The sequence below is a fragment of the Loxodonta africana genome, chromosome 2, assembly GCF_030014295.1.
Source record: "Loxodonta africana isolate mLoxAfr1 chromosome 2, mLoxAfr1.hap2, whole genome shotgun sequence".
Classification (NCBI taxonomy): Eukaryota; Metazoa; Chordata; class Mammalia; order Proboscidea; family Elephantidae; genus Loxodonta; species Loxodonta africana.
In genome coordinates, this window is record NC_087343.1 from 202,748,269 (window position 1) to 202,820,357 (window position 72,089).

General features: G+C 39.5%; 1 protein-coding gene and 1 pseudogene across 1 annotated transcript; both read left to right on the forward strand.

Annotated features, from left to right (window-relative positions):
• The first annotated feature begins 21,011 nt into the window (after nt 1-21,011).
• Nucleotides 21,012-21,941, forward strand: LOC100653897 (putative olfactory receptor 2W6; annotated as a pseudogene).
• A 21,621-nt stretch (nt 21,942-43,562) lies between these two features.
• On the forward strand, nt 43,563-47,595 carry LOC100654180 (olfactory receptor 2Y1-like). Its single transcript, XM_064279291.1, has one exon. The coding sequence runs from the start codon at nt 44,115-44,117 to the stop codon at nt 45,051-45,053; it is 939 nt and encodes a 312-aa protein (XP_064135361.1). The 5' UTR covers nt 43,563-44,114; the 3' UTR covers nt 45,054-47,595.
• Nucleotides 47,596-72,089: the final 24,494 nt, after the last annotated feature.

Consider the following 72,089-nt stretch of genomic DNA (forward strand, 5'->3'; position numbering starts at 1 on the left):
TGGTTCTTTGAAAGGATCAATAAAATAGACAAACGACTGGCTAGATTGACAAAAGTAAAAAAACATAAGAGGCAAATAACCAAATTAAGAATTGAAATTTGTGACATTACGATTTATCCAACAGAGATAAAGAAGATTATAACTGACCACTATGAAAAATTGTACTCCAACAAATGTGAGAATCTAGATGAAATGGAAAAAATTCCCAGAAACACAACACCTACCCAAACTAACACAAACAGAGGCAGATAATTTAAACAGACTCATTACAAAAGAAAAGATGTTGTAAAAAAGCTGCAAAAAAAAAAAAAAAAAAACAAGCAAAACAAAATAAAAACAACACGGGACCAGATTGCTATACTGGAGGATTCCAGCAAACATTCAGAGAAGAGTTGACACCAATCCTACTCAATTTCTTAAAAATATAGATGAGGAAGGAACACTACTGAATTCATTCTATGAAGCCAGCAGGACCCAGGAACCTAAACCAGTAAAAGACATAACAAAAAAAGAAAATTAGAGACCAGTGTCCCTTATGAACATAGATGCAAAAATTTTCAACAAAATTCTAGGCAATAGACTTCAGCAACATATAAAAAACAAAAACAAAAAAACAGACACCATGATCAAGTGGGATACATACCAGGATTACAAAGGTGGTTCAATATCAGAAAATGAATCAATGTAATCTACCACATAAATAAAACAAAGGGAAAGAATGATATGATCATATCAATGATGCAGAAAAAATGTAATAAAATTCAACACCTTTTCCTGATAAAAATTCAGAAAAACAGGAATAGAAGGGAAATTTCCGGCATAATTAAAGGCATATATAAAACAGACAACATTATACTCAATCAAGAAAGGCTGAGAGTCTTCCCTTTGAAAATGAGAATGTGACAAGGATGTGCATTATCATCACTCTTATTCAACATTGTGCCGGAAGCCCTAGCCAAAGCAATAAGACAAGAAAGAGAAATAAAAGGTATACAAATCAGAAAGGAAAAAGTAAAACTAGCTCTATTTTTAGATGACATGATAATATACATAGACGACCCTGAAGATTCCACAAGAAAACTGCTGGAAGTAATAGAAGAATTCAGCAACACTGCAGAATACAAGATCAACACACAGAAATCAGTTGGTTTCCTCAAAGACTACTCCAAAAAAATAAATTAAAAAAAAAAATACCATTTACAATAGCCCCTAAGTCAATAAAACATCTAGAAATTAACCTAACCAGGGACATAAAAGACTTATACAATGAAAAGTATAAAACACTACTACAACAGACTAAAAGAAACCTACCAAAATGGAAAAACACCCCCTGCTCATGAATTGGAAGACTTAATATAGTGAAAATGTCAATTCTACCTAAAGTGATTTACAGATTCAATGCAATCCCAATCCAAATCCCAACAACATTCTTCATGGAAATGGAAAAACTCTTGACCAACTTCATATGGAAAGGAAAGAAACCCTGAATAGTCAAAGCAATGCTGAAGAAAAAGAACAAAGCAGGAGGTCTCACACTCCCCGATATCAAAACATACTATACTGCTACTGTAATCAAAACAGTCTGATATTGGTTCAGTGATAGACACATAGACCAGTGGAAAAGAATTGAGAACTCAGAATTAATTCCAGCTCTCCAAGGACAACTGATTTTTGACAAGGGGTCAAAGTCCATTGAGTGGGACAGAATCAGTCCCTTTAATAAATGGCCTTGCCAAAACTGGATATCTACCTGCAGAAAAATGAAACAGAACCCATACCTAACACTATATACAAAAACTAACTCAAAATGGATTGAAGACCTAAATGTTAAATCTAAAACCATAAAATTCCTGAAAGACAACATAAGAAGAAAACTGTGGGACTAATCATCTGTAAAAGTAGGATAGGAACATTATAACAAACGCACAAATTGAAGAAGACAAAATAAATGGGACCTCATAAAAATTAAAAACTTATGTTCGTCAAAAGAATCCACTAAAAGAGTAAATAGACAACCTACAGACTGGGGAAAAAAAACTTCAAAAATGATTCATCAGATATGGGTCTAACGCCTAAAATCTATAGAAAACTGCAACTACTCAACAATAAAAAGACAAACAACCCAATCACAAAACGGGCAAAGGACATGAACAGAACCTTCACCAATGAGGACATCCAAGCAGCCAACAAACATATGAAAAGATGTCCAATATCATCAGCCATTAAAAACCAGTTGCCATCAAGTCAATTCCAGCTCATAGCGACCCTATAGGACAGAGTAGAACTCTCCCACAGAGTTTCCAAGGAGAGCCTCGTGGATTCAAACTGTTGACCTTTTGGTCAGCAGCTGTAGCACTTAACCACTATGCCACCAGGGTATCCCATTATCCGTTAGTGAGATGCAATCAAAACTACAATGAGAGATACCATCTTTCCCCATCTGAAATGACACTGATTTAAAACAACAACAACAAAAACAAAACAGGTAACAACAAATGCTGGCCAGGATATAGGAGATTGGAAGTGTAGCACTTAACCATTATGACACCAGGGTTTCTAGCTCTGTTGACATCTTACATTTTATAAGTGAAGAAAACAAATATTTGATGAACACATACAAGGAAGAAATACTCATAACAATTACACTCCCTGTTTCTGCAACTGTTCATGTGGTTGTAACTGGTATTTAGAACTACCTTCTTCCACCATCCATTCCGTATTCCCTTTGCCCTCAGCAAGCACCTCAGCTGGTGATGGTTCTTTGCCTGGTGGGGGAGTGACCGATATCTTTATTCCTAAAGGGTCTAGGCCATTAGTAGTCACGTCAGAATTGGGTTACTGTAGTTTTCCCTTGACAATAATCACAGGTATGGTAGGACCAAGAGATGCCCTAAGGGATCTTCTGCATTCCAGACATACTCTTCTTTACCTCCATTATGTAATATCAATCCGATTTCCTCTTGATAATTAGGATCAATCACACCACCCAATAGGAGAACGCACTTCTTTGTCTGTTGATCCAGGGGGATAAGAGGCCAAAGTGTCTAGGTGGCACTCTTAACTTCCAGTTCAATGGAATCAGTGATGTCTCTCCAGTTGGAAGCATTTCTCCCTTTGAAACTAGGACCTCTAGGCCAGCAGAGCATATAGAGTCGTAGGGACAGGAGGCAAAAATTTTGTGAGTGGGTCACTAGGCATAATAGTGAGTGTCGCCACTCCTATTTCCACCCCTTGATTCCTGGACCCATGAATCCCGGCAATGGGAGAAACAGCACTGTATGTTGGATGCTGGTTCAGAGCATATACAGCCTCCTGAAGAACACTGCCCCAACCCTGCAAGGTATTGCCACCTAGCTGGTGGCATAATTGTGTCTTTAGAAGGTCATTACATCATTCTATGAAGCCAGCTGCTTCAGGACAGTGGGGAACATGGTAAGACAGTAAATTCCATGAGCTTGGCCCTGTTGCCACACTTCATTTGCTGTGAAGTGAGTTCCTTGATTAGAGGCAACGCTGTGTGGGATACCATGACAGTGGATAAGGCATTCTGTAAGTCTACAGATATTAGCTCTGGGAGAAGCATTGTGTGCATGGAAGACAAATCCATACCCAGAGTAAGTGTCTATTCCAGTGAGAACAAAATGCTGCCTTTTCCATGATAGAAGTGGTCCAGTGTAATCAACCTGCCACCAGATTGCTGACTGATCACCTTGACAAATGGTGCCATATCTGGGACTCCATGTTGGTCTCTGCTGCTGGCAGATGGGGCACTTAGCAATGGCTGTAGCCAAGTTGGCTTTGATGAGTGGAAGTCCATTCTGCTGAGCCAATGTATAACCTCCATCCCTACCACCACGGCCACTTTGTTTATGAGCCCATTGGGCAATGATGCGAGTAACTGGGGAAAGATGATGACTTGTTTAAGTCATCCTATCCACTTGATTGTTAAAATCCTCCTCTGCTGAGTTCACACTTTGATGAGCATTCACATGAGACACAAATATCTTCACTTCTTTGACCCATTCAGAGAGGTCTATCCACATACCTCTTCCCCATACCTCCTTGTCTCCAATTTTCTAGTCATGTTCCTTCCAAGTCTCTGACCATCCAGCTAAACCATTGGTCACAGCCTATGAATTCATTCTATGAATGGCACATCTGGCCATTTATCCTTCCAAGCAAAATGAACAACCAGGTGCACAGCTAGAAGTTCTGAACCTTTGGAAGATTTCCCTTCACCACTGTCATTTAGGGAGGTCCCAGGAAGGGGCTATAGTGCTGCTGCTATCCACTTTCAAATGGTGCCTGCCTGTCACACAGAACCATCTGTAAACCAGGCATGAGTTTTCTCTTCCTCAGTAAACTGATCATAAAGAACTCCCCATGAGGCCTTAGATGCAGACTGGGAGATGGAAGGTAATATGAGAGGAGTGGACACCCTGGGCATTTGGGCCACTTTCTCATGCAACTTTCTTGTGCCTTCAGGTCTTGCTAGGGGCTGATCTCATATATACCACTTCCATCTAATGATGGAATGCTGCTGCACACATCCAACTTTGTGGCTTTATGGGTCAGACAATGCCCAGTTCATGATGGGAAGTTCAGGCATCATAGTGACTTGGTGGCCCATGGTTAAGCATTCAGTCTCTACTAAGGCCCATAACAAGCCAAAAGCTGTTTCTCAAAAGGAGGATGGTAGTGCTATGCTTCAAAGTCTGAAGGGTCTGTACTGTGATTCCCCAATAGGGGCCTGCCAAAGACCCCAAACAGTATCTCTATCACTACTAACACTTCAAACACCATTGGACCAGCTGGATCATTTGGCCCAAGTGGCAGAGCTGCTTGCACGGCAGCCTGAACCTGTTGCAGAACCATCTCTTGTTCTGGGCCCTACTCAAAACTAGCAGCTTTTCAAGTCACTTGGTAAATAGGCCAGAGTAGCACACCCAAATGAAGAATATATTGCCTTCAAAATCCAAAGAGGCCCACTAGGTATTGTGCCTCCGTTTTAGTTGTGGGAGGGGCCAGATGCAATAACTTATCCTTAACTTTAGAAGGAATATCTTGACATGCCCCACACACTGGACCCCTAGAAATTTCACTGAGGTGGAAGACCCCTGAATTTTTGTCAGATTAATTCCCCTCTCCCCAGCACGCAAGTGGAAACTCTGATGGCATAGTGGTTAACTGCTATGGTTGCTAACCAAAAGGTCAGCAGTTTGAATCCAGCAGGTGCTCATTGGAAACTCTATGGGGCAGTTCTACTCTGTCCTATAGGGTTGCTATGAGTCGGAATAGACTCAATGGCAAAGGGTTTTTTTTTTTTTGGTTTAGCATACAAATGTCTTATCAATAGGTCCAGAGTCATTGACACTTTGTCCTTATTAGGTCCAATCATCATAATATCATCAATGTAATGGGCCAGTGAGATGCCCTGTGGAAGGGAAAGGTAATCATGGTCCCTGCAGACTAATTTATGACAAAGGGCTTGAGAGTTGATATATCCTGAGGTAAGACACTGAAGGTGTATTGCTGGCCTTGCCAAGTGAAGGCAAATTGTTCCTGGTGGTCCTTCAAAACAGATATGGAGAAAAAGGCATTAGTCAGATCAATAGCTATGTACCAGGCACAAGCAGATGAATTAATTTGCTAAGGCAGTGAATCTACATCTGGAACATCAGCTGAAATTGGAGCCACCTCCTAATTAAGTTTTTAATAATCCACTGTCATTCTCCTAGGTCCATCTTTTTTTGCACAGGGCAAATAGGTGAGTTGAAAGGGAATGCAGTTGGAATCACCACCCCTGCATCCTTTAAATTCTTGATGGTGCAAGTAATCTCTGCAATGCCTCCAGGAAAGTTGTGTTGCTTTTGGTTTAATGTTTTCCTAAGTAGGAACAATTCTAATGGCTTCACTTGTCTTTTCCCAACATAATAGCCCTTACTCCACTTGTCAGGGATCCAATGTGGGGACTTTGCTAGTTTCTGAGTGATCTATTCCAATTATGCATTCTGGAATTGGGGAAATCACTACAGGGTGGGTTTGGGGAACCACTGGACCTGCTGTGAGATTGACATGAGCTAAGAATTCATTATTAACCTGACCTCCATATGCCCCTGCTCTGACTGGTGGGCTACAGTGACATTTTGAGTCTCCTGGAATTAGTGTCAGTTCAGAGGCAGTATCCAGTAATCCCCAAAAAGTCTGATTATTTCCTTTTCCCCTGTGAACAGTCTCTCTTGTAAAAGGCTGTACATCACTTTGGGGAAGGCTGGGAGAAAGATTAACAGTAGAAATAATTGGCAGTGTAGTGGGGTCCTTCCTCAAGGGGACCTGGCCTCCCTTTCATTTGAGTTGCTGTGGGTCTGTAAACTTGCTCAAGTCTGGGCATTGATTGAAGGACCATGACTCACTATTCTGGCAATATGAGTCAGACTACTGTTCACTTGAACTAGAATTCTTCCAGTTGTACAAATCAAGCAAATATTTAGCAGATTTCCTATCTATTTCACTCCTAGGGACACCATTCCTAAGTAGCCAATACAATAAATCCATACAAATCAGAGTATTCTAATTACAGCTTTGACTCTGCTGTTCATTATGGTAACTATGCTCATCTTAACTTAGTTGATGGAGTACCCCCATTTGGCTCCAACACTATGGGGTCCAATTAGCCCCATTGTAGTTGTTGTTGTTAGGTGGTGTCATGGATTGAATTATGTCCCCCCCCCCCCAAAATGCATGTATCAGTTTGGCTGGGCCATGATTCCCAGTATTGTGAGATTTTCCTATATGTTGTAAATCCTGCCTCCATGATGTTAATGAGGGAGGATGGGTGGCAGTTGGGTTAGTGAGACAGAACTTAACTTACAGGATTGGGTTATGTCTTGAGGCAATGTCTTGAGATATAAAAGAGAGAAGCAAGCAGAGAGACAGGGGAACCTTATACCACCAAGAAAGCAGCATCGGGAGCAGAGTGTGCCCTTTGGACCTGAGGTTTCTGTGCTGAGATACTCCTAGACCAAGGGAAGATGGATGACAAGGACCTTCCTCCAGAGCTGACAGAGAAAGCCTTCCGCTGGAGCTGAATTTGGACTTCTAGCCTACTAGAGTGTAAGAAATCAAATTTGTTTTTGTTAAAGCCATCCACTTGGGGTATTTCTGTCATAGCAGCACTAGATGGCTAAAAGAGGTGCCATGGCGTAATTTCCAACTCATAGTGACCCTATGTACCACAAAATGAAATACTGCCAGATCCTGCACTATGCTCACAATCTTTGTTATGCTTGAACCCATTGCTATAGCCACTATATCAATCCGTCTCGTTGAGGGTCTTCCTCTTTTCCGCTGACCCTGTACATTACCTTTCCTCTTTAAGTTGTCATTCCCAGCATAGCAGACCATATGATTGTGTGATTTAAAATAGCCAATACCAGTCCATTTCAGCTCACTAATGCCTAGGATATCAATCTTTATGCATTCCATTTCATTTTTGAAGATTTCCAATTTTTTTAGATTCATACTTTGTACATTCCACATTCAGATTATTAAAGGATGTTTGCAGGTGTTTCTTCTCATTTTGAGTCATGCCACATCAGCAAATGAAGGTTCTGAAAGCTTGATTTCATCCACATCATTAAGGTCAACTCTACTTTGAGGAGGCTGTATTTTGAGTGCCTTCCAAACTGGAGTGGGGGCTTCATCTTCTGGCACTATATCAGACAATGTTCTGCTGCTATTCATAAGGCTTTCACTGGTTAATTCTTTTCAGAAGTAGACTACTCGGTCCTTCTTCCTAGCCAGTCTTAGTTTGAAAGCTCAGCTGAAACCTGCCTGCCATGGGTGACCATGCTGTTATCTGAATACCAGTGGCATGGCTTCCAGCATCACAGCAACAGACAAGCCTCCACAGTACGACAAACTGACAGACAAGTATGGCTAGTTAGGTGTCTTAATTCAGTTCCGGCAGTTCTCACTCTCAAAGCTGAATTACATAAAATAGCAATCAGAACAGTCTTCAAGGATACTGGTGCTCCCTTCATAAATGTGTTCCTCACTGTTGTGATAAAAGGTGTGTCCACTGTGCACTCCATGTTCTCTCCATCTGTGGGTCTAACCTGACAAATCCACTCTAACATGCCAATTTCCCTAAACCTTTAGATACCTTCTTCTACAGTATACCAAGGTAGTTCTGATACTTCAACTTGGTTTAGTGTAGGCTACGTGTAATCCATGATTCAGTGACCCATCCAAATAAACTATTAGATTGTTTCCTAACCTCTCAAGCTGAAATACTGAAAGAAGAGCTGTGCTTAGTGGGCCCATATCAGTAAAGACAGACTCATCCATCTTTCTGCTTCTTGCACCATTATCTCATACCTTTCATAGCTATTCCTGCCCATACTCCTCAGGTTTCTGTTTGTACATATTAGAAAAGTCAAGCAGTTCTTTTGGAGTTTAGCATATTTCCTCCTGATCCACACTTTGTGCTTCACCTTTTGGGGCTCACTGGGACTTTAGTTATAGTTCTATGTCTTAGTCATCTGGTGATCCTTACAACAGAAATTTAACAAGTAGACAGCTTTAACATACAGAAACTTATTCTCTCAGTCTAGTAGACTAGAAGTCTGAATTCAGGATGCCAGTTCCAAAAGAAAGCTTTGTACGTTGACTCTGGAGGAACATCCTTGACATCAATCTTCTCCTGGTCTAGGAGCTTCTCAGTGCAGTGACCCTGGGCCCAAAGGACACCTTCAGCTCCTGGCACTACTTTCTTGTTGGTATGAAGGTATTCTGTCTCTCTACTCATTTCTCTCTTTTATATTTCAAAAGAGATTGACTCAAGATAAAACCTAATCTTGTAAATTGAGTCTTACCTCATTAACATAACTGCCTCTAATCTTGGCTCATTTACATCTAGAGGTAAGATTTACAAACATAGGAAAATCATATCAGATGACAAAATGGTGGACAACCACACAGTACTGGGAATCATGGCCTAGTCAATTTGACACACATTTTTTGGGTACACAGTTCAATCCATTAACATCCCACACTTTGGCCCCCCAAAATTCATTTCTTTGTCACATGTAAAACACATTCACCCCATCATATCATAGCAAAAGTCTTGAATCAACTCCAATTCTAAAATCCAAAAATTCCTCTTCATCTGTGAAATCTAGAATACAAGTTACAAGCTATACATTTCTATTACAAATGGGAGAAATTCGAGGGAAAGAAGGGATAACAGGAACCAAGCAAGTCAGCAGAACACATTACATTAGCGCTCAAGCCTGGAAAATAATCCTCTGTTCTCTGAGACCATTTAGGCAATGGCCCTGCCCTCTAGACTCTGGGTGTTGGCTACACTGTCTGGATTCTGGGTGGAGACCTTTCCATCCTGAGCTTCAGCTCTGCTTTCTAGGCCCACTGAACATCAAGCCTGCTCCCCTGCAATTGGGCAGGCCCATTCTCCTAGTTCTTCTGAGGGGTGACCATACCTTCTTGGCCCTGGCAGACCCTGTTGCTCTGCCACTTGGGCATGGCAGCACCACCCCCTCAGCTTTGGGCAGTGGACCCGGCGTCATCTTCCTAGCACTCATGAATGGCAGCCCCAAACCCTGGAAACGAGTTGGTCAATATCTGATTCTTTGAATCCTAGGAGGCCATGGCCCTGCCCTTTGAGACCCCGCAGGCCATAGTTCCACCCTTTGAGACCCCAGAGGTTGTGGTCCTACCCTTTTGAGACTGAGGCAGCTGTGCTGCTGGTACTCCTTGTCTCTTCAGCTTCTGCTTTCTGATTGCTTGGGGCTGGTGGTTTCGAACCACTGACCTTTCAGTTAGCAGCCAAGTGCTTCACCACTGTGCCACTAGGGCTCCTTGAAAGGGCACAGAGTAGTTTATTACTGTATTTTGCCTTATTTGCAGGCTTTGGGTAATTTTTCTCAACAGATATTTAGAATTATAGTAAGACTGAAGTGTCCACCAGGCAAGTGAGTTTCTGAGACAAAGATGGGATGGATTTGAATGGTCTAGTAGTTATGAAGGGTCCATGTAGCTGGAGTGTTTGACTATAATTAAAATGGATGTTAAACTGTAGGAGAGTGTTATGGATTGAATTGTGTCTTTCAGAAAGATTTGCTAAGTCCCAACCCTAATACCTGTGAATTTGACCTTACTTGGAAATAGTGTCTCTGCTGGTGTAATTAGTTCACATGAGGTCATACTGGAGGAGAGTGGGCCTGAATACAATTAAAAAACAAACAAACAAAAAAACAAATTCTTTGTCATCTAGTTGATTCTGACTCACAGCAACCCTATAGGACAGAATAGAACTGCCCTATTTTTTTTTTTTATAGGGTTTCTAAGGCTATAATCTTTATGCAAGCAGATTGTCACATCTTTCTTTCATGGAGTGGTTGCTGGGTTCGAACCATGAACCTTTCAGTTAGCAGCTAAGCACTTAAACTACTTCCTCACCAGGGCTCCTTTAATATAATATGACTGGTGTTTTTTTTTTAAAAAAAAAAAGGAGAAGAGACATAGATAGACATAGACGGAACACAGTCATGTGAAGACGGTGACAGAGATTGACCTAGGCTGCCCCAAGCAAAGGAATTCCTGGGGTTGCCAGAACCTGGAGAAGAAAAGAAAAAATCTTCCTCTAGAGCCTTCGGAGAGAGTATGACCCTGCCAGTACCCTAAATTCAGGCTTCCAGCTTCCAGAACTTTAACATTTCTTTTTTTTTAAGTCACATAACCAGTTGCTGTCAAGTTGACTCTGACTCGCGACAACTCCACGTGTGTCAGAGTAGAGCTGTGCTCCACAAGATTTTCAATGGCTGATTTTTTGGCGGTAGATCGGCGGGTGTTTCTTCTGAGGCACCTCTGGGTGGACGGGGAATTCCAGCTTTTCAGTTAGCAGTAGTGTGTTAACCATTTGCATCACCCAGGGACTTCTTAAGCCACGTAGTTTGTGGTAATTTGTTATAACAGCCTTAGGAAACTGATAAAGAGAGGCTGTTGGAATTGAGAAGTAAGAATGAGAGGGTTACAAATCGAAGTCCAACTGACTCCAAAGTTTATATTCTTTCTTTCATGCAGTGACTGATAAGTCAGTAAAAAATGAGAATTTGGAGTCTGCTGGTGATTTTTCCTACATGTTTTTCCATGCTTATCATGTTACAAAAGTTAAGTGCTCTTCTCTGACTCCATTACTATGTTCTGTGCTACTCTTTTTTGTCTTAGAATCAAATGACACAAGTGGATATGCTAAATTCCTTTTTTAAACATAAAAAATAAAGAACAAGTTAACAATTTTAAAAATCCAAAAGAAGAATGAGGATTGAAAATATTTATTTTAATGCTGAATGAAAAGCTTATAAAGATCAATTTAATGATAATTTGGCATTATATGCAGTTATGTACCACCTTTGCTTTGGATATATACTTTCTTTTGATTTTCCCAAGAATCCACCAAAGGCCTAGATTTTAACTCAGTGATGGTAAACTGAGACAAACAAAACAATGGTGAAGTGCCAGTGACCCCCTCTGATAAGCCATGTTTGGATTGTGGAGGCCGCTTTAAGTGCAACCCCTGGACGAGTGAAACAGAAACAGACAGTGTGCGGGCTGGTGAAGGCACCCTCTGGGGAGTAGGGAGAGGTGTTGCAGAGGGCAGCTTTTGACTTGTGTGAGACAACTGTGGAAATGTCCATTGTTATGGATTGAACTGCACCCTCCAAAAAAGAAATGTTAAAGTCATAACCCTGGCATCTATGAATCTGATCTTGTTCCGAAATAGGGTCTTTGAAGATGTTAACAGCTAAGTTAACACGAGGTCATACTGGAATAGCTGCTGTTAGATGCCATTGAGCGGATTATGAAGCCCAGCAACCACATGTGACGGAGTGGAACTTCCCATAGAGTTTGCTTGGCTGTAATCTTAACTGAAGCAAATCGCCAGGTCTTTCTCCCACAGAGTAGCTGGGTGGGTTCAAAATGTCAGCCTTTTGGTTAGCAACGGAGCACTTAAGCATTGCACCACCATGCCTCCCTTACTGGAGCGGAGTTGGTCCTAATCCCATCTTAGTGGTTTCCTTATAAAAGAGACATTCAGAGAGAAGACTGTCATGTGATGATGGAGGCAGAGGTTGGAGTTATGCTGCCATGAGACAAGGAGCACCTACGGCTCCCAGAACCCAGAAGAGGCAAGATGAGTTCTTCCCCCAGAGCCTTCAAAGAGAACACAATCCTACCAACTCCCTGAATCTAGACTTCCAGGCTCCAGAACTGTGAAACAATTAATTTCTGTGTTTTAAGCCACCCAATTTGCGGTATTTTATTATGGAAGCCCTTGGAAACTAATACACCTATCAAGCAAGAAACTGGTCCTAAAATCATGCTTGGTAGGTTGGTGGGTGTTTCTATGTTTTAATTTGGCAGGTATCTTGCCATCCTGGACAGCCTTGATTTGACACAGATGTCAAAATGTTTCATGTGTATCATATGATTAATAGAAATAATGAAAAGAAAAACAATGGTGAAGTGGATGGAATTATTTGTACTCCTCTGGAGAAAATCTTTGGGGAGACCCCTTATCTTTTCTGGCTTTCTCTCCCAGGGATCCTACATGCCTGGTGTTAATTGACCACCAGAGGCTGAATCCCAGGGAACTACAAAATAAAACAGTGGCTTCTGCAGCCACCGTTATCCTGCTGCATTTTCTATTCCCTTGGATAGCCATAAAAGCTGTTTTGTAGCCTGATCTGAACGCTTTGGACTGGGCTGAGAACTCCCAGTCACCAGGTAGGATCTAAGGTTTTTATTTCTTCAGTACAATTTCTATGATGGGTCCCTGATGCACTTGGGGGCCTAGTGATGCTGAGTATGGGCATGACAGAGAGCTCATAAAGGGAAAATGTATATATAAGGATGCTTAAACGTAGGAGACAGTTCTGGTGATCAATGGAATTTCATGTTATAAAATAAGAAGAACATAATATCATTTCTAGCTTTGTCATAGAAAAACGAATGGCCTCACATCATTGGTTATAGCAATTTTCCCTACTACCACTTTATTTTTGTCACTTTAGTATTCATATCTAGTACCCATATTTTGGCCCTTAATACTATTCTCCACTAAAAGAAACACAAATTCCTTGGAGCGTAGTTAATTCCATGTTGTGAGGCTGCAAAAAATGTTGGATGGCAAGGAATATCCAAGGAATTTTACAAGAAAATGAGGGGCAGTTCTCAAAAGACAAATGGTCCGCTTTAAAGGAACTGGCCAATTTGAGAAATAATAATAATAAAGATAATTTAGGTAAATTGGAACAAGACCATGGGTTCATAATGACACCCAGAGTTCATAACAATACTTGTGTTTATGTAATGCATGCAAAAGGGTAGCACAAAAGTTGCTGTGGAGGCAATGTGGACCTCTTGTGTTTCAGAGTAGAGCTGCAGTTCCTAGGGTTTTCAATGGCTGTGCTCTTTTGGAGGTTGATTGCCAGGCCTTCCTTCCAAGGCATTCCTGGGTGAACTCAAACCACCAACGTTCCATTTAGCAGCCCAGTGATTAACCACTTGCACCACTCAGTGCATCGACTTCTGCAAAAGGGTAGTGTAATACAAAAGAAGGATGGATTTCACATTATATGCGTAAATTTTCAAGTTGATTTTAGTAAGTGAGAATGTGTTAGTATATATATAAACATACTTGTAGCTGCTGTTAAGTAGGTGTCTCTTTAGAAATATATTACTGTCTATGTGAGCAGAAAAGAGAAAACAAAAATAAGGACATCCAAAAGGCCTGTAGGAGTATGGAAGAGTATTAAGAACAGAAACGACTGATCATATTGCGAGACGTCATGTAACAACAGGTAGAAAGGCAGTCTGGCCGGTAACCTGCATACAAAAACAAAACTAACTTTAAAAGTAGGGTTCAACGGCGTGTTCCAGGGTAATAAATCAGCCACACATCTCCAAATGGAGAACTAGCTGTGCAGACGTGTCCATTCTTCACTCAGTGAATGAAGCCTCTAGTCTGTACTGTCCAGTGTTTGAGCACTTGAAGTGTGGCTAGTGTGACTGAGGAACTGGATTTTATATTTTATTTAATTTAAGCTGAAATTGAAAAACTCATACTCCATTCAGCCATTGGAAAACTTTTCAGTATGTTTGAAACACCTTGTGTATGAGAATCTACTCTTTCAAATGTAAATTTTATGAATTCTAAATACAGATAAATATTTCTGATAAAATTAGCATGTTTGAATGTGTACTATGTGTAAAATACACACAAAATTTTGAAGACTTTTTTTAGTATGTAAAAGGAATGTAAAATGTTTCCTTAATAATTTTTTATATTGAATACATGCTGCATTGGTAATAAATGTAAGTTAAACAAAATGTTATGATAATTAATTTCACCTCTTTCTTTCACTTTGTTTTTACAGTTTTATAGTGGTAAAATACATATAACATAAAAATTGCCATTTTAACCATTTTATGTGTTCAATAAATAATTAATTACAGCCACAAGGTTGTGCAACCATCACCGCTATCTATCTTCACAAACAGGAATTCAGTAGCCATTAACCAGTAACTCCCCACTCCTGCCTCCTCTCATCTCCTGGTTACTCTAATCTACTTTCTGTCTCTACGCATTTGCCTAGTCTAGATAGTTCACATACGTGGGGTCATACAATATTTGTCCTTTTGTGTCTGACTGATTTCACTCAGTGTAATGTTTTCAAGGTTCATCTATTTGTAGCATGTATCAGAGCTTTATTTCTCTTTATGGCTAAATAATATCCATAACATTGCACGTGTATATCACATTTTGTTTATCCATTTATAATGTGGTAAACCTGGAACTCAGATTCTTACCCTTCCCCAGGGTTTGGATTTTTTTTTTTTGGACTCTTAAAGGCTGTAGTAGTCCATCTGCTCAGCAACTTCCCCGAACTGTTTTTGCAGACCACCTTATTGGATGTATGTGGACACTGAGGACTATGTTCCCCAGCTTATGTCCAGCTAGTGTTTTGCAAAAGGTGTCTTTGTAATCCAGGGAAGAAGAAAAAAGCCCACACACCTCTCAGTCTTTGCTGGGCTGTGCCGGAGGCCCTTCACCACTTAGGCTGGTTTGAGGTAGGATTATGGATCAGCCAGAAGTGAAAACTAGAGTCTTTTAAAGTATTTTCTCTGCATGTATTTTGTCCTGAGCATGCATGGCTTTCTTAGCTCCTCCATGTTGCTTTTGAACAGCCCTGATTTCCAAAAGAAACTCTCACTCCAGCTTCTCCCTCAGCCTTTAGGTATTAACTACATGTTTTAATCCCACTGTTTAGCATTTGGTGGCTACAGGAAGTCACAGCCTTCAGGCACTGTCCCACTACTCCTCTCCCCCCACCCTGCTCCAGATAAGCATCACCCCCACCCCCTCAGGCCAAACCAAGAGGAGCACACCTATTTAGTTCTTCAGGCTGCTTCCAGACAGATGAGAGCAGGCACAGGTAATAATCTGCTAGCAAAGTATCTGCTATAATAATATGTAATTACATGTTACTACATACTTATGAATCCCTGGTGGGGTAGTGGTTAAGAGTTTGGCAGTTTGAATCCACCAGGCACTTCTTGGAAACCCTATGGGGCAGTTCTACTCCATCCTATAGGGTTGCTATGAGTTGGAATCAACTGGATGGCAACAGGTATTCTTTTTTTTTTTTGGCATGCACACTTAGGGGCTCTGGTGAAGAAGTGGTTAAGTGTTTGGCTACTAAGAGAAAGGTTGGCAGTTGGAATCCACCAGGTGCTCCTTGGAAATGCAGCAGGACAATTCTACTCTGTCCTATAGGGTGGCTATGAGTTGGTATCCACTTGAAGGCAATTTTTTTGGGGGGGGGGGTTAAGATAATATATTATAATACAAATAATCCACTAGTAAAGATCAGACCTCCTCCCAGAGAGTAGGGTCGGCTGTCACAGCTTTGAGATGGCCAAGTCACAGAGCCAGGGAAAGGGAGGGGGCAGACGGTAGAAAGCCAAAGCGTTCCTGCCTTTACAAGTTGCCCTTTTCTTGATTCAACATTTACTTGGTTGCTGCAAGCCTCTGACTGCCTTTCAGAGTTCTTACAAAGTTGAGCCTGCCAATTCCTGATTGTTTTTCTTAGTGACCCTGAGGGAGGGATGGGAGCGTGGAGCTGCTCATGCCACCATCTTGCAGGAAATTGACATAAGCTTATTTTATCATTTTCTTTTATGTTCTGTAGTCATCCCTATTATGCTGCTTACCTTTGGCACCTGATCATATTTCAAAGTGCATATTTTTAGGAGAAAAAAATTAATTGGAATGATTTATTTTGAAAAAACAAATCCTAACACTTCTCAAAATAACCCTGTTTCTAATTTTTAAAAATTTTGTTAAAATATGTATAATATAAAATTTACCATTGTAACCATTTTTAAGTGTACAATTCAGTGGCATTAATTATAGTCATAATGTTGTGCAACCATCACCACTATTTCAAAATTTTTCATCGTCCTAAATAGAAACTCTCTAACCATTAAGCAATACACCCCACCCTCACTCGTAGTAACCTCTATATTCTGTCTCTATGAATTTTGTCTATTCTATATACCTTATATAAATGGAATTGTACAATAATTGTTCTTTTATATATGGATTATTTCATTTAGCATAACGTTTTCAAGTTCACCCATGTTGTATGCAATACGTACCAGAGCTTCGTATAATTTTATGGCTGCGCAATATTCCATTGTATGTATATTCAACATTTCATTTATCCATTCATCTGTCGATGAACACTTGGTTACATTTTTCAAGTTGTGCTACCATTCTACTGTCCACTTCCAAATTATTACACCACCATTATCTTAAACTTACTTCCCCCTAAGCTTTTCATTCAACCTTTTGAGTTACCATTGTCAATTTGATCTCACACAGAGAGTGCTTTAAAAGAACACAATGCTGAAAGCAGACCCACTTTACTAATTATTTTTGGTTAAAAGAAGACTTCAAGGGATAGTTTTGGTTTAAGGTGTAAGCTTAATGAACAACTCAGGGCAATAATTTTGGGGGGTTCATCCAACCTCAATAGCTCCAGAAAGACTGGATTCCATTGAGAATTTGGAATTCTGTTCTACATTTTCCATCTTTTGATCAAGATTCTTCTATAGGGTCTTTAATCAAAATGCCCAGTAACAGCAGCCAGGCACCATCCAGTTCTTCTGGTTTCATGGCAAAGGAGGCATTTGTTCATGGAGGCAACCATACACACATTAGGTTCCCTTTTCCAATTCCTGATGCACCTTCTTCCTATGTTGCTCCAGGCAAATAGAGACCAATTGTTGTACCTTGGGTGGCTGCTCGCAAGCTTTTCAAAGTCTAGGTAGTACACAATGACCTAGGAGGCTGAACAGAAGCACTAAACATGTTATTAGGCCAATTAACTGTGATGTCCTGTGGAATCATGCCCCTAAACCTTCAAACCAAGAAACAAAGCCCCATGAGGTGTTTGGCTATACATAAGCAGGCTCAGCAGCTACTCTTTTTTTTTGTCATTGTTGTAAATATATCTATCACACAACCTTTGCCAATTCAACTTTTTACAAGTGTAGCGTCTATTGACAGCAATTAATCTAACTGGCTGTGGAACACTATCCTTAATCAATGCAATAAACTGAAAGTCATTACTCCAAAATCAGTAACCCTCCCCCCCTTTCCTTCTCCCTCCTACCCCTGGGAAGTACTAATAAACTTTGGTCTCTATACACTTACCTGTTGTCTTTTTATATAAGTGAGACCATACAATATTTGTCCTTTTGTAATTCACTTATTGCACTCAGTATAATGTCTTCAAGCTCCACTTTTTTAGCATGTTTCAAGACTTCATTTCTCTTACTGGCTGAGTAGTATTCCACAAAATGCATGTATGTACCACATTATGTTTATCCATCCATTCCATTGGTAGGTGTTTAGGTTGTTTTTACCTTTTGGCTATTGCGAATAGTACTGCAGTGAACATTGGTGTAGAAGTATCTGTTTTGGTCTATTTTCAAGTCTTGTGAGTATATACCCAGGAGTAAAATTGCTGGGTCATATGGTAGTTCTATTTTTAGTTTTTTTGAGGAACCACAATAGTGTTTTCCAAAATGGTTGTACCATTTTGAATTCCTACCAGCAATGGATAAGTTGTCCAATTTCCCCACATCCTTGCCAACATTTGTTATTTTCTGATTTTTTTGAATATTAGCTGTCCTAATGGGAATGAAATGGTATCTCATTGTGCTCCTGATTTCCCTCTTTCTGATGGCTAATGATGTTGAGTATCTTTTCATGTGTTTGGTGTTCATCTGAACGTCCTCTTTGGTGAAATGTCTATTCAAATCCTTTGCTCATTTTATGATTGGGTTGTTTGTCTTTTTGTGGTCAAGTTGTTCTAAGTTTTATGTACATTTTGGTTATTAGATTCTTATCAGATATATAGTTTCTAAAGATTTTTCTGAGTCAGTAGCTTGTCTTTTTACTTTTTTTTAGTAAAGTATTTTGGTGAAAAAAAGTTTTTAATTTTTGTGAGGTCACATTTACCTGTTTTGTCTTTTTCTGTTTGTAGTATTGTTATTATATTAGATAATCCATTGGTAAAAGCTAAGCCTGACAGAATTGCCTCTGAGTTTTCTTCCAAGAATTTTATGGTTTTGCTTTTCACATTTAGGTCCTTAAACTATTTTTTTTTTTTTTTTGTAAATGGTGTGAGACATGAATCCTTCTTCATTTTTCTGCAGGCAGAAATCCAATTTTCCGACAACATTTATTACAGAGATTCTCTTTCCCCATTGAATGAACTTAGCTAGCACACTTGTAAAAAATCAGTTGACGATATATATGTGACTCCACTTATAACCTGGCTGCTGGCTCATGGGGTTGCAGGAGCTGGTTAATCCAAAATCTGCAAGTCGGGCCTCAGGCTGAAGGCTTCTTACATCCTAAGAACTGAAGGTCAGAGTGTGACAAGACGAATAAAGGGTTGAGAGAGAGAGCTTTGCCAGAATATCCATTTATATCATGGATGCATGGTAAGCCCCCAAGTTAACTCCTCTTTCAACTGATTGACTGCTCATATCAGATCACAAAATGGAAGATTATTACATAACGTCCCCCAAACCACTGAGAATCATAGCCTAGCAAAGTAGACACATAATATTAACCATTATAGTTCACCCCTTGTCACCTTGACACCTATACACATCTCCTTAAACCATTTTTTTTTCCTTAAACCATATGTAATCTCTAAATAAAGAGAATTATACAGTCATACTTGTGCCTAACATGATACAACAATGTGTGTATAACCAGGAACACACTAGCCCTGCTTACATCTTATATTTTATAATGAGTAATGGCATAAAGGAGGGAAGAAAATAAAGATATTTAGTATGCATACATATCTATATACACACGTAACAAAACAAAATCATAGAAATTACAGTCCTCATTTCTGCAACTGCTCACATGGTTGTAGCTAGTATTTAGAAACACCTTCTTCTATCACCCATTCCGTATTCCCTTTGCCCTCAGCAAGCAGCTCAGCTGGTCGTAGTTTTTTGCCTGGTGGGTGACCCAAGTCTTCACTCCTGACAGGTCTGGGCCATTAGTAGTCATGATGGAATTGGGTTGCTGTAGTTTTCACTGACTTTAATCACAGGATGTGGTAGTACTAAGAGACGCCCTCAGGGATCTCCTGCATTCCATATGTACTCTTCTTTACCTCCATTATGTAATATCAGTCTGATTCCCGTCTGATAATCAGGACCAGTCACACCAGTAAGTATGTTAACTCCTTTCTTTGCCTGTTGATCCAGAGGTATAAGAAGCCCAAAGTACCTGGGTGGCTTTCTTAACTTCCAGTTCAATAGAACCAGTGTTGTGTCTCCTGGTGGAAACATTCCCCTTTTTGGAACTAAGACCTCTCAACTGCAGAACATAAGGTTGTGGGAACAGGAATAAAAAATTTTGCAAGTGGACCACTAGGGGAAATAATGAGTGTTGCTACTCCCATTTCTACCCTGTGATTCCTGGACCTATGAATTCTGATTCTGGGAGAAAGAACACCATATATTGGATTCTGGTTTAGAGTATATACACCCTCATGGAGAACACTGCCCCAGCCCTGCAAGGTATTGGCATATAGTTGGCACTGTAATTCTGTCTTTAAAAGGCCATTTCAATCGTTGTACCAAGTCAGCTGCTTCAGGATGATGGGCAACATGGTAAGACCAGTGAATTACTATGAACATGGGCCCATTGCCACACTTCATTTGCTCGGCAAGTTGACATGTAACATTAATGATCACAGGAGTGAAACTACTGTTTACCTTATTAGTGCTAAGGGAACCAATTGTAACTATGATAAAATCCTTTTAAGTTTTAGCTGAATCAATTTGGTCCCACCCTCACTCTTTTCTTTACTATCACAGCCCTTGTTGTATCATTTTATTCCCAGTCAGGAGAAATTAATATATCACATCAATCCATAGCTGAGCTCTTGCTTCTTTTTCTTTTTAAACACTTGGTTGTTCCCCTCATAATTACTCCGTGAAACAAGAGTATAATATTAAGAAGGAGATACTAGTGAAGTAGAAATGATATGGATATGGTGCCTAGCTAATTAATTAGATAATACAACCAGCAGAAGCACCAGAAATAGAATATATTTTATAATATATTTCTAAAGTGTATATATATTTTGTATTTATAAAAGTATTTTTAAATTACTTCCATTTCATTTTTACATTATTTGTGATATAAGATTTATATTTAATTAATTTTATAAACCAGAAAATTTGAGTTCTATTTTTTGGATTTGTTTGAAAAGCCTGTGAAATGATAGTGACTTTATATAAAAATTGACCAACTTTTTTTTTTTTTTTTGGTAATATATAGATAACACTTGATTCTATTTCAAGTGACATGAAATAAACAGACGATGGAAATAAATGACAGCTCATGGGAAGACTTCATTTTAGTAGGCTTCTCAGAATATCCAAAGGCTGAGTTCATCATTTCTCTGTTTGTCACTGGTTTCTACACGATGACACTGGCGGGCAACATGGCTATCATCTTGGTCTCCATCCTGGACAGCCAACTCCACACCCCCATGTATTTCTTCCTCCGAAACCTATCATTTTTGGACATCTCTTTCACCACCTGCATTGTTCCTCAGATGCTGGTGAACATCTGGAGTGGTCATAAGACGATCAGCTATGTAGGTTGCATAGTTCAATATTCAGTGGCCTTGGCTCTTGGCTCCATAGAATGTGTGCTTCTTGCTGTCATGGCTGTTGACCGCTATGTTGCTGTCATCTGGCCCTTGCGCTATGCTACAATCATGCACCAACAGATTTGCCACCTTCTGGCAGCCACTTCCTGGCTATCTGGGTTTGCCAACTCTCTTTTTCAGTCATCACTAGCCATCATTTTGCCTCTGTGTGGCCACCACCATGTGGACCATTTCTTTTGTGAGGTCTTGGTCATTGTCAAGCTGTCTTGTGTGGACACTGGTTCAACTGAATCAAAAATGTTAGTTGCACGCCTGCTTATTATTGTTGTTCCAGTCTACATTATCCTCACCTCCTATGCCTGCATTGCTGGGACTGTGGTGAGGATTCCCTCTGCTGAAGGACGACAGAAGGCCTTTGGAACATGTGCCTCCCATTTAATGGTGGTCTTGCTGTTCTATGGAACCATCATGTTCATGTATCTTCAGCCTAAGAATAACTACTCTCAGAATCAGGGAAAGATCCTGGCTCTTGTTTATACCATTGTTGCCCCCACCATGAATCCACTAATCTATTCCCTGAGGAACAAAGATGTAAAGAGGGCAATGAGAAAAGTGATCTGGAAGGATTTAGTTTAAGAAATTATGATTCCTGGAATCTGGGTCATAGAAATAATTTGGATGGTGGATTTGTGGTAGGAAGGATAGTTTTCTTTTAAAATTTCAGCCCAAACTGATTGGAAAATAAATGAAGGCAGCACCAACTACAAGCTAAATGTAGAATTATTGTCATCAATACTGGTGATTGTAGTCTCAGAATAAATTGTGTAATACAGACATTCATTCACACTTTTGCTCCCATCAAAATCTGTAATCTGGATATTTTGCAATATTTGTTCACTTCCTTGTGAGATTATTGGAGCCATAGTCTTCTAAGTCATTCTGGATTTTCTGAGGGAAAGAAGACATGAAAGATATGAAAAATTCTCTAAAGTGGCTTATATATGAAGATGGATATCATGGACATCAATCTAAATAAAGCAAGATTTGAACTGATGCTTCACAAAAGAATACTGGGTAAAATAGAGATAATACAATACCACGTCTTGGACCGTTGTTAGGTGCCATTGAGTCTATTTTGACTCATAGCAACATGTAACAGAGTAGAACTGCTCCTGAACCAAAAAAACCAATCCCGTTGCCATTGAGTCAGTTCAGACTGATAAGAACCCTGTAGGACAGAGTAGAGCTGTTCCATAGGGTTTCCGAGGAGCCCCTAGTGGATTTGAACTGCTGACCTTTTGGTTAGCAGCTGTAGCACTTAACCACTACACCACCAGAACTGCCCCATCAAGGAAGATTCCCTGCAGCATGAAATACTTTACTTCATGTTTAAATAGGTCTTTAGGACTTGCACATATGTGTGGCGGTTGGGGTAAAGAGCATTCACTGAAGCAGGAAAAGGTGTGCAAGTGTGTCACTACTATAAAGAACAATATTAAAGTTCTTATGTTCATTCATTCTTTCATTTAATCAAGGATGAGTGTTTAAAGTGTGTTAAGGGCTGGTGCTACAGATATAAATAAGACAGTAATTTTATTGAACACGTCATAATTCAGATACGCAAACAGACTGGAAATATAAGGGCAAACCTAATATGATCCCTGCTCTAAAGGAGCTATGCACAGGACAAATGAGAATTGGCTGTTTGGGAAAGTTCTGCCAAGTAATATTACTGAAGCCTTAGTAAAAATGCTGAGCTGAAAAGGAGAGGCTGGTGTGAGAGCTTAGAGCAACAGGGAACTCACCCAGAGGTTGTGAGGTGGGCATAGAGCTGAGGAGGCAGAATTGGGGCAAGTCCATGAGGGAAACACAGCTGTGGGGAATTGTTTAAAGGATGCATTATCATTGCCAAGGGAAGAAGAACTAAATGTGTTTTGAGTCTCTACAGTCACTGAGGAGTCCCTGGGTGGCACGAACAGTTAAGCACTCGACTATTGGCTAAAAGGTTGGCATTTGGAACCTACGCACAAGTGCCTCGGAAGGTAGGCCTGGAGATCTGCTTCTGAAAATTCATAACCTTGAAAACCCTGTGGAGCTGTTCTACTAGGTACACACGGGGTCTCCATGAATCAGAACTGACTCGACAGCAACTAACAAAACAGACACTGAGTCAATGCATCAATAAATTCAGTCTCATGGATAGTATTTAGCCCGTTTGTTTACTGAATTTATTAGGTTGATTGCAATTCAGTTTTTAGTGTCATGTTGACTCAACTTTCCCACAGTCTCAACCCTGTGTAAAATGATAGTTGAGAAAGATTAAGTTTATTTCTCAGAACTGAACAGTATTTGAAGCTGGGAGTCCAACTCACAGACTGAAGTCACTTCTCACACAAGCATTAGGGTTTAAAGACAATTGTAGGTAAATATTTAAAATAATTTTTCAAATTCCTTAAACCACCCCCAAATAATACACTTATTTTAAAAATGTAAACACTTAAAAATTGCATGAAATATAAATTCATAGTATATATATTTACAGATGGTATGTAATAAAAAATATATGCAAAATTCAATTTTACTATGTATAGGGAATTCTTATGAGTTTACATATTTAAATTCCTGTAGGGTATGTGCTTGCCTGATGCCACTCCCAAGTTCAGGGGGGCAACAAAGACCCTATACAAGAGATTGTGTACTAAACAGAAAAGACAAGGAACTTCCTTTGTGGCTTTCACCATTATTTAGGAAGAAAATGCCCAGGACATGGGATAAATTTAAAATTCATGGAGATAACGGAAGAGAGCATACTGAAACATTGTAACTAGGATTCACCAGAGGTTTCAGAGCCCTGGTCATGCAGGCATTAATACTGCTAACCAAAAGGTCGGGAGTTCGAATTCACCATCTGCTCCTTGGAAACCCTATGGGGCACTTCTATGCTGTCCTATAGGGTTGCTACGAGTCGGAATTGACTCTATGGCAATGGGTTTTGTCTTTGTTTTGGCTGTAGGTTTCACTGTAAATGTCACCCTTTTCCACTGTTCTTTAGGTATAAAATCTGTCTCTTAGGTGCTTAGTGAATAAACAGCTAATATACTAATTTTACAGTTCAGTCTGAGCCTGCAGGAATCAGTTCTTAAGCTAACATGTATATTATCATTACCTAATACGTAAGGGGAAATCCTGGTGGCATAGTGGTTAAGAGTTTGGCTGCTAACCAAAATGTCGGAAGTTTGAATCCACCAGGCGCTCCTTGGAAACCCTATGGGGCAGTTCTACTCTGTCCTATAGGGTCACTATGAGTTGGAATCGACTCAGTGGCAATGGGTTTGTGCTTTTTTTTTTTTTTTAATAGGTAGGGACATAAATCCAATAAAATTAGTGGCCTCATGGACAAATATTGATTCTAGTTAGAGTTGAGGATGTTGCTTTCCAGTTGTGGGGAACGGGATCAGTGCAAGAAAGCAGATGTGAATAATTTATAATGATAGTTCCTATAGAGAAATTATGGTCTTAACTCAATTCTGGAAGTCCTGCAGTCTTGTAAATCTTGTTAACATCAAAGATTGCCTCTCTGATACTTCCTGACTCTGGAGAGTCATTTGGCCAACGATCTTGGACCTCTGCTCTTCCCTGTATGTTACAGTCAATATGAGCATAAAGTGTCACTTTGTTGGTAAATTCAAAGTTCCAGGTAATAGACATATTGGGTCAATAAATGGCCAGCTATACCAGCATTACTGTGTATACTAAAGTTGTCAATAGTGTAAACACGTCATATCAGTCTAGAATATGGCTTCAGAAAAGAAAACCCAAACAGTTTATTTCATTTAAGAAAGGATTTGTATGGTTAGGAGGAGCCTTTCAAAGAGTTTGTTCAAAGTTTATTTCAGGGGCTCTGCCACACATCTGTGTAGTATGAACAATTCCACCTCCATCCCCATTTCCTCTACACTCTTCCTACATTACTTTTTTCTTTCTTTTTTGTTTGGTGTTTATTTAATTGTATATATGTACATTTGTTTAGATATTCTGTGATCCCACTGATTATGATATCTGTATTTTAATGTTAGTTCCTCATACTTTTTGGTGTTTCAGCAATTCTTGTACTAAGATTTTTGGTTTTTGATGCGGTAGGTGTCAACTGAGAAGAACATGGGCACAGAGAGGTTAGCAAATTTCAGTTCCACCAATAGTGTGTCTGAGTCATAGTTCTTAAAAGAGCGTTGGAATCTAAAGAAATTGTTGAATGATGACTTTGTGAGATTCCACGATGAATCAAAGCCTATTTTGAATGTGAAAACTTCTTTTCCATGATATAGGTAGATCCCAGATTACAAATGAGTTCTGTTCTTAAATCTGTCTTTAAGTCAAATTTGTAAGTAAATCAGTTAGGTACAGTTTGTATCTAATGTCAGTTAATCAAATGTTTGCCTTAGTATATAGTATGCAGTGTACATTTCTATGCATAAAAAACATGAAAGAAACACTTTCAGATACACTAAAACATCTTTAATATAATAATACAGTAATAATAATAATAAAGTAGCACCCATTTGATATTATGAAGCATTGTCTGTACCTAGAATTTTTGGTATAATAGGCTTTATGGTAACAACCCAACCCATTGCCGTTGAGTTGATTCCAACTCAGAGCGACCCTATAGGGCAGAATACAACTGCCCCATAGAGTTTCCAAGGAGCGCCTGGTGGATTCAAACTGCTGACCTTTTGGTTAGCAGCTGTAGCACTTAACCACTATATCACCAGGGTTTCCAACTTTACAACGGTGGTTCTTAACTACATGTTGTATGTTAAGTTGGATGCTTCTAATCTGGGGACTGCCTGTATTTGCATTCTTGTGGTTTGTAGTGACAACAATGATGCTTGTCTTATTAACTTTGCAGATATTTGCAGGTAGGTGAGTTTCCTACCATCTGTGAGGGTAAGTCCACTGACACTCTTAGGGAAAGTCTTCTTCACTGCAGAAAAGATATGTCTTCTTTCTTTTTTGGAGAGTGTGTCTGGAAGTGATACTTGATATTGTCTCTTAGAGGAGCCAACCATTGTGTCAGCTAACCATGACGGCACAGACAGATGGAAAGATTCTGTATCCTTGGTGAGAAACCCTGGAATCACCTCCTACCCAGTTTTTGATACTTAAATGAGTATCATAAAGCCATACAGTGTTTTTTTTTTTTTTTTTTTTTTTTTGTTACAAGCTACTTCCTTCACTGAGACAAATTCAGAGTACTAAATTCTATGGTATCCCTTCTGCTGGTTGAAATACAAGTGGATGCAGCTTTTTGAGGATAACATGTTTTGTATCAAAACTCTTAAAAGCACAAATGTGTGATTTAGAAATTCCTATATATTGCAATTCTTTTTTAAATGAAACATTAAAAAATGTAGAAAAATATGAATGAACTAAGATGTTTATTACAGTTTTATTTGTAAACAAATTAAGTGCTTGTAATTGGGACTTTGGATAAAACAGAAAATGGTTTTGTCTATAAAGTAGAACATAAAGTAGCCATTAAAATTTATCTTATGACAGAATATTGATGAGAAAAAATACTCTCAAGATATATTTACCGAAAAACTTCAAGTTATTAATGCCAATAAATGATAACACAGAGTTTATGTATTATAGATAGGTTTATATATGCATAAAAGAACACTGCACATATGTATGTATATATATATATACTGTACATATTATATATGTACAAGAAAGCAATATTTGCTTTAGTTATAATTTTGGACAATGTTATTTTTTTCTGAGTTTTCCTGTATTTTCAGCTTTTTCAAATTCAAACACTTATTTGCTTTGTAATAGAAAATCTCATTGATACCAAAAGATGTTAATGACTTTTATTATTGTTGTTTCTCTTGCATTAAAGTGTTTAATATTCAAAAAACAGAAGAAAATAAGTTATAAGCCCACATGGTGGTCTGTACAAATTGTGTCTGGGCAGGATGGCTTGGGACAATGCTGAAAATCAGGGCGTTAGGAAAACTGATATTTTCTTTGTTGGTCACTGACGTTGTAGTCTGAAGGAGAATCTGAGGATAGTGCTGCAGGGCACTTTTCCCTCAAATCCTCAGTTCTCATAGTTCCAATGATAAGGATGGAGTGAGGGGTGGGAGCAGAGAGTGCACTGGGCTTGCCTACTCTATGGACTTTGGAGACAAGTATGTTCAATGAATCAAGTGGAGATGAAGGCCCAGGAGTTTCTGTAAAATCTGACCTAGTCTTCCATATGCAAGTTTCATGGTTGGAAATTCAGGCAATAGGCTGTCAGCCAGGGTATAGAGCTAAGATCGTGGAAAAACTGCCAACCATATATATCTAGAGCTACTGTGTTTCAATGAGCTATGAATTCACTCCCACACAAGCAGAATAAAGAGAATTTTGATCACTGAGATCAAGGGAGAAGATTTCACATTTCTCCAATGTTCCAAATGAAACCTTATAATTACAACTGCTGATATATAAACAGCAAGACTGGAACTCACTTTGAGTCCTAGATAGGAAAGGAGTTGCTAACGGACTTCAGATAAACACAATGCAAAAATTTAATAAGTAACTTGAGGTGTGGAATCCCCTGCAGTAAACAATTTGGCCTTTGGTTCTGGTTCCTGAGAGCAGGTACACATCTGAGATTAATGAGTGGGAGCTGACCAGACCAAAAAGGAACACCCGTGGGCCCTATGCTGATTAAACCTCAAGAGGCATAATGTAATATATTATGGCCATGTAGTGAGGCCAACAAAGGCCTTGGAAGATGGAGGCCCAATGGAGTTTCCTGGTTGGAGAGAGCAAACGTCTGTCCCCTGGAGACATGGAAACTCTGTGCCAGGACTCCTCCTTATGTGTCTGTGCCCTTTCTTCTGCTAGATTAAAGATAGCTGTTTTCCTGGAATCTGTGAGTTGTTTCAATGGATTATTGGAGCTAAGAAAAAGAAAAGGGGCCAGTAGCTACTGATGTAGCCCCGGGTGAATGGGGATGAGAGTGAGAAGGGCTTCATGGAGCAGCTGGGGTCTGGACTGATGAGGAAAGGAAGGCTGAGATTTCTACAGGATGTAGCTGGCATGTGGAGTGGGCTTTGTTATCCACCACACAATTTGGTGTCAAAAGTGGGTGATCTTAGCCTCTCTGAATTGGTTTGCACAGTTGGCACAGTGAGCAGGGTTAGATACAGCGAATCTTGACTGCCCCGTAACCAAAAAGAAGCTCCTGGAGCCTACATATTTTGTTTCATTTAACCTCATTGTCAGTTTGAGACTACCTATTAAGAAGCCCTGATGGCACAGTGGTTAAGAGCTCAGCTGGTAACCAAAATGTTGGAAGTTCGAATTCACCAGCCACTCCTTGGAAACCGTATGGGGCAGTCCTCTGTCCCACAGGATTACTATAAGTCATAATCAACTTGATGGCAAGAGTTTATTTTTTTTTTTAAGAAGTGAGGTACAATCTTGAGGAGTTAAATCAGTCACTGGAAATAGGAGAACAGTGTAGATAAGAATATATGTGAAAAGTTTATATTACACTTCTCACTAATTTGCATTAATTTGTACTATTCATCATTACTGCTCTGGATTGAACTGTATCGCCTAAAAATGTGTGGTGAATTGGCTAGGCCATAACTCCCAGTATTTAGTGACTGTCTACCACTTTGTCATCTGATGTGATTTTCCTGTGTGTTGTGCATCCTACCTCTATAATGTTGATGAGGCACTGTAGGGAGACAAGGTTTCATCATGGCCACACTATGGTCAAGGCAGGCCCTTGGCTATGGTCCTGGAAGCGGCCCCACTGGCTCCAAGCCAATGAGAACTGGCCTGGGTCTTAGAACAACAACTCTCGACCTTGGATCCCAGAATAACAACGCCCATTAGCCTTGAGCACATGAGGAGAAGCCGCTCTCGCTTGAATTGATTATGCTTAACTCTTGGGTCTTAGAAAAACTGCTGCATGCATCTTTTGGTTTTGTTCCCCTTTAAATTTCTCTGCCTCTTTGGCTCAGCGCGGAAAACACTCCAGCCTGCAGCCACTGGAGAGAGCAGCTGCTTGCCCATGTCAGTAAGTTTCCCTGGATAAATGTATGAATCTGGAAAGGGCTATGTGTCAGTTCTTCAAATTATCTGCCAGGGCGCACAGTGAGGGTCTTTCCTAGCTGGGGCTGTCCCCTGATAGGCAGGATTAGAGGTAGTTACGTTAATAAGTCAGGACTCAATGTACAAGATCAGGCTATATCTTGAGTCAATCTCTTTTGAGATATAAAAAGAGAATGGAGCAGAGAGGAGGGAGGCCTCATGCCACTAAGAATGAAGAACCAGGAGGGGAGAACATCCTTTGGGCCTGGAGTCACCGCATGGAGAAGCTCCTAGACCAATGGAAGATTGATGACAATGACCTTCCCCCAGAGCTGACAGAGACAGCAGGCCTTCCCCTGGAGATGGCACCCTGAATTCAGACTTCTAGCCACCTCGTCTGTGAGAGAATAAATTTCTCTTTGTTAAAGTGATCCACTTGTGATATTTCTGTTACAGCAGCACTAGATAACTAAGACAATTACCAATACCTAGCAGAAGTTTACAGATATATTTAAAATGACAACTGATTCATTATGGTTCTTTATTTTTGCATGGTACTCCATTGTGTGCATGTACCATAGTTTGTTTATCCCTTTATCTGTTGATGGGCATCTAAGTTTTTTTCCATCTTTTGCTATTGTGAACAATGCTGCAATGAACATGGATATACGTATGTCTATATGTGTGGTGGCTTTTATTTCTCTAGGCTATATTCCTGGGAGTGGGATTGCTGGATCATATGGTATTTCTATTTCTAGATTTTAAGGAAGCACCATATCATTTTCCAAAACAGTTGCACCCATTTTCATTCCCACCAGCAGTGTAAAAGAGTTCCAATCTCCTCACAGCCTCTCCAACATTTGTTATTTCCTGTTTTTTTTTTAATTTTTACTGTGATTTAAGTGAAAGTTTACAAATCAAGTCAGTCTCTCACACAAAAACTTATATACACCTTGCTACATACTCCCAATTGCTCTCCCCCTAATGAGACAGCCCGCTCCCTCCCTCCACTCTCTCTTTTCGTCTATAAAGTACAGTGATGAACCTGTGAAACATTTCATCACATGGAGGAATCTGGAATGCATTATGCTGAGTGAAATTAATCAGTAGCAAAAGGATAAATATTGTATAAGACCACTATTACAAGAACTCGAGAAATAGTTTAAACAGAGGAGAAAATATTTTTTGATGGTTACGAGAGGGGGGAGAGAGGGAGGATGGGATGGGGTATTCACTAATTAGGTGACGGGAAAGACAACACACAATACAGGGGAGGTCAGCACAACTGGACTAAAACAAAAGCAAAGAATTTTCCTGAATAAACTGAATGCTTTGAAGGCCAGTGCAGCAGGGGTGGAGGTTTGGGGACCATGGTTTCAGGGAACATCTAAGTCAATTGGCATAATAAAATCTATTAAGAAAACATTCTGCATCCACCTTTGGAGAGTGGCACCTGGGGTCTTAGATGCTAGCAAGCAGGCATCTAAGATGTACAATTGGTCTCAACCCACCTGGATCAAAGGAGAACGAAGAACATCAAGGACACAAGGTAATTACGAGCCCAAGAGACAGAAAGGGCCACATAAGCCAGGGAGTACAACAGCCTGAGACCAGAAGAGCTAGATGGTGCCCAGCTACAACTGATGATTGCCCTGACAGGGGACGCAACAGACAACCCCTGATGGAGCAGGAGAACAGTGGGATGCAGACCCCAAATTCTTATAAAAAGACCAGACTTAATGGTCTGACTGAGACTGGAAGGACCCCGGTGGTCATGGCCCCCAGACCTTCTGCTGGCCCAGGACAGGAGCCCTTCCCAAAGCCAACTCTTCAGACAGGGGTTGGACTGGACAAAGTGCTGGAGAGGGATGCTGGTGAGGAGCAAGCTTCTTGGATCAGATGGACACTTGAGACTATGTTGGCATCTCCTGCCTGGAGGGGAGATGAGAAGGTAGAGGGGGTTAGAAGCTGGAGAAATATTTCCTGTGTTTTAGATTCATGCTAGTAATGTTGTATCTCCTTGTGACTTTGATTTGCATTTCTCTAATGGCTAGTGATCCCGAGCATTTCCTCATGGGTCTGTTAGCCACTTGAATGTCTTCTTTGGTGAAATGTCTGTTAATATCCTTTGCCCACTTTTAAATTGGATTATTTGTCTTTTTGTTGGAGAGGTGTTGGGCTTTCCTGTAGATATGACAGATTAGACCTTTGTCAGCTTTTTCATAGCCAAAACTTTTTTCCCAGTCTGTAGGTTCTCTTTTTACTCTTTTGGTGAAGTCTTTTCATGAGCATAAGTGCTTAAGATCCCAGTTATCTAGCTCATCTTCTAGAGTTTGTGTGTTGCTCGTTATGGTTTGTATCCTGTTAATGCCGTATATTAAGGCCTCTAGTGTTGATCCTATTTTTCCTTTTATGATCCTTATAGTTTTTGGTTTTGTATTTACGTCTCTGATCCATTTTGAATTAGTTTTTGCGTAAGGTGTGAGATGTGGGTCCTGCTTCATTTTTTTGCTGATGGACATCCAGTTTTGCCAGCACCATTTATTAAAAAGACGGTATTTTCCCTATTTGATGGATTTTGGGCTCTTGTGGATGATCAGGTAACCATAGGTGGATGGATTTATATTTGGGCTCTCAACTCTGTTCCATTGGTCAATGTATCTATTGTTGTACCAGATACATTGACAAATTGTTCTTTATCAGGCTTTTTTGTTTACTGCGGCTGTATAGGAGGTTCTGAGGTCAGGTAGTGCAAGTCCTTCTACTTTGTGCTTCTTCAATAGCACTTTATTTATCTGGGGCCTCTTCCCATTCCATATAAAGTTGGTATTTGGATGGTGATTACATTGTATTTGTAGATTGCTTTGGGTAGAATTGACATTTTCACAATGCTGAGTCCACTTATCCATGAGCATGGTATATTTTTTCCATTTATGTAGTTCTCTTTTACTTTCTTGCAGTAGTGTTTTGTAGTTTCCATTATATAGGTCTATTACATCTCTTGTTAGATTTATTCCTAAGTGCTTTGTTTTTTTTTTTTTTTAGGGGCTATTATGAATGGTATTGTTTTCCTGATTTCCTTTTCATTGTTTTCTTTATTGGTGTATAGGAATCCAACTGAGATTTTTGTATGTTTATCTTATATCTTGCTACTGTGCTGAGTCTTTCTATTAGTTCCAGTAGTTTTCTCACAGAGTCCTTTGGGTTTTCTATGCCCAGTATCATGTCACCTGCAAATAAGGTCAGTTTTACTTCTTTGTTACCCATGTGAATGCCCTTTATTTCTTTTTCTTGCCTTATTGCTCTAGCTAGGGCTTCCAGCACAATGTTAAATAGGAGTGGTGATAAAGGGTATCCTTGTCTTCTTCCTGTTCTCAGAGAGAATGTTTTCAGCATCTCTCCACTAAGAATAATGTTAGCCGTTGGTTTTGTATAGATGCCCTTTACTATGTTGAGGAATTTCCCTTCTATATCTATTTTAGCTCAATATAAGTTTTGAATGAGTTGATAAATGAACAAATCTTTTTAAAATACTTTATGTGTTTAAACAGGGTATAAAGAAAGAAGAAATATTAATGCATTAAATATTGTGACAGAGACAGAGAAATGTAAAAGAACAAATTTCTCATCAAGGACATTACTAATTAGTTGAATCAATGATACACATAAATGAGGCTATATTAGCAGTATATGAGAAGTCAGGGAAGGTAGATATTTGAACCATGTGGCCAAAATGGTAGGCTTCAAGTGAGATGTGGGATCTGGTCTGGTTCTTGAAGGGTGAGTAGGATTTGGATCAGAGTAGGGGAAGTGGGAGGAATTCCAGGCTGTGGAGTAGCATGAGCCAAGTGAAAAATGGTGCTCTGATTATATTGCATAGGTCTGTTTGGTTGAGGCAGATGCTTTGAGTAAGGGGAATAGAGAGAATTGAGGACTGCAAGGCAGATCTTGGGGCCCGTCAGTTGATTTTAATTGCCACATTGGGACCCAGAGGTCTCCAAGGTGTCACCTCGTAAACAATTCTCCCTCCACTGCTCTAAAGGAGGCTTTAGCAATGTCCCTAGGGGAGAAGTTGAGCTCAGTCTTGGGTCAAGAAGTGGCTTAATAACACACTAGCTCAGTTCTGGTCAGAGCTGGCTAGGGTGAGTGTGCAGGGATCCAGTGAGAAAGATGGTCCCACATCCAGAATTATAGGTTTCATCCATCTTCCCTGCTGAGGGAGGGAACTGTATGCAATCATGAGTTCTTCAAGAAAGAAGTTATGATCAGAGCCGTCCACCATACAGATGAAGTCAGGACCAAAGAAGAACACATCTTCTCAGGCATCTCTAGATGCTGTCAGTCTCAAACCACCTCTGAATTCAGTAGGATTGGGGAGGTAATTGTGGTAATTTTCTTTTCTGGAACTTTGGGGCGATTGTGGACTAGGTGGTCTCCTTTGGCTTCACAGAATCTAGAAAACTCTAGGAATATTTCATTAGACAGTTAGCCCTGAGTTTCACTGTGTAAGGTCCCCTGTTTGAGGAGGTAGAGATGTTAAATTCACACAGGAACATATTTTATCAGTGATAGTCTGCCCTTCTCCACAACGCACCCACCCATCCACTCACCAACTACACACAGCAGACCAAAAAGTATTCTCACTTGTATCTCCTACTCTCCAACTGCATGAACATGGGGAAATTATTGGACAATTATAGGACTTTAAGTTTCTTTATTGGAAGCATGAGAGTTGGCTTAAAGTAATTTTGAAGGTCCCTTCCAAAACTCAAATCCTAGATGCCAGTAGCTCTAATATGCAAAGTAAACTGTATATATCAGAGTCAGGAGATGAAAAAGAGAGGCATGATCAGAGATGCTGAAGATAAATGTAAGAAGACTTCTTGGAGGAATATATAACAGGAGGGAATCTGTACTGTTTGGAGACAGTGCTGTGTGTGAGGAGTCAAGTTGAAACAACATGTTAGCTCAGCCTTTGGATGTCATAGAGGTGACTGGACATAAATTGTGGTTCTCTGGTCTTATAAGAGAAAATTTTAATGGATTATTGTTGGGGATTTGTAAAAGAGTCCTCAGATTACCCTAAAGACTCATGGAATAGGGCAGGATATTACATATGAGAGAAGTAGGGTTAGGATGAGAGAATGATTGGGTCTCTAGAAGGTGTAGACTGTGTGATGGAGAATGAATAGTAGGATGCTTTGGGCCAGGCTTTGATAGTGAATATAATTTTCCAAAGTTAATAAGAGTACTACTCACAGAGGCTTTATGAGAAAGTGAAATTAGATTCAAATGTAAGGTTGGCTGTTCTAATAATGAAGGTGATTAGAAAGGAATTTGTGGAATCTCCTCCTTTGCTCAGAGTAGAAGATTAAATTTTCTGACTTGAATGTGGCTCCATTCTAGTCAGACAATATCATTAAATTAGTGGACTGACGTGAAGTGAGTTGTACTGCATGATGCTGAAACATTTTGTAACACATGATTTCTGGTCTCAAGAAGTTTATTATCTGTAGAGTTCATACACAGACCCACAGATGCCCATACACACAGACACAAACACGCACAGAGAGGAACACAAACATTGATCTTTGTAATGCATAAAATCAAGAGTCTTAAATATGCAAGTTTCAAAATGATATATGTGTGCCCAGGGTCTTAGGAGTAGAGGTTATGTTTTCATCTTAAAGCATTAAGATTAGAAAAATACAGACTATTGTGGCTGGATAGGATACTCAAAGTCATTTAAATTAGTCTGCCAGTTAATGCAGGAACAATTTTACAACATCTGGCAAGGTCACCTTTCAGCCCCTGAATGAGCAGGAAGCTTTCATGTCACAAGAATATCCCTATATTTCCAGGTAGTCCATTTTTAGAAGGGTTCATTTTTTAAAAAAGTTTTTATTATATTGAGCCTCAATCTGTCTACAATTTTCACCAGTTGGTCCTAATTAGGGCCTTTGGAGGAGACCAAAGCAAGTTTACCATCTTTCCCATGTGACAGATCTTTAAACACATAAAAAAGCTATCGTGTTTGTCTTTAAGTTTTCTCATTTCCAATCTAAAATCACAATAAAAAAAATCTATTTCTCATATGAGATGTTTTCAGATGCAATATCAGTTTTGTTTTTTTCTGGAGTCTCTGAAATTTTCAAGGTTGTAATCCAAGTCTCCTGCCAAGAACTTGTGAAATACTCAAAATTATATCTGACCAATGCAGAGTATTGGACCCTGTACTTATATTTGAGTATAAAATTCATGAACATCTGGAGACTTGAGATAAGAACACGAGAGGATTAGGGAGCAGTTATATCAGCCTCACTTCATTTCCTTCTTTTACTGGAATGATAGATTTGGGAAATGTGAAAGATCATTGGCATTTTAAGTCTATTGCCTTCAGTTGAGGAATATGAAGTCTAGCAAAGATTGCATGTCATGACAATTTCCTTCAGATATTTGGAGAGTTGTCTATTGGATGGAGATTTGTGTTTATTCTGTGTCTCCCCTAATGAGATCTCCACCCTCTCCTCACCCCTGCTCAGCTGCATGCAATGAAATTCTTCCCATGATGACTCAATGCTGCCTAATTCCTGAGCCAGTTTGACCAGGGGAAGACCTGCCTTATGATCAAGCTCACTTGGGTTATGAGATATAGCACTAAGAATATTGTGTGGGATTTACAAAAGGCCCACCTTTGAATCCATGTGAATAGTAATTTGCAACTGCTCTTGAAAGATGGGAAGGGCTCCCAGGGAGTTTGTGAGTTTCCTGTTCAGGAAGGATTTAAGAAGAGTGTTTCTTTTTATGATTACCATATGTGAGCATGAGGAAGAACCAAGCAATAGAGATCATAGGAAGATTGAAGAAAACAAAGATCTGTGAGGGATTGGAAAAGTATCATAACTGCAGCATCTGATTCCTGAGTGAAAGATGTGACAATTCATGGAGTGCATGGTAAGGTGTGCTGAATACAGGAAGTCACTGGCATCAGTCTTGGGAGAGGTTTAATGTAATACTTCAGATAGACATGGATGCTGTGATTCTGGAAGATCAGCTCGTTCTTACCAGGACCCTAGCCAATAGCTGGAGATTAGGAAGTAGGACATGGATTATAGAAGTTTGAAGTTAAGAAGAAAGATTGTGGGAGGACAGATACCCTTGGGTATTATCAACACTGTGACCTGAGATTCAAGCCCTGGCGTGGATGGCATTTTACAGGCAAAGTGTAGAATGGTAATAGGTTCTGGGGATGGAACCCTGTAAGGGCTGTGTAAGCCCTGTTAGGGCTGCACAGAGAAAGAGGAGCATGCCAAAGAGGCTGAGGAATGGACAGAGAAGTAGGAAAAAACCAGGGAAGTGAAGAGGTTTGTGTAGAAAGGGGCAATAGTCAACAGATAAAATGCTTAAACAGAGATGAGAACTGAAGAATGTCCACCAGATGTTTCCATAAAGAGTTGTGTGGACGAAATCCATATAGCAGCAGGTTGGAGACTGATGGGAGGGGACAAAGTTGAAACATTGAGCACAGACAATTTTTTTTTTTAATTTATCGTGCTTTAAGTGAAAGTTTACAAATCAAGTCAGTCTCTCATACAAAAACTTATACACACCTTGCTATGTACTCCTAGATACTCTCCCCCTAATAAACCAGCACACTCTTCCTCTCCACTGTGTATTCCTCGTGACCATTCAGCCAGCTCCTGTCCCCCTCTGCCTTCTCATTCCACCTCCAGGCAGGAGCTGCCCCCATAGTCTCATGTGTCTACTTGAGCCAAGAAGCTCACTCCTCACCAGTATCATTTTCTGTCTTATAGTCCAGTCCAATCCTTGTTTGAAGAGTTGGCTTTAGGAATGGTTCCACTCTTGGACTTACAGAGGGTCTGGGGACCATGACCTACTAGTTCCCTCTAGTCTCAGTCAGACCATAAGTCTGGTCTTTTTAGAAGAATTTGAGGTCTGCATCACTGTCCTCCTGCTTCATCAGGGATTCTCCGTCAGGGCAATCATCAGAGGTAGCTGGGCACCATCTAGTTCTTCTGGTCTCAGGCTGGTGTATTCTAGGGCTTATGTGGCTGTTTCTGCCTCTTGGGCTCATATTTACCTTGTGTCTTTGATGTTTTTCATTCTCCTTTGCTCCAGGTGGGTACAGACAACTCTTTCAATGAACTTATTTATGAAGAGTATGAAAGACATAGAGCAGTAGCTAGAAAGGAACATAGTATGAAGGGAGATTATTTTGTAGTTGAAGGGGCTTTTTCACATGTAACATTAATTGGAAAAGAGCAAGTAGAGAGGGGGAATGCTAAAGATAAGGTATAAGTCAATGTCACTGAATCATACATGTAAAAATCGTTGAATTGGCAAGTGTTTCATTATGTATATTTGTTCCACAATTAAAACAAGATACATTATCAAGAACATAAAGCTTAAGTAGTATTGCATTCAACACTTGAATCATTCTTTTCAGCAGAACTCATTAATCTAATTTGATTTATGGTAAGTATAGAGAATTACATTCTTCCAGAACTGGCTGCATAGGGCAGAGAGATAATAAGTTAAGGAGAGCAGCAAGAAAATAATTGACATGATGGACCAAGGAATTAAGACACATAAATATAGAAATGAGCAGATGATAGATAAGGGGAAAATAAAGGGGCAAAAATTATGGTTATTAAAGGATGATGACACGAAGCAGGGGCTTCATTATGTAAGCTCTCAGTTTAGGATGCTGTCCTGGGGAGCCATGCATCAAATGGTGCAAGGGGCTATAGGAAATTTTCTTTAGGCTTCCATCCAAACTAGAGAGTCCAAAGTTCAGTATTTTTATATTGTTTGAGTTTCCACTTGTTAAAACTCAACAGTCAAGTGGGCATTGTTGATTTTTTTTGGCAGTACAAGCCAAGTCATCTCTGTCTTTCACCTTTTCATGATTGATTGTTGAGTTAAGTCTCCTTCTATTCTACATTTGTGCAATTAAGGTCCTGAAGCCTAGGTTCAATTTTCTCCGTTCAGTAGTATGTAATTTATTTAAAGCTCTTTGTTGAATAGTGTTGAGATATTTTTAGATTATGTTTTTTTTGTTATATTAATTATATTTATAAACTTTTGTTCTATTGCATGCACACCTCTATGGTATCATAAAAATTCTTGATAAAAATATAGAGCAGGGCTGAGTTAAAAACCTCGTGCCACTAAACAAGAAGCTGTATTCCAGATGTAGTAATTCTTTACATGATGCACAAAAATCAAATATTTCTAATGCCAGCACAGATATTTATGGAGAGTCTTTTATTCACCAGGTAGTGCACTGGTAGATGAAGATACAATGATGAACAGAAGCAGATGCAGTGGCATGGAACTCGAAGATTAATGGTGGAGACAGGCAAGTATTCAAAGTGTGTACAGCATATTATCTGCAGTTTATAGAATGCATCACATTATTTAATTCCCATTAAAACATGATGACACAAGGTATTATCTCTGTTTAACAACTGGATAAAGTGATACAGAAGTAAATTTTCCTGAAGATGGTACAGCTGGTCAGTAGTTGAGCAGATCTGTGGGGTCTCTGGTGCAGGAACTCTAAGTCATTATATTTTACTTTGGTGGCCTTTAGAAAATAGCTTTGATGTATTGGTGAGGCTACATGTGGATTAACACTTTTTTATTATTAACGCAGATCAGAATCCATCTTTTCCCCAAGATCATCAAGAGTGGCATCCAATACCTTGCTGGACTTATCGATCCAGCATTGATCCTTCATGAAATGAGTTAATTTGCCCAAAATTATTATTTAAAAACTTATTTTTTTAATATAAAAACATACAACAAAACATTTGCCAATTCAAGATTTTTTACTGGTACTATTTAGTAATTACATCAGTCATGTTGTGAAAACATCACCAATATCCTTGGCCAAATTTTACATGACAATAAATGGAAAGCCAAAAATTATTTTAATTGAACATATGCCAGTCTATAGGGGAACCTTATTTATTTTTTGTTTTTTTCCTTGCTGATGCACTCTTCATAATCCTTTTTAGAATTTTATTACAAGAAATATCAATCTTAAAGTAGAGAAACTTTTTATGTATATCCCACTTAGTGTGTCAAAGTGTAATAGTAATTAATCTGTATGTTTCTTAGAGTAAATAAATTTCCATGAGATTTGAAGGGAGAGTAAATCTTTTTACTCAACAAAATGTATTTAACATTTACTATATGCCATGAATTAAAGGAACATCAATTTAGTACCTCTTACGTGTCATGAGGAAACCCTAATGGCATAGTGGTTAAGAGCTACAGCTGCTAACCAAAAGGTTGGCAGTTTGAATGCACCAGGTGTTCCTTGGAAACCCTATGGGGCAGTTCTACTCTGTCCTATAGGGTTGCTATGAGTTAGAATCAACTCGACAGCAATTTTTTTTTTTTTTTTTTTTAACGTACCATGAAGGAAGGCACAAATATTTATTTTTGTATTCATTATGTCGCCTACCACTGAGGAGACCACAGCTCAGAGTAGAACTAAGACAAGTAAAAAGAACTTAAATGCAAAGTTACAGGTGCTAGAGAGAAACTGTGCAAAGAGGATTGGGGTAGAAGTAGGGAACAACTAACTCTTCCTGTAGAGCTGAGGGATAGATTCATCAGGAGCAGAAGAAGTGAGTCTATTCCAGGCATTATGACTTAGCATAAGAAGAGTATTTGTTGCTAATTGTTCTTTTTTCCCCCAAATCGAAGGATCTATAATCTTTTCAGTCCTTCATGACAAGTGGAAGCTGGTCCTAAGCGGGCCTTCCAGGAAGGGTGAGCTGATCAAATACACTGAGCAGAAGGAAGCAAATGAGCTCCCAGAGATCAATGTTGAGATCTCAGCCTCATAATCCATGGTTCTGACCTACTGAAACACGTTAATCGATCAAGAAAAAGAGCAAAAGAGAAAAACATAGAATACAAATATTACATTTTTGCGCCTTAAGTTTTTACAAGCAGTTTTCATATTACTACATTTGATCCTTACCACAATGTATGTTGTTGTTAGGCGCCTTTGAGCCTGTTCTGACTCACAGTGACCACAGAACGAAACAGTGCTTGGTTCTGTGCCATGCTCACAATCATCGTTAGGCCTGAGCCCATTGTTGCACCCACTGTGTCAGTCCATCTCATTGAGGGTCTTCCTCTTTTTTGCTGACCCTCTAGTTTACGAAGCATGATGTCCTTCTCCAGAGACCAATCCTTCCAGACATGTCCAATGTATGTAAGACACAGTCTCACCATCCTTGCTTCTAAGGAGCATTCTGGTTGTACTTCTTCTGAGACAGATTTGTTAGTCCTTTTGGTAGTCCATGGTATATTAAATATTCTTTGCTAACACCACAATTCAAAGGGGTCAATTCTTCTTCTGTCTTCCTTATTCACTGTCCAGCTTTCACATGCATGCGATGTGATTGAAAATACCATGGCTTGGGTCAGGTGTACTTAGTCTTCAAGGCAGTATCTTTGCATTTCAACATTTTAAAGAGGTCTTTTGCGACAGATTTGCCCAATGCAATGCATCTTTTGATTTCTTGACTGCTGCTTCCATGGGTTGTTGATTGTAGATCTAAGTAAAATAAAATCCTTGACAACTTCAATCTTTTCCCTGTTTATCATGATGTTGCTCATTGGTCTAGTTGTGAGGCTTTTGTTTTCTTTATGTTGAGGTGTAATCTCTACTGAAGGCCATGGTCTTCGATTTTCATCACTAAGTGCTTCAAGTCCTCTTCATTTTCAGCAAGCAAGCTTGTGTTATCTGCATAGCGCAGGTTGTTAATGAGTCTTCCTCCAATCCCGATGCCCCATTCTTCATATATTCCAGCTTCTTATTTTATTTGCTCTACATAGAGCTTGAATAGGTATGGTGAAAGGGCACAACCCTGACGCACACCTTTCCTGACTTTAAAGCATGCAGTGTCTCCTTGTTCTGTCTGAACAACTGCCTCTTCATCTATGTACAGGTTCCACACGAGCACTATTAAGTGTTCTGGAATTCCCATTCTTCTCAATGTTATCCATAATTTGTTATGACCCATATAGTTGAATGCCTTTATGTAGTCAATAAAACACAGGAAAACATCCTTCTGGTATTCTCTGCTTTCAGCCAGGATCTATCTGACATCAGCAATGATATCTGTGGTTCCACATCCTCTTCGGGATCCGGCCTGAATTTCTGGCAGTTCCCTGTCAATATACTGCTGCAACTGTTTTTGAATGATTGTCAGCAAAATTTTGCTTGCGTGTGATATTAATGATATTGTTTGATAATTTCCACATTCAGTTGGATCACCTTTCTTAGGAATACTCATAAATATGGATGTCTTCCAGTCGGTTGGCCAGGTAGCTGTCTTCCAAATGTCTTGGCATAGACAAGTGAGCACTTCAGCTCTGGATCCATTTGTTGAAATATCTCAATTGATATTCTGTCAGTTCCTGGAGGCTTGTTTTTTGCCAATGCCTTCAGTGCAGCTTGGACTTCTTCCTTCAGTACCTCTGGAAATGGTTGGATGTTGACCAGTTCTTTTTGGTATAATGATCTGTGTATTCCTGCCATCTTCTTTTGATGCTTCCTGTTTTCCCCATAGATTCCTTCACTATTGCAACTTAAAGCCTGAATTTTTTCTTAAGTTCTTTCAGCTTGAGAAATGCTTAGCATGTTCTTCCCTTTTGGTTTTCTATCGCCAGCTTTTTGCACTTGTCATTATAATACTTTACTTCGTCTTCTTGAGCTGCCCTTTGAAATCTCTTCAGTTCTTTTACTTCATCATTTCTTCCATTTGCTTTAGCTGCTCAATGTTCAAGAGCAAGTTTCAGAGTATCTTCTAACATCCGTTTTGGTCTTTTCTTTCTTTCCTGTCTTTTGAATGACCTCTTGCTTTCTTCACCTATGATGTCCTTGATGTCATTCCACAACTGGTCTGGTCTTCAGTCATTCTTGTTCAATGTGTCAAATCTATTCTTGAGATGGTCTCTAAATTCAGGTGAGATATACTCAAGATCATACTTTGGCTTTTGTGGATTTGTTCTAATTTTCAGTTCAGTTTCAACTTGAACTTGCATATGAGTAATTGGTGGTATGATCCACTGACCACCTCGGCCTTGTTCTGACTGATGATATTGAGCTTTTCCATCGTCTCTTTCCACAGATGTAATCTATTTGATTCCTGTGTATTCCATCTGGCGAGGTCCATGCCTATAGTAACCGTTTATGTTGGTTACAAAAGGTATTTGCAATGATGAATTCGTTAGTCTTGCATAATTCTATCACGTGATCTCTGGCATTTTTTTCTATCACCAAGGCCGTATTTTCCAACTACTAATCCTTCTTCTTTGTTGCCAACTTTCACATTCACATTCCAATCACCAGTAATTTATCAGTGCATCCTGATTGCATGTTTGATCAATTTCAGACTGCAGAAGTTGGTAAAAATCTTCCATTTCTTCATCTTTAACCTTAGTGGTTGGTCCATAAATTTGAATAATAGTCATATTAACTGGTCTTCCTTGTAGGTGTGTGGATATTACCCTATCACTGACAGCATTGCACTTCAGGACAGATCTTGAAATGTTCTTTTTGACGATGAATGCAACGCCATTCCTCTTCAAGCTTTCCTTCTCAGCATAGTAGACCATGTGATTGAGTGATTCAAAATGGCCAATACCAGTCCATTTCAGCTCACTAATGCCTAGGATATCGATCTTTATGTGTTCCATTTCATTTTTGATGATTTTTAATAATCCTTGATTCGTACTTTATACATTCCACATTCCAATTATTAATGGATGTTTGCATCTGGGCATCAAGGTTGAACTCTATTTTGAGGAGGCAGCTCTTCCCCAGCTGTCTTTAGAGTGCCTTCCAACCTGAAGGGCTCTTCTTCCCACACTATATCAGACAATGTTCCGCTGCTATCCATAAGGTTTTCACTGGCTAATTCTTTTCAGAAGTAGACTGCTGGGTCCTTCTTCCTAGTCTGCCTTAGTTTGGAAGCTCAGCTGAAACCTGTTTGCCATGGGTGACCCTGCTGGTATCTGAACACTGGTGGCATAGCTTCCAGCATCACGGCAACATGCAAGCCCCCACGGTATGACAAACTGAGAGACATGTGGTGGCCTCAAGGCCTAAAGGGAGGTAATCATCATTTCTACTTATGACAAGGGAACACTAGATCGAAGGTATTAAGGGGTGTGGTTGAACTCATGGAACAAGAAGGCAGCAAGAATAAGGTTCTAATGAAGGTCACATTATTCCTAATCCTGTGATTTCCACCCTCAAGAGAAGAGTAAGAAAAGGAGAAGGCTGAACAGAGCAAAACTTAATAGCAAAATAGATAATAAAATACATGATTTAGGAGTCTTTAGGCAATACTGTGGAATAAGGAACTAATCCATGTTTCTTCATAAATCAACCCATACCAATTGGTGTAGAGTCAATTATGACTTAGGAGGACCCCATGTTTTTCAGAGTAGAACTGTGTTTCATAGTGTTTTCAATGGTTGTGATCTTTCAGAAGTAGATGGCCAGGATTTTCTTCCCAGGTGCTTCTGGGTGGATTTGAACCTCCAAACTTTCAGTTTAGTAGCTGAGCGCGTAACTGTTTGAGAAACATAGGCCCATGTTTTTCTTAAGAGGCATAAGATTGTTTTCTGTATTTGTACAGGTGAAAGACTATGGGAGGGTTCAACACTAGTTACCGAGATGGCTTCATTTTGGTGGGCTTTTCAGATTGGCCTCAACTGGAACTTGCCCTTTTCATCTTTATTTCAATTTTTTACCCCCTAACTCTCTTTGGCAATATCACCATCATCACTCTATCCCGCCTGGATCTGCGGTTGCAAACACCCATGTACTTTTTCCTCTGTAATCTCTCCTTCCTGGACCTCTGCTTCACTACCAGCACTGTGCCCCAGCTTCTGATCAACCTTCATGGATCTGACCGGACCATCACCTACGGAGGGTGTGTGGCCCAGCTCTTTATCTTCCTCGCCCTGGGCTCCACTGAGTGTGTGCTCCTGGTGGTGATGGCCTTTGATCGCTATGCTGCTGTCTGTCGACCACTCCACTACACGACCATTATGCACCCCCGACTCTGCCAGACACTGGCTGCCATCTCCTGGGTGGGAGGCTTCATGAACTCTGCAGTTCAGACAGGTCTCATGATGGCCATGCCGCTCTGTGGCCTCCATCACCTGAACCACTTCTTCTGTGAGATGCCTGTTCTCCTGAAGATGGCTTGTGAGGATATACAAGGTACAGAGGTGAAGATGTTTGTGGCCCGAGTAATTATTGTAATGCTTCCTGCAGCACTAATTCTAGGCTCTTATGTACACATTGCTCAGGCTGTGCTGAGAGTCAAATCAGTTGCTGGACGCAGAAAGGCTTTTGGGACTTGTGGGTCACACCTCTTGGTAGTTTTCCTTTTCTATGGCTCAGCCATCTACACGTACCTCCAACCCATGCATAGTTATTCTCCAAGTGAAGGAAAGTTTGTTGCACTTTTTTATACTATAATTACCCCCATGCTCAATCCTCTCATTTATACCCTAAGGAATAAGGATGTGAAGGGGGCTCTGAAGAAGATAGTACGGAAAGGCAGAGACTCAGTGTAGGAGGGGGAAAGGAGGATCAATACAATTGTCTGTAATAGCTCTCAGGTCATTAGAGCCCATTCTATTCCTGGGAGAGCAGTTGTTGAGTAGTAAATAGCCCTCGATAGGCCTCAGGGTTTTAGTACCTTACCTTCCTTGTTTGGGTGTTGGAAGTGGGGATCTCTTGGGGCTTTTTCTTTCTCAATGTTTTTGATCATTTTGCAGGAGGGAGTAAGTATTGATCTATATCACAATGTTCCAAAGAAATGAGGTTGGGAAGCGGGTATTGTAGCAACTCTTGGAAAGGGACTAGGTTCTAGGCAAGCCTAAGAGTGAGAGAAGACTTAATTCAAAATGACATCACCTTTTCTAAGTCAACAGTTCCCAGCATGGTGCCATGTAAATGTACCCAATGATTAAGGAAAAGAGTTCACTCTGGTTCTTCTACAAATTACCTGTGACCCTGACCATGTTCGCTCACCTCTCAAGATCCATTTTGAAGGTCTGTTACATGACCCTTTTATGATACTTGGAGCAAATAAAGATATCGTAAACAGAGGTACTTATATACAGCATGTAGAGTCTGAGACATGGATGTCCTTTATCTACTTGAGGAAAAAGGCAAAATCATTTCGGTGGTCCTAATTGAGTCAAGGAAACCCTGGCGGCGTAGTGGTTAAGTGCTATGGCTGCTAACCAAGAGGTTGCAGTTCAAATCCGCCAGGCGCTCCTTGGAAACTCTATGGGGCAGTTGTACTCTGTCCTATAGAGTCTCTATGAGTCGGAATCGACAAGACGCCAGTGGGTTTTTGTTTTAATTGAGTCAAGGGAAGAAACTCTCAGTTCCAAGATTCTCATAAAGCTGATTGGTATCATGGGAAAGATACTGTACATGCGAGAGAGAATAGAATAGAAAAGAAAAAAACATAAAAATAAGGAACCATGAAAAAGTGATATAGGAGAAAGAAAGAATAGTAAAAAACCAACCTAGTGCTGCCCAGTTGATTCTGACTCATAGTGACCCTATAGCACAGGGTAGAACTGCCCCATAGAGTTTCAACGGATTGCCTGGCTGATTTGAACTGCTGACCTTTCGGTTAGCAGCCATAGCACCTAACCACCATGCCACTAGGGTTTCCAGGGAATAGCAGGGTGTGGCAAAAAACCAAACCAAACCTGTTGCCATTGAGTCCATTCTGACTCATAGTGACCCTAAAGGACAGAGTAGAACCAACCTGTAGGGTTCCAAGGAGCACCTGTCGATCTTTTGGTTAGTAGCTGTAGCTCTTAACCACTACGCCACCAGGTTTTCCAGGGAGTGACGCAGATGAGAAAAAAGAGATTCCTGTGGTGGAAAGCGGTGGGAGATTCAGGAGGCTCTAGGTCCAAGTGTTAACACAGTGGATACCTGAAATTCCACCACGGTTATGTCATTCCATGTCCTTAAATGTTGGTGACATTTTAAAATGCAGGTACCCTTGTTAATAACTTTTTATAGCCTCAGTAATGTTCATATTGAGTTAATCTTTTATTCCAAACACAATAACTAATATTTATTGAATATTTAAAAAGTGTTTTGCATAAATTATCATTATTACAGCAACATTGTCAGGTAGTTTTGATGTATATTCCTTATTTATTCATTATGAAATAGAGGTTCATAGGGTTTACGTAACACTCAAGTTCACCTAGCAAACATTAGACGAAGCTGAGCCCCAGGCTTCTGTAACCCTAAATCCAACCTTTACTACCACACACTGCCAGTTGTCTTTTTTAAATTTTTATGTTTTGAGGGTGTATTTTTAATAGGAAAGATTGAGTTAGAGATTAGATGAAGAAGGAATCAAATATGAGCTTAACTTACTTCACAACTTTACTTCAGGTGATCCTGGCCAGGTTTCTAGACATTTCTGAGTCACCAAGTGTTGGTTGGCCAGAGGGAATATTATTTCCCACATAAAACTAGTATTTCCTGTAATAATATTTTCCATTTATTGTTGTCTTACTATAGTCTAAAGCTCCTTGGATGACACAAGTGTTTTGTGCTTAACCACTAACCTAAGGGTTGGTGGTTTGAACCCATTGGCACAAAGGAAGAAAGGCCTAGAGATCTGCTTCCTTAAAGATTATAGCTAATAAAAACCTATGGGGCAGTTTAACTCTGTAACACATGGTATCACAATGAGTCAGAATCGATTTGACAATAATGGGTTTGTTAGAGTCCAAGCACCATGTTACGTGATATATTCTATTATCACACTTAATTCTAACAACATGAAAGATAGGTATTATCCCCCTCCCCGCAATATTTGTATTGATCAAGAGACTAAAAACCAAACCAAACCTGTTGCCATCGTATCGATTCCAACTCATAGTGACCCTAAGGACAGATAATTATTTTGAGTGACTTGCCGCAAGTTACATGTCCATTAAGTAAAGGGCTATTATTTGAATCTGGCCTGTCTTATCCCAAAGCCTACCCAGCTAGCCACTACCTAAGAACCTCATGTTTATTATTTCAAGGCTCTAACCAACACAGTTGCTACAATCTTAATGGAATGAATGGTTTTTCTCCTGAACGTTATAACACATTTCTAACGAGGATAAGGACACATGATAATGCTTGTATACGGAGGTCTAAATAATTTAAGCATATGCATTCACCTAATGGAAAAATGGATTATTTGAACTAGCAGAACAGAATTTAATAAAAATATTTTGTGGTTAATATGTTATTCTTTCATTAGGCATACAGAGGAAACAGCCACTCAGTTTTGTATTGAAGGATGCATATCCTATACCGAAGCAATTTTCGGAGCCCTTGACACAGTTGGATACACATGGCTATTGCTTTTTGCAAGTCAGGTCCTATGGGAGGCAAATACCATCTCCATGGGAACCTGTACCCCTTGAGTCTCCGTGCACCTTCTTATCCATGGCAGAGACTAATTGATCATCAGAGATTGTGGGTCCCTGTAGCCATGCCAGAGGCAAAAAGTGATTCCCAGTTTCCCTCAGTTGCCCATTTGAGAGGAATTCAGAGGTTTCTTCCTTGGGTGGAGCAAGGAGAATATTTGTCCTTTATGTTTTAGAGCTTAGTTGGCTGCTATTTGAAATTTGTTGCCCTTTGTTCTGTACCTATTAAACCTCCTGTCACAGATTGAATTGTGTCCTCTCAAAAATGTGTGTCAACTTGGCAAAGTCATGATTCCCAGCATTATGTGATTGCCCACCATTTTGTCATCTGATGTGATTTTTCCAATGCATTATAAATCCTACCTCTATAACGTTTATGAGGCAAGATTAGAGGTAGTTATGTTAATGAGGCAGGACTCAGTTCTACAACATTAGGTTGTATCTTGAGTCAATCTGTTTTGAGATCTAAAAGACAGAAGTAAGCAGAGAGACAAGGGAACCTCCTACCACCAAGAATGAAGAACCAGGAGGGGAATGAATCCTTTGGACCCAGGGTCTCTGTGCTGAGAAGCTCCTCTACCAGGAGAAGATTGATGACAAGGACCTTCCTCCAAAGTTGACAGAGAGAAAAAACCTTTCCCTGGAGCCCGCACACTGAATTCAGACTTCTACCCTATTAGATTGTGAGAGAATAAATCTATCTTTGCTAAAGCCATCCACTTGTGGTATTTCTGTTATAGCAGCACTGAATAACTAAGACACCTCCTAAATCAGGTTCTGAACTAGAAATAATGGTGCACATTGGACTTAAAACTGGGACTTATCTGTTGAAAAGTGAGGGAGACGTGGGAAATCAGAGGTTGAGTAGGATTGTCTCTCAAGAGAAAAATTAAGGGTTGACTTAATGTAGAAAAATGAATAAGAATTTAGGAATATTTCAGTGAATACCAGAAAAAGGTGTTACTTTGTGGTTTAAAACACATTTCTTCACTTTATTATTTTATTTAATCTTTTAAAATCTCTTTGGCTTTACTGTTATTGCATGTAATTAAATCCAAAGGAAATGCCTTAGCAGATAGTTCAGGTGGGAAAGGGGCTAATTGCAGACTAGTCAGATACATCCATCTCAGAACAAGGAGCAAAAGAGAAGGCCTCTAGCGGAGCCAATATGACACTATGGGTGGAAGCACCATGCCGTCCCTCCACAGCAAAGACCTGAAAAACTAAGTAAAACAGAGATGAATGTCAATCCTGGAACCTTAAGTATCAAATGAAGAGATAAAGAACTCAGCCAAACACCAAATGGAATAAGAAACTGACAAGGAATAGACAGCCAGGAGAGATACATGTGGAGGTTCCGTATCCGCTAAAGCAGCACAGATTTGCCATCTTGGACTTTTGTTGGAGATTGGTGAACAGAGAGTATGGGAAAGCAGCTTCACAGACCTCCCAGAAGGAGACAGAGCACCCGGTAACCAGCGGTACATGCTTTCCCACCCCCTACCCTTCTTCCTCCTGCTTGGCCTCCTCTGTTTCCTGCTGGCCACAGTCTCTTGGCTAGGAGGCACTGGCTTTGGCAAGGTGCTGCTTGGATTCACCCTGCCGACACTGGCTGTTTCTCTGAGTGCCATTTGTTTGTTGCTGGTGTTGGTTTTATCCACTTCTTTTGGTTTTCTTCCTTATCTCTTACCACCTTCCTCCTTTCTCTCAAACGCCTGACTCCATGTGTCATCTTTGCTTCTTCTTGAAAGGCTGTGAGGTGCCACTTCACTGGGGAACTGCTTCCCCAGCCCCTCACACTGGTGAGATTCACGGGCCTTTTTTTGTTTTTGTTGTTTTGTTTGCTTGTTTGTTTTATTTTTCTTTTCCCTGCTTGGGAGCCCCTTCTAGGTGAGCTGTACTGCCAGCTTGGGAGTGATCTCCCTGGTCCATGCAGCTCCATTGGTGGCATCCCTGGGGACATCATTTTTTTTCTTTTGGTCTTTCTTCATTTCTCATTTTCTTATGTCTCTATATTTACCTTCTTTTCCTGTCTCCTGGATACCTGGTGCTGTGTGACATCTACCCTTTCTAGCCAGGCTGTACTACATGGCCCGGGAGCCACCTGTCTGGTTGTTGCAGCAGAGTGGTGGGATCCCTGGGAGCTTCTCTTTTTCTATTTATATATTTGTTTTTTTATTTATTCTTTTTGCCTTTTCTCCATCCCTTGTATTCTCATCTCTCCACTCCAAGGGCAAGCTCCCTTAGCACCTTTTGTTTTGTTTGTTTTTGGCTCCTGTTTCTGTCTCCTCTTTCTCATACCCATCTTAGCTGCACACATCACAACCTTCCTCCTCCTCCCTGCCTACCTGCACCATTCACTTACCATCACGCCCCTGAGCAGCACAGGTATGGCCTACCAGAACCTGCCCTGCACTGATTCCCTGCCCACACTTTTGGCCCCAGTATGTGCCACAAACAACCCATCCCAGCCCCCCCCTTCAGCTGGACATAACCTGCTGCACCATAGCTGAGCAACTGGCCCTGCCCATTGGACTAGGAGGTGAAAAGTATCATACCCACAGGTGAGCAAACATCAGAAACACACAGCCTGCCTACTAAGACATAACGAAATAAAACTAAAAAGCAGGATGAAACAAACAAATCTACAATCAATAAATGAAGAAAATCACTACTGAATGTCCCAAAGACAGCAGACAATATCAAAACATATTAAAAAAGGACATGATGGTTCCAGAAGGCATCCAAAATAAAACACCAGATGAGTTTCCAGTAGAAGAAAAGGCACTAGAACTACCTGATAAGGAATTCAAATCTCTAATTTCAGAGCTATTCAAGAGTTGAAGCAAAAAGCAGACAAAATTGAGGAAAAATAGACAAATTTGTGGAAAAGACACACAAATTCATGGAAAACACAGACCAAAAAAAGGAAGAATTCAGGAATAAAATAATAAAATAAATTCACAACTAGAAATCATAGAAAAACAGCAATTAGAAATCCAAAAGATGAACAGGATTTAAGAATTGGACACTGTCATAGAAAGGCTGAGGAACAGGTTTGAAGTGATGGAAGATAGGGTCAGTGAAATTGAAGACAAATACTTGGGTACAACACTGTTTGAGGAAAAATCAGAAAAAAGAATGAAGAAGCCCTGAGAAGTATGTGGAATACAATCAAAAGTAAAAATTGTTGAGTGATTGGAGTTCCAGAACAGGGGGAGAAAATGGAAAACACAGAGATGATCATTGAAGAATTGCTGACAGAAAGCTTCTCCACTGTCATGAAAGATGAAAAGCTGACCATCCACGAAGCTGAACAAACCCCATACAGGATAGACCCCAAAAGAAAATCACCAAGGCATATCATAATCACACTTGCTAAAACAAAAGACAAAGAAAGTATCCTGAGAGCAGTGCAAGAAAAATGAAAAGTCACATACAGAGGAAAAACAATAAGACAAAGCTCTGATTATTTGGCAGAAACCAAGCAGGCAAGAAGGCAATGGGATGACATATATAAAACATTGAAAAAAAAAATTGACAATCAAGAATAACATATCCTGCAAAACTCTCGTTCAAATATGTTGAGGAAATTAGGACATTTCCAGATAAACAAAAATTAAGGGAATATGAAAAAACCAAACCCAAGCTTATAAGAATTAATAAAGGGAGTCCTTCAGCCTGAGAGCAAACAACCTCAGACCACAGCCTGAATCTAGGATGCGAGATTGTACCAGCCAGATACCAATGTAGAAAATGAACTCTCAAGGACTATCCAAAACCAAAAGAATTACAACAGGGAGCCAGAGAGGTTAATCTGTAGATGACAACAACTTCAGAACAATAAAAGAGGGAATAAATGGTGTAGGTACAGAATTTTCAAATGAAGAAGAATGCAAGGTGATACCAAGTAATAACAGACTAGTTCAAACCTAAAAAGATAAGTGTAAATTTCAAAGTAACCACAAAGAAAGTTAACAAACCTACTCATCAAAATAAAGAAGAAAAACGTAAAGTCTCAGTAAAAACAAAACTACGAAAAGAAGGGAAATGAAAAAAAAAATCCACAAACAAAAGGAATTCAGGAACTGGAGAATAAGAGGAACAAAGAAAACCTTAGAACCACAGGGAGAAAAAAAGAACACTACAAAATGACAGCAATAAACTCACATCTATCAGTAATGACACTGGATGTAAATGGCCTAAATGCACCCATAAAGAGACAGAGAGTGACAGAATGGATTAAAAAAAAAAAAAAAAAAAGAACCAGGATCCATCAATATGCTGTCTACAAGAGACACACCTTAGAAACAAAGACGTAAATTTATTAACAATCAAAGGACAGAAAAAAATATGTCAAGCAAACAGCTACCAAGAAAGAGCAGGAATGGCAATACTAATCTCAGATAAAATAAAATTCAAAACAAAATCCAGTATAAAACAAAAAGAAAGGCACTATCTTATGATTAAAGGGATGATCTATCATGAAGACCTAACCATAATAAACATCTGTCCACCCAATGACAGGGCTACAAAATACATAAAACAAACTAACAACACTGAAAAGAGAAATTGATAGTTGAACAATAACAGTAGGAGACTTCAACACACCACCCTCAATAATGGACAGAACATCTAGAAAGAAACTCAGCAAAGATATAGAATATCTAAAGGGCACAATCAGTTAACTTGACTTCATAGGCATATAAAGCTCACTCCATCAAACAGCTGCAAAGAACACATTCTTTTCCAATGCACATGGAACGTTCTCCAGAATAGACCATGTCTTAGGCCACAGAGCAACCCTCAACAAAATCCAAAACACTGAGATAACACAAAGTATCTCCTCTGACTACAACACCACCAAGGTAAAAATTAAAAAGAGGAAGAGCAAGGAAAAAAAAAATCAATTACATGGAAACTGAATAGCACTCTGTTTAAAAACCACTGGATAAGAAGAAATCAGAAATAGAATTAAAAAAATTCCTAGAATCAAACAAGAATGAAAACACATCATACCAAACCTTTGGGACACAGCAAAGGCAGCCCTTAGAAATCAATTTATAGCAATAGGCGTACACATAAAAAAAAGAAGAAGAAGAAGAAGAAAGGGACAAAATCAAAACATTAGCTACACAACTCAAACAAATACGAAGAGAACAGTAAAGAAAAGCCCACAGCCACCAGAAGAAAGGAAATAATAAAGATCAGAGCAGAAATAAATGGAATAGAGAGTAAAAAAACAATAGAAAGAATCAACAAAACCAAAAGTTGGTTCTCTGAAAGGATCAACAAATTTGACAAAACACTGGCCAAACTGACAAAAGAAAATCAGGAGAGAACACAAATAACCCAAATGAGAAATGAAATGGAGGACATCACAACAGACCCAACTGAAATAACAAGGATCATAACAGAGTATTATGAAAAACTATACTCCAACAAATTTCAAAACTTAAAGGAAATGGACAAATTTCTAGAAACATACTACCTACCCAAACTAACAGAAAATGATATTGAAAATCTGAACAGACACACAACAAGAGAAGAGATTGAAAAGGTAATAATAATTAAAAAAACTTCCAACAACAATAAAAAAAACCCTGGCCCAGATGGCTTCACTGGAGAATTCTACCAAACATTCAGAGAAGAGTTTCCACTGGTACTACTAAAATTATTTCAGAACATAGAGAAGGAAGTGACACTTCTGAATGCATTCTATGAAGCCAGCATAACCCTGATACCAAAACCAGGCAAAGACACCACAAAAAAAGAAAATTACAGACCAATATTTCTCAAGAATATAGATACAAAAATTCTGAACAAAATTCTAGCTGATAGAATTCAGCATCATTCAAAAAAATAATACACCACGATCAAGTAGGATTCATATGAAGTATGCAAGGATGGTTCAACATTAGAAAATCAATGTAATCCACCACACAAATATAAGGAAAGAAAAGAATCACACGATCATCTCAACTGACACAGAAAAGTTATTCGACAAAGTTCAACACCTATTCCTGATAAAATTCTCAATAAAATAGGTATAGAAGGGAAATTTCTCAAAATGATAAAGAGCATCTATGCAAAACCAATGACCAACATCATTCTTAATGGAGAGATGCTGACAACATTCCCCTTGGGTACAGGAAAAAGCCAAGGGCACCCTTTATCATCACTCCTATTTAACATTGTTCTGGGAGTCCTAGCTAGAACAATAAGGCAAGAAAAAGAAATAAAGAGCATCCAAATTGGTAATGAAGAAGTAAAACTGTCCCTATTTGCAGATGATATGATACTACACATAGAAAACCCAAAAGACTCCATGAAACAACTACTGGAACTTATAGAAAGATTCAGCAGAATAGCAGGATATAAGATAAACATTCCAAAATCTCAGTTGGATTATATACACCAGTAAAGAGAACAATGAAAAGGAAATCATGAAAACAGAACTGTAGCCCCTAAAACAATAAAGTACTTAGGAATAAATCTAAACAGGGATGTAAAGGAAGTATAGCAAGAAAACTAGAAAACACTACTGCAAGAAGCCAAAAAAGAGTTACATAAATGGAAAAGCATATCATATTCATGGATAGGTAGCCTCAACATGGTGAAAATGACAATTCTACCCAAAGTAATTTACAAATACAATTCCTATCCAAATACCAACAACATTCTTTAAAGAGATGGAAAAAGTTATCATTAACTTTATATGGAAAGGGAAGAATCCCTGGTTAAGTAAAGCACTATTGAAGAAGAAGAATAAAGTCGGAGGACTCACACTACCTGACCTCAGAACCTACTATGCAGCTAGGGTAGTCAAAACAGCCTGGTACTGGTACAACAACAGATACATCGACCAATGGAACAGAGTTGAGAACCCAGATATAAATCCATCCACCTATGGTTCACTTGGAAACCTTGGTGGCATGGTGGTTAAGAGCTATAGCTGCTAACCAAAAGGTCAGCAGTTCAAATCCACCAGGCGCTTCTTGGAAACCATATGTGGCAGTTCTACTCTGTCGTATAGGGTTGCTATGAGACAGAATCGACTTGATGGCAACGGGTTATGGTTTATGGTTCACCTGATCTTCAACATAAGCCCAAAGTCTACCAGGGGAAAAGACAGTCTTTAACAAATTGTGCTGACAAAACTGGATGTTCATCTGCAAAAAATGAAATAAGACCCATACCGCACACCATGTATAAAAACTAACTCAGAATGGACCGAAGACCTAAATATAAAGTAAAAAAATATGAAGCTCATAGAAGAAAAAATAGGATAAATACTAGAAGCCCTAATACAGGGTATTAACAAGATATAAACCACAATCAACCACACACAAACTCCAGAAGATAAGCTAGATAACTGGCATCTCCTAAAAATTAAACACTTATGCTCATCAAAAGACTTCACCAAAAGAGTAAAAAGAGAACTTACAGATTGTGAAAAAATTTTTGGCTATTACAAATCGGACAAGAAAATCCAACACCTCTACAAGAAAAAGACAAAAATACAATTAGAAAATGGACAAAGGAAATGAACAGACACTTCACCAAAGAAGACATTCAAGGGACTAACAGGCACATGAGGAAATGCTGGCAATCACTAGCCATTAGAGAAATGCAAATCAAAACCACAATGAGATACCATCTCACCCCAGCATTACTGGCACGGATTAAAAAAATAGGAAATGACAAATGTTGGAGAAGCTTTGGGGAGATTGGAACTCTTATGCACTGCTGGTGGGAATGCAAAATGATACAACCATTTTGGAAATGACAGTAAGGCACTTCCTTAGAAAGCTAGAAATAGAAATACCATACAATCCAGCAATTTCACTCCTAGGAATATATCCTAGAGAAATAACAGTCACCACATGAATAGACATATGCGCACCCATGTTCATTGTAGCATTGCTCACAATAGCAAAAAGATGGAAACAATCTAGGTGTCCATCAACAGATGAATGGATAATCAAACTGGTACACACACAAAATGGAGTATTACACAACAAAAAAGAACAACAATGAATCTGTGAAGCATCTCATAACATGAATGAAACTGGAGGACATTATGCTGAGTGAAATAAGTCAATCACAAAAGGACAAATATTGTATAAGACCATTACTCTAAAAACTCATGACAAGAAACAATCTTTGATGGTTATGAGGGAGGGGAGGAGTGGGAACGGAAGAAAACTAAATAGATAATAGGTAAGTGGTAACTTTGGTGAAGGGTAAGACAGTGCACAGTACTGGGGAATCCAGCACGACTTGTACAAGGCAAGGTCATGGAAGCTCCATAGCCACACCCAAACTCCCTGTGGGACAGAATGACTGAGCTGACGGCTGTGGGGACCATGGTTTTGGGGAACATCTAGCTCAATTGGCATAACATAGTTTATAAAGAAAATCTTTTACATTCTACTTCGGTGAGTAGCGTCTGGGGTCTTAAAAGCCTGTGAGTGGCCATCTAAGAAACCTCATTGGTCTCTCCCCTTCGGGAGCAAGGAAGAATGAAGAAAACTAAGGATACAAGGAAAAGATTAGCTCAAAGAATTAGGAACCACATCTACTATGGCCTCCACCAGACTCAGTCCAGTACAACTAGATTGTGCCCAGCTACCACCACTGACTGGTCTGACAGGGATCACAATAGAGGGTCCCAGACAGAGATGGAGAAAAATGTAGAAAAAAATTCTAACTCAGAAAGAATGACCAGACTAGCTGGCCTGATAGAGACTGGAGAAACCCTGAGAATATGGCCCTGGAACACCCTTTCATCTCAGTAATGAAGTCACTCCTGAGGGTCACACTTCAGCCAAAGATTGGACAGGCCCATAAAACAAAACGAGACTAAAGGGGCACACCAGCCCAGGGGCAAGGACTAGAAGTCAGGAGGTAACAGAAAAGATGGTAATTGGGGACATAAGTTGGAGAAGAGAGAGTGTTGACATGTCGTGGGGTTGTTAACCAATGTCATAAAACAATATGGGTATTAACTGTTTAATGAGAAGCTAGTTTGTTCTGTAAACCTCCATCTAAAGGACAAAGAAAAAAGAAGAGAAGATCTCTATACTCACCGAGGTGGTGGTGGTTGTAGTGGTAAGTGGTGCGTGTGTGTGTTTGTTATGTGTGTGAGAGGAATGAGATGAGCATGTGTGCACATACAGGTGCTGGGGATGAAGGTGTTATTTTAGAGACCTAGTGTGATATCAGGAGACTGGACAGCAAGAAGAGGCCCTTCATAATGTTCAGCACTAATCCCACTCATCTTTGTTGTAATCTCCATTCTTATATTCGTGCAAAAAAGTAGCTAAACCTCTCTCCTCATACACTGTTCTTATATTTTCACGTCCAAATGTGCCTAGCCATTAACCACAATCCAAGACCATAAATCTGAGTTGGATTTAACTTCAGGAAATCTGCATCCATGTCAAAAACTCTCCAGATATTTTGAAGGGTGTATTTTTTTTTTTTTTTTCTGTAATTCATCCCTTTGGGAGCAAGGGAGAATGAAGAAAACTAAAAACACAGGGAAAGATTATTCCAAATGATTAATGGACCACAACTACCAGGACCTCAACCAGACTGAGGCCACTACAATGGGATGGCACCTGACTACCACCTCCAACTACTCTGACAGGGATCACAATAGAAGGTCCTAGACAGAGCTGGAGAAAAATGTAGAACAAAATTCTAACTCACAAAAAAAGACCAGACTTACTGTCCTGACACAGACTGGAGAAACTCTGAGAGTATGGTCACCAGACACCATTTTAACTCAGTAATGATGTCACTACTGAGGGCCACCCTTCAGCCAAAGATTAGACAGCAGGCTCATGAAACAAAATGAGACTAAAAGGGCTCAACAGACCAGGGGCAAGGATTAGAAGGCAGGAGGGGACAGGAAAGCTGGTAATAGGGAACGCAAGGTAGAGAAGGGAGAGTATTGACACGTCTTGGTGTTGGAAGCAATGTCACAAAACAATATGTATACTAATTGTTTAATGAGAAGCTAGTTTGTTCTGTAAAGGCTCATCTAAACTACAAGAATAAAAAAAAATAAAACAAAAATACAGTTGAGAAAAAAGACTGGTGTTTTCCCTGGAATACAGAATATTTACACAAAACAAGGGCAGTTAATGAGATATGTTGGGGCTTTTATTAAAAAACTGACAAGCTTACAGATTTGCAATGCAATACTCTCTGTCTATGATCAAATGTTGGCAGATGCGTATTCCCTTTTGCTCCTTTTTATTTCTTCAGTTAGTTTTCTTCTATTCTTTCACTACCACCATTTTCTATTAATTCCATTAAAAAACAAAATAATTATGTATATTAATTTACACCTTTAGTAGGGAAAACCAAGTGTGTATTTTTCTTTATCTTTGATAGTTTTTGCCTTTTTTCATCCATATAAAGTGAACTGATTTACTGTTGAGTTCATTAGAAATGCTACAGGAATTTTCACTGGACTTGTACAAAATTATGGATTTATTCATAAGAATTTACTTTGTAACTTATTGAAAGTGCTTATAATAATTACAATATTTGAGAAAATTGACAGCTTCCATTATTGATTCTGTCTCTAAATTAGTTTCACCTACCTATTGGCTGCTAACCAAAGGTCAGCAGTTCGAATCCGCCAGGTGCTCCTTGGAAACTCTACAGGGCAGTTCTATGCTGTCCTATAAGGTTGCTATGAATCAGAATCGACTCGACGGCACTGGTTGTTTTGTTTGACCTATTTTTTTATTTTGGTCATATTCAATGCATACTGAAAGTGATTTATAATTTTTCCTCAATGAGTTAAACATGTTTTAGTAAACACATTTTTTAATTTTATTGCTCTTTTATATATGAAAGTTACATATTCTTAAGTTTTGCTTTTGCTGTATGGGATTGCAATTCAATTTGTCATTTGACTTATAATCAGCCATTATGCTTGGCTGTGCATGCTTTTGATTTTTATCTGTATGCAGTTGTATTGTTCATAAAAAAAAAAAAAGCCTGTTGATCTTTTCAACTTTACCTATTATTTTTGGTATAAAGTAGTTTGTAATTTACACATGGTAAAATGCCCAAATCTTAAGTATACGCCAATTGCCACCAGTCAATCTGGCTCATGACAACCCCATGTGTGTGAGAGAACTGAGACCCACAGGGTTTTCAATGGATTATTTTTCAGAAGTGGATCACCGTGCCTTTCTTCTAAGGCACCCTGGGTACATTTGAAAGTCCAATCTTTTGGTTAGGAGCCAAACATGGTGTTAACCATGTGCATCACCCAGAGACTCCTTTAAACATACAGCTTGATGAATTTCTACATATGTATACACGTATGTAACTAACGCTCATATTCCTTAACCCAGAAAATTCCCCTTGCATTTTTGTCATTATTGATCCCCAGGGGTAACCAATATTTTAACTTCTGTCATCATAGATTCCCCCACGTGTCTGTCAGTTGTACTGTGGGGGCTTGTGTGTTACTGTGATGTTGGAAGCTATGCCATTCAAAAGACAACTAGGGAAGAGTCAATGTTAATTACATGGATGGAGTAAAGCTTTTGGGACCTTCATTTGCTGATGTGGCATGACTCAAAATGAGAAGAGACAGCTGCAAACATCCATTAGTAATCAGAACTGGAATGTACTAAGTATGAATCTAGGAAAATTGAAAATCCTCAAAAATGAAAGAGAACACATAAACACCCATATCCTAGGCATTAGCGAGCTAAAATGGACTGGTATTGGCCATTTTGAATCAGGCAATCATATAGTCTACTATGCCAAGAATGACAACTAGAAGAGGAACGGTGTTGCATTCATCATCAAAAAGAACATTTCAAGGTCTATCCTGAAGTACAACGCTGTCAGTGATAGGATAATATCCATATGCCTACAAGGAAGACCAGTTAATAGGACTATTATTCAAATTTACGTACCAACCACTAAGGCCAAAGATGAAGAAATTGAAGATTTTCATCAGCTTCTGCAGCCTGTAATTGATCGAACATGAAATCAGGATGCATTGATAAGTACTGGTGATGGGAAAGTGAAAGTTGGAAACAAAGAAGAAGTATTGGTGGTTGGAAAATATGGCCTTGGTGATGGAAACAAGGCCAGAGATCAAACACAATTTGTCACCAATATCAATAGAAACTGTACACATGGACCTCGCCAGATGGAACACACAGGAATCAGATCGACTACATCTGTGAAAAGAGATGGTTGAAAAGCTCAATATCATCAGTTAGAACAAGGCCAGGGGGCAACTGTGGAACAGACCATCAATTGCAAGTTCAAGCTGAAACTGAAGAAAATCACAGCAAGTGCATGAGAGGCAAAATATGACTTTGAGTATATCCCACCTGAATTTAGAGACTATCCCATGAATAGATTTGTTGTGTTGAACATTAATGACTGAAGACCGGACGACTTGTGGAACAATATCAGGGACATCATACATGAAGAAAGCAAGAGGTCATTGAAAAGACAGGAAAGAAATTAAAGACCAAGATGGATGTCAGAGAAGACTCTGAAACTTGCTTTGAATGTTGAGCCGCTAAAGCAAAAGGAAGAAGTGATGAAGTAAAAGAACGGAACAGAAGATTTCAAAGGGTGGCTCAAGAAGACGAAGTAAAGTATTATAATGACATGTACAAAGAGCTGGAGATAGAAAACCAAAAGGGAAGAACACGTTCGGCGTTTCTCAAGCTGAAAGAACTGAGAAAAAATTTAAGCCTTGAGTTCAATAGTGAAGGATTCTATGGGGAAAACATTAAATGACACAGAAAGCATCAAAAGAAGATGGAAGGAATACACAGAGTCATTATACCAAAAAGAATTAGATGACGTTCAACCATTTCAGGAGGTAGCACATGATCAGGAACTGATGGTACTGAAAGAAGAAATCCAAGTTGCACTGAAGGCATTGGTGAAAAACAAGGCTCTGAAATTGGTGGAATACCAATTGAGATGTTTCAACAAATGGATGCAGCATTGGAAGTGCTCACTGGTCTGTGCCAGGAAATTTGGAAGACAGCTTCCTGGCCAATCGACTGGAAGAGATCCATATTTATGCCTATTCCCAAGAAAGGTGATCCAAATGAATGCAGAAATTATCAAATATCATTAATATCACACGCAAGCAAAATTTTGCTGAAGATCATTCAAAAATGGCTGCAGCAGTATATCCGCAGGGAACTGCCAGAAATTCAGGCTGGTTTCAGAAGAGGATGTGGAACCAGGGATATCATTGCTGATGTCAGATGGATCCTGGCTGAAAGCAGAGCATACCAGAAGGATGTTTACCTGTGTTTTATTGACTATGCAAAGGCATTCAACTGTGTGGATCATAACAAACTATGGATAACACTGTGAAGAAAGGGCATTCCAGAACACTTAATTGTGGTCGTGAGGAACCTTTACATAGATCAAGAAGCAGTTGTTCGGACAGAACAAGGGGATACTGATTGGTTTAAAGTCAGGAAAGGTGTACTTCAGGGTTGTATTCTTTCACCATACCTATTTAATCCGTATGCTGAACAAATAATCCAAGAAGCTGGACTATATGAAGAAGAACATGGCATCAGGATTGGAGGAAGACTCAGTAACAACCTACGTTATGCAGATGACACAGCCTTGCTCGCTGAAAGTGAAGAGGACTTGAAGCACTTACTAATGAAGATCAAAGACCACAGCCTTCAGTATGGATTACACCTCAACATAAAGAAAACAAAAATCCTCACACCTGGACCAGTGAGCACCATCACGATAAATGGAGAAAAGATTGAAGTTGTAAAGGATTTCATTTTACTTGGATCCACAATCAACAGCCATGGAAGGAGAAGTCAAGAAATCAGATGATGCTTTGCATTGGGCAAATCTGTGCAACAGACCTCTTTAAAGTGTTGAAGAACAAAGATATCACCTTGAAGACTAAGGTGGGTCTGACCCAAGCCGTGGTATTTTCAATCACATCGTATGAATGTGAAAGCTGGACAATGAATAAGGAAGACCAAAGAAGAATTGAAGCCTTTGAATTGTGGTGTTTTGAAGAATATTGAATATACCATGGACTGCCAAAAGAATGAACAAACCTGTCTTACAAGTATAGCCAGAATGCTCCTTAGAAGCGAGGATGGTGAGACTCTGTCTTACACATTTTGAACATGTTGTCAGAAGGGATCAGTCCCTGGAGAGGGACATCATACTTGGTAAAGTACAGGGTCAGTGGAAAAGAAGAAGTCCCTCAACGAGGTGGGTGTATTGACACAGTGGCTGTAACAATGGGCTCAAGCACAACAAGGATTGTAAGGATGGCGCAGGACCAGGCACTGTTTCATTCTGTTGTGCATGGGGTCGCTATGAGTCAGAACTGACTCGACAGCACCTAACAACAACATCACCATGGATTAGTTTTGTCTGTTTTTGAACTTATTACAACTGAGAATATTCAGTAGGTTCTTGTGTATCTGATTTTCTTTCATCTGTATAGTTGCATGTGTCCTATTGCATAAATATGCCACAATTTTTTATCTAACATACTAATTTCCAAAATATTTGTATCATTTTACCTCAAATCATTTATATATGAGATTTCCAATTGTTCCATGTCCTTGCCAAGCCTTGGAATAGACAATATATTTGATTTATGCCATCATGGTATCTCATTGGGATCTTAATTTGAATTTCCCTGTTGAAAAACTTACCGTGTGTTTTTATCGGTCATTTGGGTATTTTTTATATTGATTGCCTGTTCAAATTATGCACATTTTTTTATTGAGGTGTATGTGTTTGTGATTAATATGAGTTCTTTATGTAATATGGACACAAGTCTTTTGACAGATATACGTTTGGTGAATATTTTCTACCAGTCAATATCTTGCCTTTTCATTATTAATGTTTTTTGATGATCAAATTTTTTTAAATTGGAGTTCAATTTGTCAATTTTTTTCTTTTATAGTTAATGATTTTGTGGCCTGTATAAGAAATCTTTGCCTACCCTAAGGTCACAAAGATGTTTGTCTATGTTTTGTTCTAGAAACTTTATAGCTTTAGCTGTTACATTTAGGTTTCTGATCAATCTCGAATCAACTTTTATTTATGGTGTGAGGTAGGAGTCAAGGTTCATCTTTTGTCTTATGGTTATGTAGTTGTTTCAACACTGTTGAAGAGATTCTTCTTTCCTTAATATGTAATATTTGCATTTCTGTAAATAATCAATTGGAGGAAATGGTATAATAGAGGACTCTAGGGACCTGCCTCTCCTGAAATACAAACTGTTGGGATTAACTCTACAGGAATTCTGGAAGATAGTCAAATGTTTACAGCAATCAGGTTAAATGGTAAGCTGGAAAGAAGCAAATGAAACATGCTAAGATGGTTTTGTAGCCTTTCAAGTTACACTTGTCCCACCCCCATCCCCAGTTTAGCAGTAGTCTTGATGGAAGAATACACTCCTATTGTGGGTACTGGTTCTGGAGTAGGAAGACCAGACCTTGTCCTCAAGGAATTGTGTCTGTCTTTTTTGACCTGTCTAGGGGCTTTTTTTTTTTTTTAGTTGAAGGTCTGATGCATGGAATTTGACTTTATTTTACCTAATCAGACTCTCAGCGCACAGAAATGGCTCTCAGATGACCCTAAAATGACCCTAAATTTTCACCTCTGTCTAATCTTTAGGGTTAGCACAAGCAGGAAGTGAAGAATAAGACAGAGTTTTAATTTCTACTCTGATCTTTATTATTTTCTTCCTTATGGTAGCTTTGGGTTAGTTTTCTCTTTTTGCTAGTTCCTCACATTGTAAAGTTAGGTTATTGATCTGATATCGTTCTTTTATGTAGTTGTTTACTGCTATAAATTTACCTCTGAGCAGTGCCTTCGCTGCATCCCTTAAGTTTTGGTATGTTGTACTTTCATTTTCATTAGACTCTAAGTATTTTCTGATTTCTCTCTTGATTACTTCCTTGACCCATTGATTGTTTAATACTGTGCTGTTTAAATCCACAGATTTGTGTATTTTGCAGTTACTGTGTGTTATTAAATTCTAGTTTCATTCTATTTTGGTCAGAGAATATATTTTGTATAATTTCAATCTTTTTAAATATATTGATACTTGTTTTGTGACCTAGCACATGGTGTTACCTCAAAAATGTTCTATGTAAACTGGAGAAAAAAGTGCATTGTGTTGTTGTTGGTTGGAGTATTCTATATATCTCTGTTAGGTTTAGTTGATTTATACTGTTCAAATCCTCTATTTCCTTATCTTCTTTCTAGATGTTATATCCATTATTGAAAGTGGTATATTAAAGTCTCCAACTATTATTTGGAACTATTATTGCTCTCCTCAATTCTATTAGTGTCTTCTTCATATATTTTGGGGCTCTGGTATTAGATGCATGTATACTTATAACTGTTTTCTCTTCTTTATGTAACTCTCTTATTGTTGTATAATGTGCTTCTTTGTCTCTTAAAGTTTGTTTTGTCTGAGATCAATATAGCCACTCTCAATCTCTTTTGGTAGTATTTGCATAGAATATTTCTGTCATCTTTTCACTTTTAGCCTATTTGTGTCTCTGGGCCTAAGATATGTTTCTTGTAGAGAGAACACAGATCAATCTTTAAAAAAAAAAATCCATTCTACCACGTTATGCTTTTACATTGGTGAGTTTAATCCATCTACATTAGTTACCATGGAGTGCCAAAAGAATGAACAAATCTGTCCTGGAAGAAGTACAGCCAGAATGTTCCTTAGAAGCAATGCTGGCAAGACCGCGTCTCACATACTTTGGACATATTATCAGGAGGGATCAGTCCCTGGAGAAGGACACCATGCTTTGTAAGGTAGAGCATCAGAGAAAAAGAGGAAGACCCTCAATGAGATGGGTTAACACAGTGGCTGCAACAATGGGCTCAACTATGACAACGATAGTGAGGATGGTGCAGGACCAGCAGTGTTTGCTTCTATTGTACATGGGGTTGCTATAATTTGGAACTGGCTCAAGGACACCTAATAACTAACACCAACACATTAGTTACTATTAAGGAAGGACATATTTCTACCATTTTGCTATTTGCTTTTTGTGTGTCTTATAACTTCTTTGACCCTCATTTCCTCCAATACTGCCATCATTTGAATTAATTGATATTTTGTAGTGAACAATTTTGTTTCCCTTCTCTTTTCCTTTTGTATATATTTTTAAGATATTTTCTCTGTGGTTACCATGAGGAGTACATTTTAAATTTTTAACAACCTAAGTAAATTGATACCAACTTTACTTCATTAACATACAAAAACTCTATTTGTATACCACTCCAAATGGAGTTGATATGATAAATTACACCTTTATATGTATCCAGAATTTGCGGTTAACTGCTGTTCCCCTCCCTCTCCCTCACTTTAAATATGCCATCCCAGCACCTTCTGGCCTCCTAGGTTTCTGAGGAGAAATTGGTACTTAATCTCCTGTGACATCTTGCAGCTTTCAGGATTGTCTCTTTTTTTAATAGTTATTTGACAGCTTGATTGTAAGTGTGTCAGTATGAATCTCTGCTGACTCTGGGGAAAGATCTTTGTCTCTTTTCAGTTTCTGTTCTTTGGTTTCTTGGCAAGTCATGTGGCCTGGCATTTATTTTCTTCCCTTTCTTGCTTGCTTGCTCTGTGCCTAATCTACTCTTTTTATATTTCAGAAGTGACTGGCTTAAGACGCATTCTACACTGACTTGGGTATGGAGAGAGAAAGCCTTTCCCTAGAGCCAGTGCCCTGAATTTAGACTTATAGCCTCTTAAACTGTGAGAAAATAAATTCCTGTTCTTTAAAGCTACAAATTTGTGGTATTTTTGTTATAGCAGCACTAAGAAACTAAGACAGAATTTGGTACCAGAGAGTGGGGTGCTACTCACAAATACCTAAAATGTGGAAATGGTTTTGATATTGGGTAATGGGTAGAATCTGGAGGAATTTTGGTGTGCTTCATAGTAAGAACCTAGTTTACCTTGAAGAGACTGTTGGTAGAATTATGGACAGTAAGGACAATTCTGATTGAGAGCTTCTATATCATGAACAGAATGTTGCTAGAAAAGTGGACACTAATGTGCTTTTGGTGAGAACTTAAAAGGAAAATGATAAACATGTGATTGGACATTGAAGGGATGGTGGTACTTTTTATGCGGTGTTCAAATGTTTTGTGATAGGTAGAACTTGCAAGTGATGAGCTTGGATATTTGGTTAAGAAAATTTCTAAGTAAGTTCTTAAGAAGTGGCACGGTTTCTCCTTGCCACTTACAGTAGAATGTGGGAGGTAAGAGATGGACTTAAAGACAAAGTCTGCAAAATGAAGGCAGAACTTAAAGATTTGGAAAATTCTCTTGTAGAAACTAAGGACATGTCACATATCCTAGAACTCTCACCAAGGATGTGGCTACTCAGTCTTTTGTTAAAGAGCTTAAGGCTGTGACTGATGGATCTATTCAACTGCTGAAGCAAAAATCCCATCATCTTAGACTGAAAGGGACAGAGACAGTAGTAAATGAAGGAAAGCTGCCTGCCTCCTGGAATTCTACAAGCAGAAAATGGCACCGTGGAGCGACTTGTTTGTGAACATCTGTTTTCCTCCAAGAAATAAAAGAAGAATCACAGGAGCAGTTTGGAGATTGGCAACACTGTTAGAGGTAATGTGGCAGGCAGTTCTGCCCCCAATTCAAAGGATGGAACTGCTGCTTCCATTTGAAAGGGTGGAAAAAGGGCCCCGTAGTTTCATCTCAGCTGCTAACCGAAAGAGTGGCAGTTTGAATCCACCAGCCACTCCTTGGAAACCCTATGAGGCAGTTTTATTCTGCTATGAGTCAGAATCAACCTAGTGCAATGGATATAACGGGTAGTTGCAGATCAGATCTCCACCAACTCAGTTCTGGAGTGTGGGGCTGCCATGCAGGTGGGCCAAGAGGATGGGCTCACTGCTCAAAGCTGAGGGGGCAAAGCTGCCATGCCCAAATAGCAGAACGAAGCCTACCGGGCTGAAGGAATGGGGCCACCACTCAGATGAACTGGGAGAATGGGGCTGCCCAAAGCTAAGGGAGTAACAGGTGAGGAAGGTGGAACTGATGCCTAGGGCTGAGGTGCCTCCATCCAGAATCTGGGGAGCGTGGCCAACACCCAGAATCTGGAGGGTGGGGGGCTGTTACCTGGATGGCTTTGGAGAACAGAGGATTAATTTCAAGACTGAGAACTGATGAAATTTTCTCTGCTGGGTTTTGGACTTGCTTGGTGCCTGTGAAAGCTTCCTTCCCTCCAATTTCTCCCATTTGTAATGGACATGTCTACCCCGTATTTTTACCCCCATGCATCTGGCAGTTTGTTGTTTTGTAGGGGCTTGGGTGTTGCTGTGATGCTGGGAGCTATGCCACCGGTATTCCAATACCAGCAGGGTCACCCATGGCCAACAGGTTTCAGCTGAGCTTCCAGACTAAGATAGACTAGGAAGAAGGGCCCAGCAGCCTACTTCTGAAAAGAATTAACCAGTGAATGCCTTATGAATAGCATTGTAATGTTGTCTGATATGCTGCCAGGAGATAAGACCTTCAGGTTGGAAGGCACTCAAAAGACAACTGGGGAAGAGCTGCCTCCTCAAAGTAGAGTCAACCTTAATGATGTGGATGGAATCGAGCTTTTGGGACCTTCATTTGCTGATGTGGCATGACTCAAAATGAGAAAAAACAGCTGCAAGCATCCATTAATAATTGGAACCTGGAATGTACGAAGTATGAATCTAGGAAAATTGGAAATGGTCAAAAATGAAATGGAATGCACAAACATCGATGTCCTAGGCATTAGTGACCTGAAATGGACGGGTATTGGCCATTTTGAGTCAGACAATCATATAGTCTACTATGCCAGGAATGACAACTCAAAGAGGAATGGTGCTGCATTCATCGTCAAAAAGTACATTTCAAGATCTATCCTGAAGTACAACGCTGTCAGTGATAGGGCAATATCCATACACCTACAAGGAAGACCAGTTAATATGAGTATTATTCAAATTTATGCACCAACCACTAAGGTCAAAGATGAAGAAATGGAAGATTTTTACCAACATTTGCAGTCTGAAATTGATCAAACATGCAATCAGGACAAACTAATAATTGCTGGTGATTGGAATGTGAAAGTTGGAAACAAAGAAGGATCAGTAGTTGGAAAATATGGCCTTGATGATAGAAACGATGCCGGAGATCATGTGACTGAATTTTGCAAGACCTACGACTTCTTCATTGCAAATACCTTTTTTCACCAACATAAAGAGCGACTATGCACATGGACCTCACCAGATGGAATACATAAGAATCAAATTGACATCTGTGGAAAGAGATGATGGAACAAGGCCAGGGGCAGACTGCAGATCAATTATGCATCTACACGTTCAATTGAAACTGAAAAAAAACTAGAACAAGTCCACAAAAGCCAAAGTACGATCTTGAGTATATCCCACCCAAATTTAGAGACCATCTTGAGAATAGATTTAATGCATTGAACACTAATGACTGAAGACCATACCAGTTGTGGAATGACATCAAGGACATCATATATGAAGAAAGCAAGAAGTCATTAAAAAGAAAGGAGAGAAAGAAAGGACCTAAATGGATCTCAGAAGAGACTCTGAAACTTGCTCTTGAACGTTGAGTAGCTAAAGCAAAAGGAAAATATGATGAAGGAAAAGAGGTGAACAGAAGATTTCAAAGAGCACCTTGGGAAGACACAGTAAAGTATTATGATGACGTGTGCAGAGACCTGGAGATAGAAAACCAAAAAGGAAGAACATGCTCAGCATTTTTTCAAGCTGAAAGAACTGAAGAAAAAATTCAAGCTTCGAGTTGCAATACTGAAGGATTCTATGGGGAAAATATTAAATGATGCAGGAGGCCTCAAAAGAAGGTGGAAAGAATACACAGAGTCACTATACCAAAAAGAATTGGTCGACATTCAACCATTTCAGGAGGTAATACATAATCAGGAACTGATGGTAATGAAAGAAGTCCAAGCTACACTGAAGACATTGGGGAAAAACAAGGCTCCAGGAATTGACGGAATACCAATTGAGATGTTTCAACAAGCGGTTGCAGTGCTAGAAGTGCTTAGTCTTCTATGCCAAGAAATTTGTAAGACTGCTGCCTGGCCAGCCAATAAGAGGAGGTCCATATTTATGCCTATTCCTAAGAAAGGTGATCCAACTGAATGAGGAAATTATAGAAAAATATCATTAATATCACATGCAAGCAAAATTTTGCTGAAGATCATTCAAAAGTTGCTGCAGCAATAAATCTGTTAAAACTCAACCACAAAAAGACAAACAACCCAATCAAAAAGTGGGCAAAGGATATGAACATGCACTTCACTAAAGAAGATATTCAGGCAGCTAACAGATACATGAGAAAATGCTCTCGATCATTAGCCATTAGAGAAATGCAAATTAAAACTACGATGAGATTCCATCTCACTCCAACAAGGCTGGCATTAATCCAAAAAACACAAAATAATAAATGTTGGAGAGGCTGTGGAGAGATTGGAACTCTCATACACTGCTGGTGGGAATGTCAGATGGTACAACCACTTTGGAAATCTATCTGGCGTTATCTTAAACAGTTAGAAATAGAACTACCATACAACCGAGAAATCCCACTCCTCGGAATATACCCTAGAGAAATAAGAGCCTTCACACGAACAGATATATGCACACCCATGTTTATTGCAGCTCTGTTTACAATAGCAAAAAGCTGGAAGCAACCAAGGTGTCCATCAACGGATGAATGGGTAAATAAATCATGGTATATTCACACAATGGAATTCTACGCATGGATAAAGAACAGTGACGAATCTGTGAAACATTTCATAACATGGAGGAACCTGGAAGGCATTATGCTGAGTGAAATTAGTCAGAGGTAAAAGGACAAATATTGTGTAAGACCACTAGTATAAGATCTTGAGAAATAGTTTAAACTGAGAAGAACACGTACTTTTGTGGTTACGAGGCGGGGAGGGAGGGAGGGTGGGAAAGGGTTATTTACTGATTAGTTAGTAGATAAGAACTACTTTAGGTGAAGGGAAAGACAATACTCAATACATGGAAGGTCAGCTCAACTGGACTGGACCAAAAGCAAAGAAGTTTCCGGGATAAACTGAATGCTTCAAAGGTCAGTGGAGCAAGGGCGGGGGTTTGGGGACTATGGCTTAAGGGGACTTCTAAGTCCATTGGCAAAATAATTCTATTATGAAAATATTCTGCATCCCACTTTGAAATGTGGCGTCTGGGGTCTTAAATGCTAACAAGCGGCCATCTAAGATGCATCAATTGGTCTCAACCCACCTGGATCAAAGGAGAAGGAAGAACACCAAGATCACATGATAACTATGAGCCCAAGAGACAGAAAGGGCCACATGAACCAGAGACTTACATCATCCTGAGACCAGAAGAACTAGATGGTGCGCGGCCACAACCGATGACTGCCCTGACAGGGAGCACAACAGAGAACCCCTGAGGGAGCAGGAGATCAGTGGGATGCAGACCCCAAATTCTCATAAAGATCAGACTTAATGGTCTGACTGAGACTACAGGAATCCTGGCAGTCATGGTCCCCAAACCTTCTGTTGGCCCAGGACAGGAACCATTCCCGAAGACAACTCATCAGACATGGAAGGGACTGGACAATGGGTTGGAGAGAGATGCTGACGAAGAGTGAGCTACTTGTATCAGGTGGACACTTGAGACTGTGTTGGCATCTCCTGTCTGGAGGGGAGATGGGAGGGTAGAGAGGGTTAGAAACTGGCAAAATTGTCACGAAAGGAGAGACTGGAAGGAGGGAGCGGGCTGACTCATTAAGGGGAGAGTAAGTGGGAGTATGGAGTAAGGTGTATATAAGCTTATCTGTGACAGACTGACTTGATTTGTAAACTTTCACTTAAAGAACAATAAAAATTATTTAAAAAAAAAAAAAAAGAAGTGGGCAAAGGACCTGACCAGCCACTTCACTGAAGAAGACATTCAGGCTGCTAACAGATACACTGGGAAATGCTCAGGATCATTAGCCATTACAGAAATGGAAATCAAAACTACAATGAGATACCATCTCATCCCCAAAATGCTGGCATTAACCCAAAAAACACAAAATAATAAATGTTGGAGAGGTTGTGGAGGGACTGGAACACTTACACACTGCTGGTGGGAATGTAAAATGCTACAACCAGTTTGGAAAAAATTTTGACGCTTCCTCAAAAAACTAGAAATAGAAGTACCATAACATCCAGCAATCCCACTCCTTGGAATATATCCTAGACAAATAAGTGCCTTTACACGAACAGATACATGCACACCCATGTTCATTGCAGCACTGTTTGCAATAGCAAAAAATGGCAGCAACCTAGGTACCCATCAACTGATGAATGGATAAATAGATTATGGTATATTTGCAACGGTTAAGAACAACGATGAATCCATGAAACATTTCATAACATGGAGGAATCTGGGAGGCATTACGCTGAGTGAGGTTAGTCAGTGGCAAAAGGTCAAATATTGTATGAGACCACTATTATAAGAACTCAAGCAAAAGTTTAAACACAGAAGAAAATAGTCTTTCATGGTTATGAGCGTGGGGAGGGAGGGATGAGGAATTCACTAATTAAATAGTAGACAAGAACTATTTTACGTGAAGCGAAAGACAACACACAATACAGAGGAGGTCAGCACAATTGGACTAAACCAAAAGCAAAGAAGTTTCCTGAATACAATGGAATGCTTTGAAAGCCAGAGTAGCAGGGACGGGATCTGGGACTATGGTTTCAGGGGACATCTAGGTCAATCGTCATAACAAAACATATTAAGAAAACATTCTGCATCGCACTTTGATGAGTGGCGTTTGAGGTCTTCAGTGCTAGCAAGAGGCCTCCTAAGATGCATCAATTTGTCTCAACCCACCTGGAGAAAAGGAGAATGAAGAACATCAAAGACATAAGGCAAAGAGGAGCCCAAAAGACAGAAAGGGCCCCACATAAACCAGAAACTACATCAGCCTGAGACCAGAAGAACTAGATGGTGCCTGGCTACCACCAAAGACTGCCCAGACAGGGAACACACAGAGAG

What these genes read in the sequence shown, in the direction of transcription:
- LOC100654180 (XM_064279291.1), top strand. Translation starts at nt 44,115, where the DNA reads ATGGGAGGGTTCAACACTAGTTACCGAGATGGCTTCATTTTGGTGGGC.